This window comes from Martes martes (assembly GCF_963455335.1).
Source record: "Martes martes genome assembly, chromosome: 10".
Taxonomy (NCBI): Eukaryota; Metazoa; Chordata; class Mammalia; order Carnivora; family Mustelidae; genus Martes; species Martes martes.
This window is the reverse complement of record NC_137898.1, coordinates 17,116,600-17,184,381: the sequence shown is the minus strand read 5'-3', so window position 1 is coordinate 17,184,381 and position 67,782 is coordinate 17,116,600. Positions and strand designations below refer to the sequence as shown.

At 37.0% G+C, this 67,782-nt stretch overlaps 4 protein-coding genes and 1 pseudogene across 5 annotated transcripts; all 5 read left to right on the top strand.

Moving 5' to 3' along the window:
- Nucleotides 1–6,446: 6,446 nt before the first annotated feature.
- LOC308350772 (olfactory receptor 4C11-like) lies at nt 6,447–7,367 on the top strand (the record flags this gene model as incomplete). Its single annotated transcript, XM_080816264.1, has 1 exon — nt 6,447–7,367. The coding sequence occupies one exon, from the start codon at nt 6,447–6,449 to the stop codon at nt 7,365–7,367; it is 921 nt and encodes a 306-aa protein (XP_080672390.1).
- A 26,341-nt stretch (nt 7,368–33,708) lies between these two features.
- Nucleotides 33,709–34,638, top strand: LOC308350263 (olfactory receptor 4A47-like; the record flags this gene model as incomplete). The annotated part of the gene is made up of 1 exon (XM_080815399.1): nt 33,709–34,638. One exon carries the CDS (start codon nt 33,709–33,711, stop codon nt 34,636–34,638), a length of 930 nt encoding a protein of 309 aa, XP_080671525.1.
- Nucleotides 34,639–35,707: 1,069 nt separating this feature from the next.
- LOC308350771 (POU domain, class 5, transcription factor 1-like) lies at nt 35,708–36,744 on the top strand (annotated as a pseudogene). The gene is made up of 2 exons: nt 35,708–35,756; nt 36,085–36,744. The product of its transcript is annotated as a POU domain, class 5, transcription factor 1-like (transcript).
- Nucleotides 36,745–41,742: 4,998 nt separating this feature from the next.
- On the top strand, nt 41,743–45,105 carry LOC308350769 (olfactory receptor 4A47-like; the record flags this gene model as incomplete). Its single annotated transcript, XM_080816262.1, has 2 exons — nt 41,743–42,676; nt 44,864–45,105. The coding sequence occupies 2 exons, from the start codon at nt 41,743–41,745 to the stop codon at nt 45,103–45,105; spliced, it is 1,176 nt and encodes a 391-aa protein (XP_080672388.1).
- A 9,033-nt stretch (nt 45,106–54,138) lies between these two features.
- LOC308350268 (olfactory receptor 4A47-like) lies at nt 54,139–55,068 on the top strand (the record flags this gene model as incomplete). Its single annotated transcript, XM_080815405.1, has 1 exon — nt 54,139–55,068. One exon carries the CDS (start codon nt 54,139–54,141, stop codon nt 55,066–55,068), a length of 930 nt encoding a protein of 309 aa, XP_080671531.1.
- Between the last annotated feature and the right edge of the window lie 12,714 nt (nt 55,069–67,782).

The window sequence follows — 67,782 nt, the reverse complement described above, 5'->3', positions numbered from 1 at the left end:
CTCTATATATAAAATTTTATATAATATATATAAAATTATTTTTATATACTTTTATATAAAATATAATTATATGTGCATACAAAATTCAAGTAGAAAATAAAGCCATTGCTGTCTCTGCACATTCTCATTCTCCATACTCTCTACCTTTTTCCATTCCCTAAAAACAGTCCATCTTTCTCCCAGTGATCTGAATTTTAATTGTGAACTATTTCTGATCCAATTAAAATCATTTCTCTCCTCAAATTTCCATTGTATTGATAGGGTTTATCTATCCAGAATTTCTGAATTATTCATTGGAAACCTTCCCTTGTAAGATACAACTTTAAATAAGCAGAGTTTAAATCAGGGCCCTGATTGATGCTAAGATGAAGACAGAGGTGGCTTAAACTAGGACAAACCTCAGTTGGCATTTGCTCTATTTCCACACAGTTTCCATGATGAGATGAACATAGTCAAGTGAATTAGGAAATCCTGGAATTGCTTTGACAGAACCTGGAATCCAGATGTCATCCAGTCCTTTGGTGTACAAGAAATTTAATGAGTACTAAAGGTCATTTGACTCAGAGATTGAAGAAACTTCAAGAGATTGTTGACTCAGCTTCTTGTCTTTGGCCACTTCAGGATCTCCTTGCAAACTACCCTCCAAAATTTTCCCACTAGAACTGGAAAACCTAATCATTCCCTCAAATGTAAGGAGTTCATTTAGGACTTTTGGACTGGGAAGTTTAATGCAGGGGCTCATTCATTGGCTCTTCTTGTTTTCCAGGGTAAGAAATCTTATGACATTACTGTGCACATCATATGAACATAAGAGAGATTTAGACCTATACTTAAGAGATATGGATTCTAAGCTCAGTTCCATTACCAATTAGTTGTGGGAACTTTGTGAGGTATTTCACTTCTCTGGTTGTCAATTCCTTATGTTTAAATAAGATTAATAAAAACAGATGAATATTTCTTTTGTGCTTTCCCTGAGCCAGGGATTCATTCTTTTCCTATGTTAGATATTTTAAGATTTACAGAAGCATTTTAAAGGAGGGTCTTTATATTCCAATTTAGTTGATGGGGAAGCTGAGGTTCTAAGACCTTAAGTGACACACCAAAAAGTGTCCTCAGGATTCTTCGAGTCCATTTGTAATAAAAGAGGCCAGGTGTTGGGGTATGATTTCCTCTCACACATTTCTGTGAGATTACCAGGGTTTGCTGGTTACCACTAGACCTTTCGGCAAGAGTGCAAAGCATTGTGCAATCTTTTGTGAGGACCTCTCACCTCCATTCCTGTCTCCACCTTCTATCCTTCCCCTGTACCCTGCATGGCTCACCTCATCCCCATTGAAGGTGCCTTCAATGCACCTGGCAGACAGTGACACACCTGGCAGTGACACACTTGGACCAGAGTGCTGGGTAGTAATACGATTTTTCCATGGGAAAAGTAATTTTTAATGCAATCTATATCACCTTTAATAACTTATAACTATTCTCGGGCAACTTTCTATGTGGATATGAAGAATGGCACATATCTTTCTGTGTGGATATGTGGAAAGGCACATATCTTTTTTAAAAGACTTATGTATGTATGTATATATGTATGAATGTATGTATGTATTTGAGAGGGAGAAGAGAAAGAGAAAGTAGGGGGAGGAACAGAGGGAGATGGACAAGCAGAGTCTGTGCTGAATGCAAAGTCTGACACAGGGCTCGATCTCATGGCCCCAAGACCATGACCTGAGCCCAAATCAAGAGTCAGAGACTTAACTGATTGAGCCATCCAGTACCCCACAGATGGCATGCACATTTAAAAAGAAAACGAAAACACAGAAGACATGTATTCAAAAATTCTTTCCCTTTCCTTCTTTCGTGTCTTCCTCATTGCATTGACTTAGAAACATAGTTAAGATTAGGAAAGGGAGAACTAAATATTAATGTTAAAAATTAATATATATATATAATATATATATAAAAGATATAACTTTTGTTATATATAAAAGATATAACTTTTGCATAAAAGATATATATATCTTTTGTACACCAAAAGAGATATATATATTTGGGAGACCTGGGTGGCTCAGTCAGTTGAGTGTCTGACTCTTGATTCCAGGTCAGGTCAGGTCATGATCTCATGGTTATGAGATTGAGCCATGTGTGGGTTTCTTCACTGGATGTGGATCCTGCTTAAAATTCTTTCTCTACCTTTGCCCTCCCTGCCACAACTGTTGTGCTCTGTTTCTCACTAAAAAAATACTCAAAATAGAAAAAGAAGAAAGAAAATAAATAAGAAAGAAAGGAAGGAAGGAAGGAAGGAAGGAAGGAAGGAAAAGGGGAAATTTTTGTTACCAGTTGAATTTTCCTAAGAGAAAATTGGAAATTAAAGAAGGTGCTTAACATCACATAGCAGATAACAGTGAGGCTAGGGCTCATGTCAGTCTACCTGACATACTTCATGTATCTGAGCCTTTAACTTGCTTCAACAGCTTTCATGCTTCTAGAAGAGATGGGCTTAAGCAAAGCTTATGGAGAAGTGAACATATTTTCCTCTCCTGCAGTTCACAGTGAGTTGAAGCTAACTAATTGGCCCCAAAGCATGCCCATGAACCATCTGAACAGGGTAGCACATTGGACATCCTTTGGGACTGGGTTGGGAGTAATGGTTTTCCTGGAGGTCCTGAGGCTGGATGCCTGCCTTAGGCATTTGTAAACTTGGGTGAGAATTGCCATAAATATGCAGTGCTGTGGAAGAAATCAGTTACCTCGTGTGTTTTCCAAAAGAGCAACTCTGGGAAGAGAGGTGGCTTCAGAGGAATTTCTCTCTCAGTGTGCAGGGATAAGGTTCCTACACAAAGATTTGAGGAACTGAATTAAGAAATTTCTCTTTTTCATGAAGGTCTCCCCTACTCCAATCTAGACCTCATTGTTTCTGTCTAAATTAGTGTTTCTGGGGAGGAACTGTGTGATGTAGTTCTACATGCAGAGTCCCCTTTCTGCATAAACTCTCTACATCTCATCACCTCTTGTGATAAAAACATTGACAAATCTCAATGAAGTATAGTTTTCATATTTTATTCAAGCTTCATATGATTCACCCTCTAAGTAAATTGAAGTTGAAGATACGAAGAAATTTACTCTACTGGAAATCATCTATTTCCTCATAAGCAAAGAGGTAAGTTTTTCAGTCTGTCTGAGATCATTTCTTCACATTCCCTTGTCAGTACTGATCTGATGGAATCTATATTCAGAGTGTCTTCTAACAAATGATGAAGTTCCTGGACACTATTTCCACCCATAGGGGTTGAGGTAGTTAAGGCATCCCAATCCTTTCCTGGCCTCAGTGTGAGGCTTTCGTACTTTGAAATCATCTCTGCTTAATGTAGGAGTGGGGTAGAGCAAGAAACTTCAGCATGGCATTGAGGCCAACTTGGGAGAAGTTTCTCTCTTGGGGTGTCCCCTGATTTGAAAAGTTTTAGGTCAGTGGTGATGCTTCTGGGCTGGGGTATAACTAAGAATGCACTTTCTACGTACTTGGGTTTTTAAGACCTTGTTAATCCCCTGCTTATGACCCACAGCTGGTTTTGGGGTGAGGGGTCATGTGGTGGGTCAGAAAGAAAGAAGCTGAACTCTCCAATGCAAACTTGGGTCAGATGACCCTCTCCAATATTTTTGCTCACCTCCCCTCTTTTGTATGTCTTTTCTATCTTCTCCCCTAACCCTTCTCTTCCTGGTGTCTCCTCACTCTCACTGTCCTCTCTCCTGCTCTGACTATATGCTCTCTTTGTCTTGTCTTCCTCTTCACCATTATTCATTTGGGTATCTAGTTTTCCCTTTTCCTCATCACACAGTTTATAGAACCTGATTTTTACAGAACTGGAAGTTAAGGTATCAGATGGCATCCTTCTCTGATCTTTCAGGATTTGCCTCCTCTTGAATGCAATCTGCATGATGATAGAGATTTGATGTTTTATATGCTGTGGAGGGTGAATGCTAGAAAGAGAAAATGCTATCTAGTAGCATCCCATTCCTGTTCTAGCCCTACTGTACTGTACTGACTGAAACTTTCTGGATCACAGGTGAAACTCTGCATACAGATTTTTCTGTAAACAAAGCAAGGGGTCACACCTAAGTTGCAAGAAAATGTGAAGGTGAAAAGAACTAAGAAAGGAGGAATATTGTTTCAATGATGTTTGAAGATTGCAGAACAAGAAACATATATAGTCCAGGATTGCCTAATTCAATTGTGTGTATAATATATCTATATATTAAATATAGATATTAAACATATGTATGTATTTAATAAAGCACATATTAATAGAAGAGATAGTGGCAGAATCCTATTGACCTGGGAAAACCAAGAGAAGGCTATTGGTAGCAATATAATTTGAAATGTAAAATTTCAAAAGGTAAGAAGTAAAAATTAAGATTAAGGAAAAGAAGAAGCATGCCCTATTACTGTGAAGTCACCCAAAATCTGAGAGATAAGACAGTCTGGGAGTGTGAAGAAATGATGATTGAATTCAGTGATAGCACTATGAGTGGTGGTGTTGATCTCATATAATGTGCATATATTATAAATGTTACTTTCTTGTCTTAATGCCCCAAATCTTCTTTTTGCTTATTTAAAACAAAACAAGATATAGCTACATCACTTGGCTTTTATGATTGTCCATTATCTGCCCCTAAATATCTCTATTACAAGCTTTTAATTATAGCAGGAGTATAGTTTCTATGGAGATCATCTCTATGTTAACCTGAAGCTATGCATGTTTCTCCCTCTATGATATTTTACTGATTCTCTCACCTAATTGCTCCTCTCTTCACAGCCAAGCCCTCCCTCTCTTCAGTTCCAACACTTTTTAGGAATCAAATGTTTCTTTTTTATAAGATTTGATTTAATTATTGATTGATTCATTCATTCATTATTTTTGATAGAAAGAAAGAGATAGAGAGAGAGCGAGAGAGAGAATGACTGAGTGGGGGAGAGAATATCCAAGCAGACTTCTGCTGAGCGTGGAAACTGAGAGGGGAGCTTGATCCCAAGACCTATGAGGTCAGGACCTGAGCCAAAACTAAGAGTCAGGATCTTAACTGACTTAGCCATCCAGATGCCCCAGGAATCTAATGTTTTAAAACAAAACAATCATTATTATTTTTTTCTTTTCTAATGCTGTCAGAGACCATTGGAACTGTCAATCACAGCCTATAGTTATAACTTCTTTAGTTTATCATACAGCACTAGTATTATTTTAGCTAGATGGCAGATGAGTTTTAAGTTTTATTTAGAGATGGAATTTTATTACGGTAAATGGGAAATTTATATTCTACTTAGAGAAAGTGAGAATAAACTTATGGCATACTTGAATTTCAGAGAAATGTGCTGGAAACTCCAATTTATAGATTTAAGACCAAAACTTCACTTCTTTATCATTTTTGAAACTTCACTGACCAGCCAACTGATAATTAAGTGACCTTAATGTTTGGAACCAAAATTCACTTGGTATTATCACATATAGTTTTATGTAATTCTTATATAAGTAATGATCTTATCTAAAGGTGTATTATCCTTCCAACTTGGTTGTAAAGAGGTTCAGGAAATATTTATATGCCCCATTACATAGATGGGAGATATGAGTATGTACTTAGCATATATTGGTAACTGATTTGTTTTGTTATTGATTCATTGAGGATTGTTGATTTATCAGAAAGAGTTTTTCAAAACTCATACTAACATAAATTCTACATTATTTGACATAAATATTAAAATGTACAGGAATATTGTAGACAGAATAAAAATACATTGTACTAATTTCCTAAATTGAAGTAATAGGAGGTAAAATTTTGGCTGCCATGAAGCTGAATTAGGAAGTAATTTCTTCTTAAATCCAAACAAGATACTCAAGAGGACAGGAATAATAAACTGGTGTCCAAATCAAGAAATGTATACTTTAAGAGAGAGCTTCCAAATGTATATGTTTTAAAACTATAAGGGACAATCTTTTTCAGTAATTGAGCTGCTTATACATTATATGCACATCATACACATAGGTATATACTTAATAAAGTATCTATTAGGGTGTCTAATTGTCAAATAAAGAAAAAGCTTCAAGACCTTAAAGTGACCTGTCCACGATCATACAACAAAGTCATTAGATCTCAGAACTTGGCAGAGCTAACAACTACGTGAGAGCTTTGCTACCCCTGAAAATCTCAGCCCACAGTTTTCCACAAGAAGAACTGCAGTTAATGCTCATGGTTAAAGCGTGGACATCAGCATTAAAAAACAAAAACCAAGTTTCCCCAGTGACTTCAATATATGAAAAACTGAGAGCCATTGGTTTATGTGTTGATGGAATTAGAACTATAAAAGTACATTTCTGAATCCAATTTCATCAGTATTTCCAGGTCACTATTTCCCCAATTTTCTCTGCAGATGAACAGTTTCTACATTCATTGTAACCATGGAATTGAATAGCAGTGTGAATGAGTTCATTCTGTTTGGGTTAACCCAGAATGTTCTGAAGGAGGAAGTCGTGTTTGTGGTCTTCTTGTTTCTGTACCTTGTAACTCTGATGGCAAATTTACTGATTATGATGACTATAAGATACAGCCGGACACTTGGGAGCCCCATGTACTTCTTCCTTTTCTACTTATCCTTTGCTGATACCTGCTTCTCAACAACCACTGCTCCTAGGTTGATAGTAGACTCTGTATCTGAGAAGAAAGTCATCTCCTACAATGAGTGCATGACCCAGATTTTTGCATTTCACTTCTTTGGGTGTTTGGAAGTCTTGGTGCTCGTCCTCATGTCCTTAGATCGCTATGTGGCCATTTGTAAACCCCTGCAGTACACAACTATCATGAGCCAGCATGTCTGTGGTACAATGGTGAATCTGGCCTGGGGGATATCTTTTATCCATTCATCATCACAGATTTTCTTGGCTTTGAAACTACCATTCTGTGGACCCAATGTTATTGATCATTATTTCTGTGATATACCAACTTTGTTGAAACTTGCATGCATGGACACTCACTTAATTAATTTACTCGTAGCTTTTAGTAGTGGGGCTATCTGCATGGTAAGTTTCATTGTCCTGCTTACCTCTTATATTTTTATCTTACATTCTCTGAATAACCAGAGTGCAGAAGGAAGAAAGAAAGCCCTCTCCACCTGCACATCCCACATTATCGTGGTCATCTTATTCTTTGTCCCATGTATATTCACATATACTCGTCCTGTAACTACATTTCCAGTGGACAAGATGGTGGCTGTATTTTACACTATTGGGACACCCATGCTCAACCCTCTGATTTACACTCTGAGAAATTCAGAAGTGAAAAATGCCATGAGGAAGTTATGGTGCAACAAACTCGGACATTAAATGGAAAAACAAAAAACAAAAAACAAAAACAGAGGACTCCAATTTCTAATTCTGTAACAACTTAAATAAAATTGGACTGATAGAAATGAAAAAAAAAATGTTTTCATCCCAGTGTGGACAATTGAATCTTCTCCCAGTATTTTCTTTGTAGACATAGGCAGAATGACCATAGAACAGAGACCATTTTATTTTGAGTCAGTATTGTAGAGTGCCACAATATCAAATACAGTAGTATTTGTGGGGGATAAGCCCAAATCACCCTTCTGCTTTCTGCACAGCAGATTGTGAGTCAGCTTTCGTTGCACCTTTATCTCCCTCCTTTGTATATTTGTTTCTCTTTTCCACGGTTCTGACCTGGATTGAAAGACTGGTCCCTAATTTTGACTGGCCTATATTGTTGGAAAAACAGTTTTTACACTACTAAATCTGGATCTTATCTTTTCTGGCTCAATGATGAATACTCCCAAGTCAGTACAAGAAGCTGATGATCCCACAGGACTATAAATATCAATTAATTAAGCCTCTATTTGGTGCTTTTCTTCCCTGTGTAACATCTGTAAAAGTTGGCCTTTTCTTTCTTTCTTTCCTTTTTTTTTTTTTGGTCTCTTGAGCATGTCCAAGGATATAACTTGTGACCATCTATTCAAATAGTATAATTCTAGCTATAACAAATAAATTCATTGTGTTGATCCACAACTTCTATGTACTTTAATATATTTTTTCTTTGTTCTTCGTGTTTACCATTATTTATTTATATTTTTAGTATCATATACATCTGTCATATAAGTCCATGGGCATTTCCTTAATTGTTGGTTGGTGAATTGGGGACAATTTTACACAATTCTGAGAGTTATATTATAAAAACAAACGCCTCCTTCATAAGAGCACACGTATAAGAAAAGTAACATCTGACAGAGAATATAGAACTAATGTTACAATATTTCATCCAAAAAAGGAATATACAAGGGATTGTTTCAGAACTAGTGGATGAGATTGCTTGGTTGCCTGGCATGGCATGTACATTTCTGGGTTGAGAGAAATGTCTCAGGTTACGGTTTCTTGAATTCTACCTTTATTAAGCAAACTTTGCATGGTAATTTGGCTTTCTATACAGATTTCCCTCTCTGGAAAGAAAAGTATTGACTAATGACTAGAATAATCTCTTTAGTGTTTTGGTTTATATTTTTCATGCATGTCATTAGACTTACATTCTATTTCAGGTACTGTTAATGAATGAGTAGGGACAAACATAGTCATTCACTGTTAGAGTGGGCAATGAGTCTGTCTCTGAGAATAAATACAATCAAGACTACTTTCCTACAGATCTGGTGACTGGAGCTTGAAGTGTGGCAGATGAACCCGTCTAAATCTATTCTGAGAGGTTTTCATTCAGTATGTCTGCTTGAGGATAAAGGTCAAATTTCAAACTCTGATGATGAAAGTTTAGAAGACTTATTTAAAGCTCATCTCCTGTACTGTAAAGTCTCTCAATGTACAAATTCTATAGAGGTTCCGGGGTAACTGAGTCAGTTAAGTGTCTGACTCTTTGTTTCTGCTCAGGTCATTTTCTCACAGGTAGAGAGACCTAGGCTCTTTAAGGTCTCCGTGCTCTGTGGGGAGTCTGCTTGAAGATTTTCTAGCTCTGTCCTTCCTTCTACTCTCATGCTCGCTCTCTCTCTCTCTCTCTCAAATAAATAAATAAATCTTAGAAAATTACAAATCCTGTAGAAGATGAGGCAGGAATTTCTTGGTTGGTAACATAAGGCATCAATAAACTACTTGCCTTACCACATTTGCCACAAATTTAGATTTGCTATTAACTGCTATATTTTGGTATTGCTATAGAAACAGAGAGGAAGGACAGAAAAGAGGAGAAGGGAGTAGTGGTGATGAAAGTGAGATTATGAAGGAGAGAAGCCTTTTCACCTTGAGTTTTAGGAACTTTCATTAGGTGAATGTTTGTGGAAAATCTCTGATGATTGGGAAGCTTTTTTTTTTTTCTTTTTTTATCATTTCTGTTTGGCTGAGATTTCTCTGAAAGTGCATGTATTTAGGAAACTAAAGCTCAGAGGAAGAATTTCATTTCCTAAGTTATATTAAAACTAAAATAAAATCAAGGGTTTTTGTGACTTTAAATACTATCTCTATGATGATGACTCACATATTTGCATTTCTACAACAGACTTCCTCCTGAATGCCAGATTTGTACACTCAACTACTTGCTTGATACTTTCCTTTATATATATAAAGATATCTTCATACTTAAAGACTGATTTTTTCCCCTTCAAAAATAAGTTGAATATACTAGTAACCTGTGTGTGTATAAATTAACAACTTAATATTAGATATTTTTACATTCACAGATAGGCACTATTTGAAAGGACAATTATGTAAACTGGGCATATAGTCCCTCCAGGTGGAGCTATCTAAACTCTGATTTTTTTTTAAATCTAGTAGAGATGATTAGCCTAAAGTGTTCTGTCAGGTTATAGTTTTCTTTTTGATATGTGTTAAATGTTCTATTTGATTCTTTCTAGGCAACTTGCCTAATTAATCTATTTTCAGGGTAGGTTTGTAAAGCAGGTTAAAAAGGCATAGTATTCAGTTGCCTGGGTGACTTAGTTGGTTGGGTGACTGCCTTCAACTCAGGTCATGATCCCAGAGTCCCAGGATCGAGTCCCACATCAGGCTCCCAGCTCCATGGGGCCTGTGCTTCTCCCTCTGACCTTCTCCCCTCTCATGCTCTTTGTTACTTTCCCTCTCTCAAATAAATAAATATTTTTAAAAAAGCATAGTATTTAGTCCACCTAAACTGTACATGACTTCACCTGGAAGATCTTTTTGGACATAATTCAGCAGTCAGGGTAAAAACTGCCTTCCTGAAACACAATATTCCTGAAACATCTGAGCCTGGACTGTTACACTTTCACTTAAATAAGCGTGGTTCTAATAGAATAGTGATAATTTTTAAATGTTAACTATTTTCTTTTAGTTTCTTTAAGGCATAATTTATACTGTGGTGTGTGTACTCAAGGGACACCAAAGATGAATTCCGGAGTGACTGTACTGAGGAGTCTTGGGTCAAATTGAGCAATATTAGGATGATGTGGTTTAGTGCAAGCTGTGACACTTGGCTGAGCTCATGATGTGGTATCTGCTTAGCCACTTCATCTATTTGGTGCTTTGAGGTGTCAAGGCAATTACCTTTCTTTTCTATTCTTTTTTTAAAAGATTTTATTTATTTATTTGACAGAGGGAGACACAGCAAGAGAGGGAACATAAGCAGAGGGAGTGGGAGAGGGAGAGGTAGGTTTCCCGTGAAGCAGGGAGCCTGATGTGGGGCTGGAAATCAGGACCCTGATATCATGATCTGAGCTGAAGGCAGGTGCTTAATGATTGGGCCACCCAGGTGCTCTTGGCAATTACCTTTCTTTAGTGTTGTGTAAATTGCACATTTACATTCAGAGTGAAAATGCACATTTCATTACCTCTAGGTTTTGCTTTCAAATCTGGTGAAATTCCTTCACGAGACAGTCATGTTGGGAAAGCTTCTCTGGGAGCAAGTGTTCATAGGAACATCAGTTTGAGCTCAGAGGTGGTGTATTGCTGAATCTTTACATTTCCAAGAGCAGCAGACAACAGTATCCTCTCATCACTCCATGTGTGTCCAATATGATGGAACATCCATCTGTGAAGGTAACTTGCCTTCAGTCATTACACTTCTTTTCTGTCCTTTCCTTTCCTTTCCTTTCCTTTCCTTTCCTTTCCTTTCCTAAGATTTTATTTATTTATTTGAGGGAGAGAGAGCACATAAAAAGGAGGAGTGGGATAAGGAGAAGCAGGCTCCCCACTGAGCAGGAAGCTTGAATCGGGGCTCAATTACAGGACCCTGGGATCATGACCAGTGTAGAAGGCAGATGTTTAACCAACTAAGCCACCCAGGTGCCCCACTTCTTTCCTTTTTTTTTTTTTAAGGTTTTATTTATTTATGTGGGAGAGAAGGGAGAGAGAGCAAAGTAGAGCAGATGAAGGGGAAAAGTAGACTCCTCCCTCAGGAGGGTCGAAGCACAGAGGATCCCCCTGTAAGATGGTACCAGCACATTCTGCACAATTACCCCGGTTTTGATCAGGTCTGTTAGAAGTATTACAATGGTGAAAATCATGTCTGTCAGATTCCCAGCCATGGTGGAGTACACTGGGAAATAAGGCCCAGGTCATCTGTGAATAGTATTAAACTTCTAGTAGGCAATGGTGTTGCAGGGGAAGATGTGCAGTGATGGCCCCCTGTGTCCCTTCCAGGTCCTAGACTCCCTGTGTCTCCAGGAACCTTCCCCAGGAACCACCACCAGGCTGAGTACCTCCACTGGCCCCAACCCAGCCAGGGAGACCAACAGTGACTAATTGTTGTCACAGTCAAACCCCTGTGGCCTTCCCCAGAAAATTCCATCCTTCTGGTTTCCCAGGCCCAAAATATGGAAGTCCAAAAAATTGATAATATCACAGTTCACACCTAATCTGTTAGAAAAAAACATTTGTTAGCCTTCAAAATATATGCAGAATATGATATCTTTTACCATCAAGTCTCCTTCCATCCTGTTGTGAGCTGCCATCATCTCTCATGTAAACCAGTCATGAACTCAGAATTGTTCCTCCTTCCACTCTTGCTCTGCTAAGTCTATTTTAAGCACAGCACACTTGTCTGCTTAAAACCCTGCAGTGATTCCATTTTTTCTCAGAGAAAAAGATCAAATTTTTACAGTGACTTGACCTTCTATTGCCCCTTTGGCATCTTCTGGTACTTCTATACTTGCTCCCTGAGCTGCAGACATACTGGCTGGTTTTCTTGCAATTGCTTGGACATCAGGCATGCTTTCCTTACTTAAGATATAGGTACTTGCCCAATAACTTCATCTACTTCTGACATTATTCTAGTCTCTCTTCAGTGAGGTCTTCCTTATGGTTATTTAATACCAAATTCTTATTAGCATGCCTGATCCTTTTATTCTTTTTTGACTTCCTTTTTTTTTTTTTCCTTTCAGAGAGGTAGTGGTGTGGGGCAGAGTGACAGAGAGATAAAATCATAAGCAGGCTCCGTGCCCCTTGTTGTTTCTGTATATTGTCTCTATTCCTTTCTGGTCTATGTTACTTTTGGGCTCTCTCTTCACACAAAGGATCCCCTTTGATATTTCTTGAAGGGCTGGTTTAGTGATCACAAATTCTTTTAGTTTCTGTTTGTCTTGAAAGATCTTTATCTCTCCTTCTCTTTATTTCTCCTATCTATCTTACTCTGCTTCTATGACAGCCTTGCTGGATAAAGTATTCTTGGCTCCATAGTTTTTCATGTAGTACCCTGAATATATCAATGCCAGTCCTTTTCTGGCCTGCCAGGTATTTGTGGATAGGTCTGCTGCCAGCCTATTAAGTTTCTACCCATGTAGCTTAAGGAACTCTTGTCCTGAGCTGGTTTCAGGACTTTCACTTTGTCTCTGAAATTTGCAAACTTCACTATTATATAGCGAGGTGTTGACCTATTTTTATTGATTTTGAGGGGAGTTCTCTTTCCTGGACTTGAATGACTGTTTTCTTCCCCAGATTAAGAATGTTCTCACATATAATTTGCTCCCAAATGCCTTCTGCCCCTCTTTTTCATTCCTCTTCTTCTGGGACCCCAACTATTCTAATATTGTTTTGTTTTATGGTATCACTTTTCTCTAGAATTTTTCTCTTGTGATTTAGTAGTTGTTTATCCCTCTTTTTTCTCAGTTTCTTTATTTTTTATCACTTTGTCTTTTATATCACTGATTCTCTATTCTGCCTCATTTATCCTGGCAGCTAGAAGCTCCATTTTTTATTGCATCTCATTAGTAGCCTTTTTTTTTTAGGCCTGGTTAGATTTTTTTTCTTTTATTTCTCCATAAAGGGATAATCTTGTGTTTTCTATGCTTTTTTCAAGCCCAGCTAGTATCTTCTTTTTTTGAGATCATATTTATTTTTATTTGACAGAAACAGAGACAATGAGAGAGAGAATACAAGCAGAGGGAGTGGAAGAGAGAGAAACTGGCTTCACGCTGAGCAGGGAGCCCAATGCAGGGATCAACCCCAAGACCTTGGGATCATGATCTGAGTGGAAGGCAGACACTCAATGACTGAGCATCTCCCAGCTAGGATTGTTATATTCATTGTCCTTTAAAATTTTTTTTTTTTTTACTTTTTAAATTTCTTTTCAGTGTACCAGAATTCATTGTTTATGCACCACACCCAGTGCTCCATGCAATACGTGCCCTCCATAATACCCACCACCAGGCTCACCCAACTTCCCACCCCCACCCCTTCAAAACCCTCCGATAGTTTTTCAGAGTCCATAGTCTCTATAGTCATTGTTCTGAACTCTACTTCCAATGTCCTACTTATGTCCACTCTTATCTGGTTCCTGGCTGTCAGTACTGCCTCTTGTTCTCTTTTCTGGGGTGAGTTCTTCCATTTTATCATCCTGTCCAGAGTAGAATAGATGAATGAAAGAACAAAATACTAAAATAGCTATAACCCCAGAGAAATGTACACTAAACTAATCAGAAGATACAGAAACTGGAAAAGAGAGAGAGAGAGACAGAGAAACAGAGAGAGAGGGGAAGAGAGAGAAGGAAAACAGAATGAAATAGTTGAACAGAACATAGCAATACACTAGATTCTGGGTGTATTTTGGTCTGTTTGTTAGAAGAAACTAGATCCCCAAATTGTCAAGAAAGAAAAAACTTACACATATACAAAATTTTAATTAAGCACAATGAAAGGATAAAATGTACCTATGGAAATAAAAATTAAAAAAACACTTTAAAAAAACAAGAAATTAGTTGAAAAGGAAAAAAAAAAACCTCATAAATCAAAGACTAAAGAATCATGAGAAAAATCCACAAATCCTATATACTTTTTCCTGTAGCACTGGGTTTTTGCAGTTCTTGTTGATCAATAAACTTGATGTTAGCTGGATATACCTGCTGGTCTTCTGGGAGAAGGTCATGTTATGCTGACTCTCAGGTGTGTTTGTCCAGGGTGGAATTGCACCAACTTTGCCCGGGGGTTGGACTCAGTTTAAGTGACACCAGATTGTTCTAAGTGTGTTTTGTTCCATGAAGGCTTTCCCCACTGCTTTAGATGATGAGAATAAAAATGGCAGCAGCCTGATCTCCAGCCCTGGAGAGGAAAGTTCATGCTCTTCACCCTTTAGTGAGTCCTCAGAGAAGAGCACTCAATCATTCTGGTCTGCCTGGTTTTAGTCCACACTCTGTGTTCACCTAGTCTATGACCAAGAATTTCTATCTCAGGCACACAACCCCATTTCTATTGTCCAAACATTATGGACTCCTGCAGAAGGCACCAGAGTTGTTTCTACCAGGAAGTGGGAAGGGGAAATCTCTCCATGGTTCTCCCACTTGTTGGGCCCCTGAAAGGAGACTGGTCACCAGAATGTACTGCAGTTTTCAGTTTATAACATCACTGAGCAGAAAGTTGGTTCCTGGACTCATTGTTTGCCACTACCTGGGAACTCTGCAACAGTAAGCCACCCCCATTCTTTCTGTGACCCTGAGGATCCTGAGACCACAGTGTCCCACCTGGGATTCTGCCCCATTTCACCCCCTGAGTGCCTGTCAGGCAAACCTCTAAAGGTCTTAATTCTGCGCTCTGTTGCTTATACCATTTTCCAGCACCCATCTTACAGAGGCTCCCTTCCCCCAGAGTTTAATCTTCCCATAGATTGCCTTGGATTCATGTCTCTACAGCTCCTACTCTGCAAAATGTGGTCACTTTTCAATTTGTAGAATTGTAACAATTCTTTTCTCAGGTCTCCAGATGATTTTGCAGGTGTTCAGAATGATTTGGTAGCTGTTTAGCTGATTTCCAGGGACCAGATGAAATTAGGGTCCCCTACTCCTCCATCTTAACTCTCTCCCCAGTCTGCAGTTTTACAAATGTGGTCAGAGTAATCTTCATGGAGGACATCACATTTGAATAGATAGTTAAAGAAGGGGAGTATGTCACCCATGTAGATATACACGGCAGAAATGTGTTGGAGGTTTTAAATCCAGTGAGGTGGGAACACAGAAGGTGTTAGATGAGGTCAGAGAGGGGGTTGTGAGTCCAGATCATGCAGAGCATTGTAGGTTACATTTAATGACTTCATTTTTGATGAGAGCAAAAATGGAGTACCGCTGGAGAGCATTGATCAGAGAAGAGGTCAGACTTGGTTCAGGGCATCAAGGTGGATAATTGGTGAAACAGGTGAAAGGTTTGAGAATACACCAGTCATGGCAAGAACTGAGTAATCTATAAAATTGTTCAATCAAAAAAAAAAAAGGTGCATTTTGTTGTATTTAAACTATAATGAATTAATTTTAAAATAGAAAAAAAAGTAAAAGAATTTTAATTTCCACTTTTCTTTACCTTCTTTCCTTACTTACTGACTTAATGACTTCAAAATATTTTAAAACTTAGAGAAATTTTAATTAGTAGTTTCCATTGAAATAATCTATATTTTATTAGTAGTATTAAGGTGGATGATAATTATTATATCTATAGTAAGATTTTCTAGAATAGGAAGCTGGGAGAAGTTAAGAAACTTGTCTAAAGTCACAGAGATATAAATCATGAAACTAGAATTGAATGTTGTCACCTTCATTGAAATATACTAGGGCTAAAAGCTTTGTGTTTATCCTGAAAAGACTGGACATAAAGGGCAAGGTCTTTGGGAACTTTTAGTAGTCTATACCTCCGAGTGACTTTAAAGGTGTCCTTTTTCCTCAGAGCATGGATATGACTGAAGCAGTTGGTTACTGAAATGAGCGGGGTCCCTTCAGGAGACTAGGAGGGGAGAAGGGCTCTGGGGACAGAATTTGCCTGTTGACAGATTTGTCCAGGATTCCTTGGCACCATGGTTTGCTGTGATTCAGCATTGCCTGAGCTAAGTAGTTTGTAGAGCATATCCTTTAGTGTTGGGTGGGAGGGACAGAGTCCTTATCCCTTGAAAAACTGGGTATTTGTCATATGATTTCCCTGATATGAGGAAGTTGAGAGCAAGGTGGGAGGTTTGGGGGTAGGGAAGGAAAAAAAAAATGAAACAAGATGGGATCGGGAGGGAGAAAAACCATAAGAGACTCTTAATCTCGCAAAACAAACTGTGGGTTGCCAGGGGGAGGCAGTAGGGAGAGGATGGTTGGGTTATGGACGTTGGGAAAGGTATGTGCTATGGTGAGTGCGTTGAAATGTGTAAACCTGGCAATTCACAGACCTATACCCCTGGGGCTAATAAATTATACATTAATTTTTTAAAAAGTAAAAAAAAAAAAAAAGACTGGGTATTTGTGGATTTCTCTGAAGTCTCTATAACTATCTGATGGAGGAAGAAGAAATGTTTCATCCATGTGTTCTGCCAGGGAATTGTTCTGGGGTAATACAACTGACTTTAGAGATGTTTCTATCAGAGAGTAGCGAGGATATTTACTTTGTATGCTAGAAAGTTCTACGAGTAGCAGTAACAAACTTTATGCTGTTATTACAGACCCTTCAGAATAGTGTAATTCAAGACTTCTAGGAAAGACTGGCTACTGTGGAGTATCTTCTCTCCCCATAGATCCTACAATGGAAAGCCAAGTAGATATATTTGAGGTACAGTTTACATGTTGCAAACACACTGCACATGATTCATCTTGAAAATAAATCAGAATTGCGAGAGCAAAAACTATGAGCTCTCTATTGGACCTCATCTCTTTCTGTTTAAGAAATCAAGTATATTTTCAAGCCCAACTAAAGAATGTCCTTTATCTTACCTCTCATTAGGGACTGGCTATTTTGGGCAGTTGCCATTATACATTTCTGTCTCCTGAGAAGCATGAAGTTCCAGAAATGTATTTCTCTCATTGATGAGAAGATTCTGATGTGTCAGGGTTCCTGGCTTTCACTAGCCTCTGCTTGATGCAGCACTGTCTCAGGAGTAATTCTTATGGAAAGCAGGGTTCATGGAAGGGGCAGATATAGTCTCCTCTGCTGGTGGATTTCTCATTTGCAAGGAGAAGGAGAGGATGTGTACTGACCACATGCAATTTGTATGCATTGATACTGTTGATACCATGATTCTATGACACTATGATCCTGGTTGTTCTGATACTAATGATACTGTTGACTGCCCAAACCTACTGTCACATATGAATTATATTCTCATTCTGGTTTTGGAGAAAGGGTAGATATATGGAGAGAATGAATGAGAAGAAAACTCTCTAGCAAAGTCCTAGGAGGAAGAACTCTTTATCTCTAGCAAGGTTCTTTGCCCCGCCTTGCACTGGGGTTTATATTTAAGTATAAATATAAGTGCTGTTTTTTTTTTTTTTTTTGACACATCCTGAATTTTCTATCCATTCAATAGTTAGGACATGTACTGGACACACTAATGGTATTCTTCCTTACCTATTTCTGGTTTCTGGCTTCATGCTGGTTTCACTGTTATGGTTGTAGTCTGATGTTTTGCATGGTGTTGGAGGGTGGAATGCACAAGAAGGAGAAGTTGCTACGGAGCACAATAGCTACAGGTCTGGTACTGGTTTCTTTTTGACTGCTCTCTGCTAAACTGCCTGCCAGCCTAGCTTGAATTGCACAAAATAGATTAGTGTGAACTTGCCTTAGGAGATATAAAGTCAAGTGAAAGCAAAAGATATGAAAGCAAAAGAAAGGAGGCTATAATTAATGGTTGCATGATTCATTAAACACATACACACACATACATTTTACCAGTTGAAGGTCCTTAGTAAGAAAGTGGTTTGGGAAATCTTGGGAGGCTTTTCTGAGGACTCAGTATCTGCAGCTGGTACTCTGTACACACCTAATGATGGAGACTGGAGGTTATTTCAGAGGCAGGTCATTCATGTGCTAAGAAATATTGCAAATTTGGTGAATGAGATGGTATGGGCATATATATGAAGGATACTGAGTTTCAGGCTTGGCTGGAGTATGCATGCCCAGATGTACTGGGAGGAAAGGTGGTGAGGACAATTGTGACACAGTGTTTGAGGGCTGTGAAAGTCATGGTGATTATTTCAGTCATTGCATTTTAAAATCGTAGTAGGTATTTTATCATATTTGTGATCCACCATATTTTTAACATGGTTACTTTTCCAACTTATAGCAAGGAGGTAAAAAGAGGGAGAGGATGGAAAGGGAGGAAAAGAGGAAATATATGACATCGTGTCCTTTCTTTCTGTTCAGAAACTTAGAAAGTCCACTTAATGAATTCTGAACTTGGTCATTTATAATACTCACGTTTATGAAATACCAACGTGCTTTTGTGGTGTCTATGAACTAATAATGCTCACAATGAAAACTCGCATAAATTTCTCACTCAATGTGTTCTTTTTTTCTTACACAAAATAATGCAAGACATTTTATTTAGAATTTAACAAATACTAGACATTGTGTGAAAAGAATTATTATCTTCTGGGGCCCCTGGGTGGCTCAGTGGTTAAAGCCTCTGCCTTCAGCTCAGGTCGTGATACCAGGGTCCTGGGATCGAGCCCCGCTTCGGGCTCTCTGCTCAGTGGGGAGCCTGCTTCCTCCTTTCTCTCTCTCTCTGCCTGCCTCTCTGCCTACTTGTGATCTCTGTCTGTCAAATAAATAAATAAAAATCTTAAAAAAAAAGAATTATTATCTTCTGTGTTTTGGGAATCTGACATGACCCTGCTTTTAAGGCAGTGAAAAGACTCTGTATGATATTATGATGATGGATGTATGTCATTAACATTTTTCCAATTCCATAGAATGTACCACACCAAGAGTGAATCCTGGGGTAAACTCTGGCCTCTGGGTGATGGTGATGTGTCATGGTTAAATGATCAGTTGTGAAAAATGTGCCATTTTGGTGGGGATGCTGATAATGGCAGGGGGTGATATCTGTGTGGAGGCAGGCACTATATGGGGACTCTGTACCTTCTTAGGTTTTGCAGTGAATCTAACACTGCTCTAAAAAAAAGAATCTTGACAGCAACAACAAAAACAAAAAAGACAAAACAACAGAATGATTGTTATTAACACTGAGGGCTGCTGTGGATGTTTGATACCCATCCCGCCCCAGAGACAGCTGAGAGTGAGCACTTCTGGTCCTTCACTATGAGGGGATGTGACACTTCTGAAGCCACCACAGATTCATTTTGTTGGGGATACAGCAAATGCACTTGTATGCTTTCCCCTGAGTTTCTCAGTTCAGGGGATACAAAGATGGATGTCTTCAGTGCAACTCACACATCTTGAAGGACGTAAGCACTTCATTACAGATAAGCTCAAAGTCCAATGGGACTACATTTAGAAAAAAAAGATGACTAAATTTTGTTAAACAACTAAATGATTTTATGGGGCACCTGAGTGTCTCAGCGGGTTAAGTGGCTGCCTTTTGGTCAGGTTTTAAACTCAGGTTCCTGGAATCCAGCCCTGTGTGGGGCTTCTACCTATCTACCTGCTCTTCCCCCTCCTTGAGCTCTCTCTCTCTCTCTCTGTCAAATAAATAAATATTTTTTTAAACCTAACTGAGTAATTCTGTTCTTAAGTGCTGAATAAATCTTAATAAAATCAGTTCTCATATTCTGTGTGTCTCCAAATTTTATATTTGACCACAAGAATATATTCAAACCTCATAACCTGGCTTTCATGGCCTTTGGCTGGGAAGAAAACTTGATTTTCCAAGTTCTTCCACTATGACTTTAATACGTGTAGAGGTTTATATTGACCTATTTGCCTGATCATCTCTACTAATACTTTGATTTGATTTCTTTCATCTCAAATACTCTCCCCTCTGTTTTTCATATCATATCTTTGGATCACAAACTCTTTACAACGAAGGACCTATTTTATTTCTACTTTCTTCTCATCATGTACCCTACATAATGAAGCTGTTATATGCCTTTTCTATGTTGTTGTTGTTTTGTATTGTATTTATTCAAGACATTGGGACATTTGGAGACATCATTCCCAGGTTCTGACCACCATGAGCCAATTAGCATAATCCACAGTAACGATATGATTTTAGCCAGTCAGCAAAGGAAATTTGTGTGTAAAACTGTTGTGCAGCTCTATTACAGGTAAATGAGCAAAGTAGATTATCAATTTTGAAAGTAAATATTAATAATCATAATGGAAAATTGATACTAATAATCATAGTTCAAGTAACCATTTCAATTGCAGGGAGTACAGACCTGCATCTCCCATGCTTTGTGCATACTGAATTATTTAGCCTCCATAAAAACCCTATAGAATAGGTTATTTTACTTATAGTGTTTACAGGTGAAGAAAATGAAGCACAGAGATATCAAGGGACTTGTTCAACATCGCACCATTGTGGGCAGTTGGGTGGGGTATGAATCTAGGCTGTCTGGCTTCAGCCTCCATGTACTAGGTGCTAACAGAGGAGCTCATCTACCTCTCTGCTCTTCTTTACAATACCTGCATCTCAGGGAATCTGGTTTAGAACCTCTTTTCTTCAGTTAAAGTTAACATAATTATGAATTTTTTACTTCTAATCTATCCTTTGGGAATTCGTACTCTTCTCGGGCAGATGGTTTGTATTTTTCTAATACCAATCACAAAGTTCCTTACATAATGAATAATTTCATCTACCTTGATCTTAAAACTCATATTACATAATTCCAAACAGAGGAGCATTTTGTCCACTTTTTACAATAACTCCAGATAATTGTGATTCAATATTTAAATAAAATGTAACTATAAAATTATGAGAGAAGAGCATAGATAGTACAATTTTAAAATGTGTTGAAAAGAGAATAAATTAAAATGGAGAAATTGAGGACTTGGACTATACGAAAAGAAAAAACGTCACAGAAAAAGAGAAAAGGTACAATTTTAATAGTAAAAGAGGCAGAGCCTGGGACTTACATAGTACTTACTTATTATGCAACTATTATGCACTGTTATGTAATTAAGTTCTTACGTATGCATGACTCCAAATATCTTACTTATTACTTCTTATGAGCCAGATTTTTTTCTCATTTTATCCAGAGAGGTACCATGTTTATGTTTAAAATTGCTTTCCCAGGCCAGTTAATATTGGAGATGGCATTTGAACTCAAGGCATCTGATTCTAGCAACTGTGTTCCTGGCCTAGAATGTAATTATTTTTGCTAGATTTATACCTATTCCAGATAAAATATCAAGATTGCAAAATATAAACTGACAAAAGATGAAAAATTCTCAGAAAAGCAGTATTTTTGTAAAAAATATAGTAAAAATGTAAAACGTGGTTTGTTATAAGAAGTATGTGCGCTTAATAAAATACATTCTTTTCAAAAGGTTATCAAGTAAGAAAATAAGACAATGTCACAAAGTAATTGTTCTGTTTGTCTGGATGTTCATCAGCTTTTCTACGAAATCATCAACCTTGAAATATTGGCCATACTTGTATATAGAAAACAGTTGTAGAGATACACATGCAAAGATACTGACAGAATGTTTCTAAAAGGACATATCAAAAAAAAATAGGGATTATCTGGAGAGTAGGATGATAGATTCAATAATTTGGACACAGATTTTAATTTTCTTCTCTTATTCTTCTGTGTACTTGGAAGAATTAATAACAGTCAAGAATTATTCTCGGGCGCCTGGTTGGCTCAGTGGGTTAAGCCATTGCCTTCGGCTCAGGTCATGATCTCAGAGTCCTGGGATCGAGTCCTGCATCAGGCTCTCTGCTCAGCAGGGAGCCTGCTTCTCTCTCTCTCTCTCTCTCTCTGCCTGCCTCTCTGCCTACTTGTGATCTCTCTCTGTCAAATAAACAAATAAAATCTTAAAAAAAAAAGAACTATTCTGCAGTAAAAATAGCTAATGAATGGACACAAAATACTGGAAAACATTTTAGAAATTATCAATAGCAATGATAATCTCTAGTGTGTGGGACGATATCATGTTATCGTATATCAATTATTCAAAATTGTTACTTGTGAGAGTATAAATTGGAAGCAATATCAATATCCCAATGGACAAAGAGTCAAATGTCATTTAGAAAAATTTATACAATGTCACATAATTAAATAAGCAAACTATGGGAAGTGTAGTAGTATGAGAAGAACTGTATAATAATTTCAAATCAAAATCAAAACAGAAAATGATATACGATTTCAATGAAAAACCACATATGCTAAGAGCAAGAACATGAAATAGAAAAATCAGAACATACTATATTAGAATTATGAAATATTTTTCAAATGTTATTTCTAGAAGAATTATCCTGGGGAATTCAGTGTAAAAAGAAACATATAGAAGATTATAGATTATATTATAGACTATTAAATTATAGGCACTTTTAGGAATTTTATACCACATTGAATTCATATGCAGAGATTCTTCGTATTCTAGAGTTCAGTTTAAGAGTATAGTAAAGAGGGTAAACAGGAGTTTTCCTCAGTTTTGCCAACCTCAAAATTCTCCAGACGTTTGTTACATAATGACCATCAATAAAGCGGACATTGAACACAAGAGATGTAAATAAAAGATTGTCAAAATGGATTTTTTTAAAGTATGTTTCAACCAAGATACTGACAGGGTCACAGATGAAGGAGTCAAGAACCCACACATGAGTGAACTGAAGTGAGAATATTTTCTTCAGGAAGGATTCTCTAACATCAATATCAATAACAATATCTACTGCTTAATTATATTAGAATGGTGTTTTTCAGATTTCAAAGCGCATAGATACAAAAACATAATACATGAACTATACGTGTGTATATATGGTATAATTTATTTTTTTAAAAACCATAGGGAAATGTAGGGTATGGTTGGGCCAGTATTTGACTCCATTTTTCATATGTAAGATAAATTTCAAGGCATTTAAGTCACTTGGGCAAGGAAAGTTCAAGTTCTGCCATGTTCAATCTTGGTAGAAATCAAAATTGTGAAAGATGTTTAATTTTTATTCTTCAAATGCAAAGATTTTGATGCAATGCAGTTAGTTTCTGAATCTATAGATGGATCTGGGAAAGTCTTGGACTTCCGCAGATTTACAGGAATTCATAGAGGATTAAAGGCAGCTGGAGGGAACATAACATGGAACAAAAAGAAGGAATTCCTTGGTCAGCCCACTAGTCTTCCCATGATGTCACATCTTTTCTTCTCTTTGCATATTAAACCCTTGTTAAGTGAACCTTACCTGCAGCCACTAGTATGGCAATGAATAGCAGTGTGACTGAATTCATTCTGTTTGGGTTGACACAGGATGCAGGAATGCAGAAAGCAATATTTGAGGTCTTCTTGATGTTTTACCTTGCCACACTGTTGGGGAACTTTCTCATTGTAGTGACTATTAAAACAAGCAGGACCCTTGGGAGTCCCATGTACTTCTTCCTATTCTATATGTCCTTTGCTGATGCTCTACAACCACAGCCCTTTGTCAGAAAAAAACCATTTCCTACAATGAGTGCATGACTCAGGTCTTTGCAGCCCACTTATTTAGGTGCATGGAAATCTTTTTTCGTTTTTGTTTCTTTTCTTTTTTAGATTTTATGTAGAAGTCAAATTGCAACAATGAAGACACATTCCATACCATTCTATACAGATCTAACTCCTAGTTTTTCTTGTACTAGGTAATACTGCCTTATAAATATATACTGAAATTAATGTATGCATTTCTCTTTGGATTGTTGCTAAACTTTCAGTATGACAACAATTTTGCAATACATGTATGTTTTTGAATAAGTGCAAAGATGAGTTCCTAGCAGTAGAGTTGTTGCTATATGTATTTGAGTCAATCAATGGTCAGATAGCTAACTCTCATTGTTCACAGTTATTGACAAACTGCCATCCTTGAGGTGGTACTTACAGCTACACTGCTGTGTCTGAGAGGCCTTCTATCCACCTTCTCAACAACGTGTACCTATAAATATTTAAGGCATAGAACAATCTGATTAGAATTATTTTATTTCATTTTTATACTTCAATCAAAATCCTTTTCTTCAAAATCCTTTTCATATAATTGAGTTTGAACAATCTGATTAACATTATTTTATTTTTACACTTTAATCAACATCTTTTTTTTAAATCCTTTTTGTATAATTGAGTTTCAGTACCTTGTCATATATTTAACATGATTTGTATTTCTTTTTTCTGTGGATCATCTATTTTTTTTTAAATTTTTTATTTACTTATTTGACAGACAGATCACAAGTAGGCAGAGAGGCAGGCAGAGAGAGAGGAGGAAGCAGGCTCCCCACTGAGCAGAGCGCCCGATGCGGGACTCGATCCCAGGACGCTGGGATCATGACCCGAGCCGAAGGCAGAGGCTTAAACCACTGAGCCACCCAGGCGCCCCTCTGTGGATCATCTATTAAAGTCTATTTCATTCAATTGTTGACTTTTCCCATGCTGATTTTTATGAGTCATTTGTGTACTAAAGAAATGATCCTTTTTACTGTTATTATTTTTCTGGCTTGTGATATTTTAAACTTTTTTATGCTAGGTATATGTGGTATTTTTAACTTTTGTATACTACTTTTTTTTTATTATGTTCAGTTAGCCAACATGTAGTACATTATTATTTTTGATGTAGTGCTCAGTGATTCATGAGTTGTGTATAACACTAGTGCTCATCACAACATATGCCCTCCTTAATACCCGTCATCAGGCTACCTCATCCTCCCTGCTCCCTTTCTGTAACCGTCAGTTTGTTTCCCAGAGTCCAGAGTCTATATTTTGTCTTACATTTTATATTTAATGTTTTTTTTTTTTTGCTTTGTATCTTGCTTAAAAAGACTTTCCTTACTTCATTCATGACAAAATATTCTTCAGCTATTTTTAGCACTTAATTTTTAAGTACTTCTTTTGGTCTTATATTAAAATTATTGATTCATTGGGAATTTATTTTGATATAGGGATTAATTGGGATTGACTTTTTTGTTTTTATAAAATTTAGTTCTTTCTTTTTAATAGTTGTATAATTATCTTTTTACCCTTAACCTGAAATCCTGACTATTATATTCTAATGTCCCATTGGTATTTGGATTCTATTTAGGGCTATTCCATTTTATTGATGTATTTATTCAAGTCCCAATTGAGACACAATATATGTTTCATATATAGAACACATATTGATATGTGATGAGACTAGCTGTTCTTTTTCAGATTTGTAACTAGACTTGCATATTTATGTGGAGAATATAGCTGAAATTTGGTGGGGTGAGTTCCAGAGCTGACAGTGAAGAAAGAATTCTTGTGATATCTCTGGTGCAAAAAGGTGGTTTTATTAAAGCATGTGGGCAGGACCCATAGGGAGAAAAAGCTGCCCAGGGTTTGTAAGGTGTGGCTGATTATGTACTTGGGAGTTGGGGGAGGTAAGGAAAAAGGTGGTTTCAAAGGATTTTTGTATGTTAAAGAAGATTCACAGGATATCAGAGACCTTGCCATTGTGAAATTAAAGTTGTTTTTCCTTCTAGTATGTCATTAACAGTAAAAGAGTTGGGAGCTTCCTGGAGGAACAAAAATTTTACTTTGCCCGCTTCAAGTATCTGTCAATGGGCTGCAGATTTTAAGCACCTTTAATTGTACTTACATCCCCTTCTTTTTTTAAAAGATTTTATTTATTTATATGACAGACGGAGATGCCAAGTAGGCAGAGAGGCAGGCAGAGAGAGAGGAGGAAGCAGGCTACCCGTTGAGCAGAGAGCCCAATGTGGGTCTTGATCCCGGGACCCTGGAATCATGACATGAGCCAAACGCAGAGGCTTTAACCCACTGAGCCACCCAGGCACCCCTACATTCCTTTCTTGAAGCTAGGCCATTGATAGAAATGTTTTGTTCTTGTAAATTGCTAAGATTTTTGTAAATTTAGGGAGACTCCTATCTTGTAGGATTGTAATCTCTATAAATTTATTTGTTTTTCCTTTAGGGCAGCCAGGATTGTCTCATATATTCCGTGGATGTGGATGGTTGGCCTATGGATTGTCAACTTCTGCCTGTCCTCAGTTAGTCTTCTGCTCCCTCATCAAGGAGACATATCTAGAAAAATATAACTGAGGTTAATGCCAGAGACATTACTGTCATTACTCTGTTTTAAGGTTTTTATGTTTTCAGGTTTCACATTTAGGCCTTTAATCTATTTTGAGTTTATTTTTGTGTATTGTGTAAGAAAGTGGTCCAGTTTCATTCTTTTGCATGTAGCTGCTGTCCAGTTTTCCCAGCACAATTTGCTGAGGAGACTGTTTTTTCCTCAAAACATATTCTTACCTCCTTTCTTATAGATTAACTTCCAATAATCGTGACTTTATTTCTGGGTTCTCTATTCTGTTCTATTGATCTCTGTGTCTATTTTTGTGCCAGTAACATACTGTCCTCATTGCTACAGCTTTGTAGTGTACCTTCGTAGCTGGGATTGTGATACCTCCAGTTTTGCTCCTCTTTTTCATTATTGCTTTTGTAATCTGGGTCTCTTGTGGTACCATGAGCATTTTAGATTACTTGGTCCAGTTCTGTGAAAATGCTGTTGGTATTTTGATAAGGATTGCTTTAAGTATGTAGAGTTCTTAAGGTTAGAATGGACTTTTTAACAATATTTGTTCTTCCCATCCACAAGCATCAAATATCTTTCCATTGTTTGTGTCATTTTGAATTTCTTTCATCAGTGTTTTATAGTGTACAGAACTTTCACCTCCTTGGTTAAGTTTATTCCTAGGTATTTTATTATTTTTGGTGCAATTGTAAATGGGACAGTTAATTTCTCTCTCTGCTACTTCATTATTTGTGTAAAAAAAATGCGACAGATTTTGCATAGTGATATTGTATCCTGTGATACAAGATTCAGTTCAATTCATTTACTAGTTCTAGTGTTCTTTTTTAGTAGAGTCTTTAGGGCATTATATATACAGAATGATGACATCTGAAAATCATGAAACTTTTACTTTTTCCTTACCAATTTGAATGTTTTTATCTCTTTTTGAGATTTGATTTTTGTAATGAAGACTTTCAGTACTATGTTGAATAAAAATGGTGAGAGTGGACATTGTTGTCTTGTTCATGATCTTAGGAGTAAAGCTCTAAGTTTTTCACCATTGAGTATGATGTTTGCTGTGGGTTCTTCTTCATATATGGCCTTTATTATGTTAAGGTATATACTCTTTTTTTTTTAAGATTTCATTTATTTATTTGACAGTTGGAGATCACAAGTAGGCAGAGAGGCAGGCAGAGAGAGAGAGGGAGAAGCAGGCTCCCTGCTGAGCAGAGAGCCCGATGCCGGGCTCGATCCCAGGACCCTGGGATCATGACCTGAGCCAAGGCAGAGGCTTTAGCCCACTGAGCCACCCAGGCGCCCCAAGGTATATACTCTTTAAACCTACTTTGTTGAAGGTTTTTAATCATGAATGGATGTTGCACTTTGTCAAATGCTTTGTCTGCAACTACTGAAAGGATTATGTAGTTTTTTATCTGTTCTCCTGTTGTTATTTATCATGTTGATAGATTTATGAATATTGAACTACTCTTGCAACCCAGGGATTAATCCCATTTGACCCTGGTGAAATTTTTTTTATAATTATTTAATTATTGTTGGATTAGGATTGCTAATGCTTTGTTGAGGATTTTTGCATCTATGTTTATCAGAGATGTTGTCCTGTACATTGATATCTCTCTCTCTCTCTCTCTCTCTTTTGTGGTGTCTTTATCTGTTTTTGGTATCAGGAAAATGCTGGCCTCATCAAATGAATTTGGAAGCTCTCCTTCCTCTTCTGTTTTTTGGTTTGTTTGTTTGTTTTTGTTTTTGTTTTTTTTTTAATAGTTTGAGAGGAATAAGCATTAACTTTTCTTTAAATGTTTGGTGCAATTCACCTGTAAAGTCATCTGGTTCTGGACTTTTGTTTGTGGGGTTTTTTCATTACTAATTCAATTTCATTGATGGATATTTGTTCAAATTTTGCTCAGAAAAGATGTACAATATGATTTTAGCCTTTCTGAATTTGTTGACCTGTTTTGTGGCCTAATAAGCAATCTCTTCTGGAGAATGTTCCATGTGCACTTGAAAAGAATGTATATTCTGTATATATAACATTCAGCAGAATGTTATTCTGCTGTGTTCTGAATATGTCTGTTAGATCCATCTGGTCCAATGTGTCATTCAAAGCCACTGTCTTCTTGTTGACTTTCTCTTTGGATGATCTGTTCATTGGTGTGATTGTGGTGTTAAAGTCCCAAGTATAATTGTTGCATTATTTATTACTTCCTTTATGTTTTTTAATAGTTGCTTTATGCATTTGGATGCTCCCATGTTTGGTGCATAAATATTTACAACTGTTATATGTTCTTGTTGGATTGTTCCCTTTGAGTATGTAGTGTTCTTGTTGTTTCTGTTAACAGTCTTTGTTTTAAAGTAAATTTTTTCTGATATAAGTATTGCTACCTGGTTTTCTTTTCGCTTTCATTTGCATGTTTAATGTTTTTCTATCCCTTCACTTTCAACCTGCCTGTGTCTTTAGGTCTGAGATTAGTCTCATGTAGGCAGCATTGAGATGGGTCTTACATTTTTTTGTTTGTTCTTTCACTCTATGCCGTTTGATTGGAGCATTTAGTTCATTTATGTTCAAAGTGATTACTGATAGGATGTACTTACTGTCATTTTGTTACTTGTTTTATGGTTGTTTTAGTAGTTCTTCTCTCTTCCTTTCTTCTCTTGCTCTCTTCTCTCATGATTTATTGGCTTTCTTTAGTGATATATATATGTGGATTCCCTTCTCTTTATTTTTCCATATTTATTACTATTTTTAGTTTTGTGTTTACCATTGGGTTTATATGTAAAATTTTATGCTTATAGCAGTCTATATTAAGCTAATGGTTGTTTAAGCTGGAACCCCGTCTAGAATCACTGCATTTTTACTCTCCTCCAGCCGTGTTTTAGGTATATGGTGTCAGACTTTACATCCTTTTATTTTGCAAATCCCTTGACTGATTTTTTTTCCCTTGACTGATTTTTATAGATATTTAATTTACTGCTTATGGAAGTTATCTTAGTTTTTAAGTTTAGCTTTTAAATTGTGGTAAAGTACATGTGGCAAATGTATAATTTCAGCCATTTGTAAGTTCACAGTTCAGGGACATTAAGTCACTTCACTATGTTATAATAACATCACCACCATGTGTTTCTGGTACTTTTTCATTTTCCCAAACTGAAACCAGACACCCACTAAATACTAATTGCCATTCTCTCTCCCTGAGGCCTAGGCAACCAGCGCTCTACATATGATCTGTGAATTTGATATGCTAAGTACATCTCATAAGTGGGAACAGACAGTGCTTGTCCTTTTGTGACTGCCTTATTTCACTTAGCAGATTCTATTATAGATTAGTATGTTTTGGCATGTGTCAATTCATAGTTCATATTTCAAGGCTGAATAGTATTCCACTGTGTGTACATCTCATTTTGTTTATACAGTTACCTGCCAGTAAGTGCTCTTGTTGCTTCTTCTTACTGGCTTTTGTGAATACTGCCATGAAAATGAGTTTAGAAATATTTGTTTGAATTCCTGATTTCTATTACTTTGGATATATACCCAGAAGTGAAATTGCTAGATCATGTAATAATCCTTTAAGTATTTGAGAACTACCATAACATTTTCCATTGTTGTTTCACGTTGGTGGTGTTGCTTCATGCACAAAAGTTCTGGATATTGATAAAGTACAATTTATCTATTTCTTTTTGCCTGTGTTTTTGGAATCATTGCCAAATCCAAGGTCATGGTTTTTCTTCTATGTGTTCTTATAAGAGTTTTATAGTTTTAACTAGATTTTAGGTCTTGATCCATATTGAGCTAATTTTTGCATATGATATACGTAAGGGTTCAATTTCATTCCTTTCTATATGGATATCCAGTTTCACAGCACCATTTTTTGAACCACCCGTCTCTACCCCATGACTACTCTTGACAACTTTGTTGAAAATCATTGAATACATACGCAAAGCTTTATTTTTAGGCTCTGAATTTTATTCCATTACTATGTCTGTTTTTATATCAATATCACACTCTTTTGATTACCATAACTTTGTAGTAAGTTTTAGAACCAGGAAGTTTTCCAACTTTTTTTTTTTTTTTTTTTTGGTCTCTTTCTTTCCAATATTATTTTCTCTGTTTGGGTTCCTTGATATTCCATGTGAATTTTTGGATGGATTTTTCTACTTCTCAGAGAACTTTATTTATTCTTTTTTTAAGAGGGTTTACACTGAATCTATAGATCATATTAGGTAGCATTGACATCTTAATGACATGAACTGTATCAGTTCATGAAAGTCTTTCCATTGATTTGTGTCTTTCAAATTATCTTTCAGCAACATTTTATAGTTTTGCACTATAGAAGACTTTTGACTCCTTATGTTTATTCTTAAATATTTATTCCCTTTGATATTGTTGTAAAAGGAATCGTTTTCTTAATCCTCTCCGGGTAGTTCATTGGTAAGATAGAATTCAATATATTTTCATGAAAAAAGTAACCTCTCAAAAAATTGGGTAGAGAAGGAATGCACCTCAACACAAAGGGCCATATATGACAGATCCACTCAACAGGCAAAGGTTGAAAGATTTCCCACCACAATCAGGAATAAGATGAGAGTGCCCACTCTCACCCCTCCTTCTCCCAAAAGCATTGGAAAAAAAAAATCCCTGTGATATTTTTAGCAATTTCTACATATAGATCAGGCCATTGGTGAAGTAAGATCATTTTACTTACTAACTTAAATTTTACTTAAAATTACTAGCTGTGACAGTGCTTCTGATGGTAACAACTATCTCAGTTTAAGCATCATCTTTGAAGAAAGACCTTCACTGATTACATTCTTCCTAGTAGAATTCTCCCTGAGTACCTTGTTTGCCTTATTATTAGCACTGAAAAGATTATGATTTGTATGCTGAATTGTCCCTTTATTTATTGTCTGATTCTATTATGAGAATATAAGGTCCATGGAGGAAGGAACTTTTGCATAATTTTTGCCTATTTCATTAGTTGCTGTGTCCTCACTCATAGCATAGTTCTTGGAAATAAATAAGTGCTCCAAATTTAAAATTTAAAATTTTAAAATAAAAGAAATTGGGTAATTACTATATCTAAATCTGTGAATAAACATCTAGAACATCTAACCACACTGCAAGGTGACATAAATTGACTATTAAATGAAAGGAAAGAAAGACTTGCTATGACAAGCGTGGAAATACATGATAAATTAATCTTCCCTAACACAACATGGCAGGGCTGAAATTTTATATTTGACTGGTGGTAGTCTTATAATGGTTCTAAGGATATTTTTCTATTTATGTAACATCTTGCTGACCCTAACTATGTGATTGACCTAATACCTTTCTCCTATAGATATTTTTAAAGTTTTTGTGGAAATTCCCAGCAAATTTAATTAAGCAAGAATTAGTCTTGGACACTTCCCAATTCTAGAACTTAATGAGGTGTTTGGTTAGAAGGCATAAAATGTTCAGTGAACTGTGCTTGTGTTGGGAAGAAGATGCTATGTTCCTAACAACTGATTATATATATTATATATAATATATATTTATTTATTTATTTTTAGGGGGTTCTGTTGGGCTTACAGCATTACTGAAAGAAAAGAACAAGAATGTCTCTTAAAATATCAAGTCAGCTAAACTGAGCAAACCGACAGGACAGAATGAATTTGACCAAAGAGTTGAATGATATTTTTCTATTTAGACATTAGTAGGAAAGAAGTTACTTGAGAAAAGTCTCCTCCAGGAATGTCTGGTTGCTATCTTCTTATATAAGGATAGGAATTCCTTGTCTTTTTGCTAAATTCTCCTATTTTGCTAAATTTTTGATTTCTGTGTGGACCCTGGACTTCCTAGGAAGTAATTTACAGTACAAATTAAAACAAACTTCTGAATAACCAGAAGACTCCACAGAGAGAACAGACAGGCAGTTGAATGAAATAAAATACATCCTCAAGTAATAATGCAGCTTTTTACTCTCTCTTGTCAGACTGGATGATAGAAGAATTCCAGGTTCCTGTGAGAGTAAAAAGTGTTCCTTCAGATTGTGGACATATTTTCCTAAGGTAAGAATAACAGTAAATAGTGGAAACCAGGCTTTGCAATTGTGTGAGTATCTTTATTATGTAAAAGATCGCTTTAGATAAAGCAAACTTGGGTTGCAATTCTAGCTTTATCACTTAAAAATGAATGACTTAGGAAAAATTAACTAGATGTTCTAAGCCTCCATTTCTCAACTATGAAATGAGGAATATAATTCCTGTTACTGTAATAGGAAATGTGATTTCTTAAGTTGTGAGCCTATGAATGGAATCCCCTGTAGTTGTTGTGAGCAGTGGAATGATTAGATCAGAATCAGATTTAAAAAGGTTCATTTGGACTGCATCAGGGCCACAAATTGATGGAAGCCAGACGAAAGGGGAGGGATGTTGTGGGAAGCTAGTGCAGTGGACCGGAATTGGTGTGGGGAGGGTTAGTTATTTAGTGATATATTTTAGAGGGGGTTAATAAGATTTATTAAAGATATCAATAAGTGATACAAGAACAAGAATGGCATGAAGGACATGGTGATATTTCTTGTCTGAGCAATGATATGGAAGGTGGTACCATTTTATTAGATGGGATACCTGTTTCTTGATGAAAATTAGAAATTTAGTTTCAAAAGTACTGAATTAATATCCAAGTGGAAATGTCCAGAATTTGAGATGATATATGTATATATGAAGTTAAAAAATCAAGGGAGAGACACAACACTGGAGTGCTTCCCCATTTATTGGTCAGGAAAAGAGGGCATATCCAACCAAAGATCCTATGAAAGAAGTCTCAGGAATATGCAATCCTAGGCTGCAACCTTCCACTCCTAGTTTGATCGACTCACTTCAAATATGTCAATTATCTTAAAGGGGCCTCAAGTATTTAACTTTTATGACTTTATAAACTGTGTACCTTTGCATGGAATTCCCTTGCCTTCTTTTCTTGTCCTTTCAGTTTTCCTTTGCAACTCAGTTAAAGCATTGCTTCCACTGGGAAGCCTTCTCTGACTGCTGTTTGCTTATGACCTTCACACTGTGTAACTATTTTTATAGTAGCACTTATTACATTGGTGATTATTACGTATGCTATCACTGAGTGCTGGAAACCATGACTTATTCAACTTGGAAATCACAATGTCTGTGACACATGTGACATAAACAGGTACTCCTGCCACAATCTTTTCATTGAATGAGTCAATAAAAGAATAATCTTATAATGCATTTAAAAGTTTTCTGCCTTGTTTTGTAGATCACTTGCTTCTAATATGAGAAGTCAGTTCCTAATGCAGATAGATGGCACCAAATAGCAGTGTAACTTACTTTGTCCTCTTGGGCCTCACCCAGGATCCAAAGGAACAGAAGATCCTTTTTGTTATGTTCTTGCTCTTCTACATTTTGACTGTGGTGGGAAACCTGCTCATTGTGGTGACTGTAACTGTCAGTAAGTCCCTGGACTCACCTATGTACTTTTTTCTTGCTAGCTTATCATTTATGGATGTCATTTATTCATCTTCTATTTCTCCCAGATTGATTTCAGACTTGTTGTTTGCAGAAAATATAATATCTTTTGAATCTTGTATGACTCAGCTATTAACAGGACACTTTTTTGGTGCATCAGAGGTCTTTCTTCTGCTGGTGATGGCCTATGACCGCTATGTGGCCATCTGCAAGCCCTTGCATTATTTGGTGATCATGAGGCAGTGGGTGTGTGTTGTGATGCTGGTAATGTCCTGGGTGGGAGGTTTTTTGCATTCAATAACTCAAGTTATCACTATTTATAGGCTCCCATTTTGTGGTCCCAATGTCATTGATCATTTTTGGTGTGACATGTACCCCTTACTGAAACTTGTCTGTACTGACACGTATGTCATTGGCCTGTTAGTGGTGGCCAATGGAGGGCTGATCTGCAGTATTGTGTTTGTGCTCTTGCTCATATCTTATGGTGTCATCCTGAACTCTCTAAAGAACCTTAGTCCAGAAAGGAGGCGCAAAGCCCTCCAGACCTGTGGTTCCCACATCACTGTGGTGGTCTTTTTCTTTGTTCCATGTATTTTCATGTATGTAAGACCTGCTAAGACCTTCCCCATAGACAAATCATTGAGTGTGTTTTATACAGTCATAACCCCCATGCTGAACCCACTGATCTACACCCTGAGAAATTCTGAGATGACAAATGCTATGAAGAAGCTCTGGGGAAGAAATATTATGTCTTTGAGTAGATAAGTGTGTTATTCACCATGAAGAGAATTATTTGACATTAGAGTCCATATCTTTGGAGTGTAGAAATCTTCTTACGTTTGATTCTGACTTCCTTTACTTGTAAGAATTTAAATAAATTATAATTAATGTATGAACAGTTTCCCTTGCGGCTAGAATGTAAGTAAGGTCCATAACACCTTGTCAATCTCCTCACTTAGAAATGTATAATGCCTCTATAGCAAGGAATCCATACTAGGTAATGTATTACTGAGGACATTTTTATATGATTACACTAATTTTTAGTTGTTTAAAAACATTTTTTCTGAGGCAGTATTATTTTTTGTTAGATTCTATCAGTTAAGTTTATCCTTTTATTATATTATTTGAAATAATGGTATGTAGAGTTTTCCATATTAATTTTTGGTTGCTTTACATAAACATATTTAGACTAATACTTTTAGTTTACATAAGAACAGTTGAAGTGTAATAACCAAAAATAGATAAAAAATAATAATATTGAAAGCCTTACAAAAAGAGATACAGTGTAGGATTAAGTTCTGTTTAACTCTCAGCATTTTTTCCAATTCTCTTCCCCAGATGCAAGTGTAAATTTAAATATCTATGTGTGAATCTTTCAATGTGTATGAAAATGCTTTCCTATAGAACTTTTTATCAATAAACTTTTAATTTTATAATAGATTTGTTTATTGATTTTTTAAAAGATTTTATTTATGTATTTGACAGAGAGAGATCACAAGTAGTCAGAGAGGCAGGCAGAGAGAGAGAGGGAGAAGAAGGCTCCCTGCTGAGCAGAGAGCCCATTCAGGGCTCGATCCCAGGACCCTGAGATGATGACCTGAGCCCAAGGCAGAGGCTTAACCCACTGAGCCACCCAGTCATCCCTATTGATTTATTTTTAATTGAAAATAGCTGGCATACAATATTACACTAGTTTCAGGTTTATACCATCGTGATTCAACAGTTGTGTACATTATTATAGTGGGTGGGATTAGGGAGGGAGACAGGTGTTGAGCAGTCCCTTGGAGAGCCCTCATTTTTCCAGACCCCTTGTCTTGGGCTCCCTCTGTTCCCCATGGCAGAATGCCTGGCCTCTAACTTGGCATTCTTGTATTCAGAAGAGGGTGAGGGTAGAAGGGATGAGCTGGGAGGGCTAGAGCCCTACTGGGTTAACCCTTTCACCTGGCTGACCATCTGTTACCCTCCTAGTGGTTCAGGAATTGAACCAGAGTTTGGAACAGATGTGGAATATTGGGGGATTCCCCTATGCCTCCCTGCCATATGAGTTCTGCAGAAGGACAGCATACTGTGGACATCAGATTAGGGTGGAGTGAGTGCTCCAAGGCAGCCTGGAGACCTCTCAGGGGGAGGGCAAGGTAGGAGCTGAGGAGGAGAGCCAGCTCCAAGGACGCTTTCCCTGAGCAGAGCAAAAGTTTGGGCAAAATCCTGCAGAGTCCCAGGACATCAAAGTTCTTCAGAAAGACCTGGAATAATTTGCCAAGCCCCTGAGGCAGAAGAGAATCACTCTAGGATATACCCAGACCCATGTGGGGCTCACCCTGAAGATTCTTTTGGGAAGGTGTTTCACCAAATAACCTTATCCGCCCCTTTGAGCCTCAGCACCTCAGTTGCTACAACACATGTAAGCTGTGGCCCCTGCTGCAGAAGTGGGTGGTGGAAGTTGACAACAATGAAAATCTGCAGGAGATATACAAAGCAGGGACCCTTGTGTGGGCCCAAAAGAGCAAGTGAACTAGTTTGGAGAACTGTGTGAGGTAACCTGGAGAACATGTTCTTGTAGTTCCTGAGACCCACCCAGGTGCAGATTAGCCCCATTGCCCAGCAGCTGGGGCATGAGAAGGATGTGGTCTGAGTGTACTTCTGCAATGGTCGTAGGAAGGGACTACAGGCCAGGACAGGATTTTGAGGCTGCTGGGTCTCTTTTTTCAGGGGTACCCATATCCTTTCTTTCAGCACCAGGGCCCAGCTAGGTACCCCAGGCTATGGGACCCCCACTTCACTACCCTATATTCCTTGATTCCTTTCCCTGAGGGTGGAGCCTTTCCCTCAGGGTCTGTCACCACTCTGGACTCTCCCATGTGTTCAAACTGAGGTGCCGGCCCTTCCCAGGAATGGGGGTGGGGGACAGAGGAGAGGGGAGAGCTAGGGAACAAGTACCTGGGGTTTGGTCCAGGGCTTTGGGATCAAGTTCTTCATTCACTGAGAAAGGATTTGGGAACACAAAAGATGTGGGGGCTGGGAGTTTGAGGGGACTAGTTGGAGGGAAGTCAAAGTTCAAGGATGCTCTTTTTTTAATCCCTGCATCACTCATCACTTTGTTCTTAAAGAAGCCTGGGACGCAATAAACCAAAAAATACATTACAGAATGCTGATCATGAAAAGTGTATCTTCCATCTGTTACCATTCATTACCATCCAAAGTCCCTACAACATTACTGATTATTCCCCCTAGACTGTACTTTTCATTCTTGTGAGTTATTTCTTTACTTCCCATTATTGTACCTTTCAGACCCTTCACCTATTTTCCCAATCCCTCCCTCCCTTCCTCCTGGCAGCAGGCAGTCTGTTCTCTGTATTTATGAGTCTGTTTTTGTTTTTTGTTTGTTTTGGTGTGTTGATTAAATTCCACATAAAAGTGAAATCTTTTGCAACGTCTTGAAGACATGCCATACTAATCTATATAAATGTCTTTGTTTTTCTTATACTCCATGTTACTCACTTATAAATATATACTAAAGTAAATATCTCCATTCCTGTTCATGTTATTACTTTTTTCTATAACGAAGAATTTTATAATTGTGTGTTTGTGAATATGTGCAAGTATGAGATCCTAGGAGAGGAATTGTTAGGAATGTATTTGAGTCAATGGTCAGATAGTTAAATGTCAAATTTCATAGTTATTGCCAAACTGTTGTCCTTGAGACTGTAGTAATAGCTACCCTGCTGCTCAGTCTGTGAAAGTACTTCTGTCCATATTCTACACAACCACTTGCAGATACATACTCATGGTATAAGGCAACCAGAAAAATTACAATCTTTCTCATATTAGTGAGTTTGGGTGTCTTTTCATGTGTGTAGTGAATCATCTTTTTTTTTGGTCTATTTTGTGTAATTGTCGATCTTTTCATACTCATATTAGTGAGTACTGTCTTTTACTAAAGAAATGATCTCTTCTACTGTTGTATAAGAAATTGATATTTTTCTGTAATTGAACTTATGATGTGTTTTAATACTTTTATACATTATAGAATGCGTTTTACATGTAAGTAATATCCTTATTAACTTAATATTAAATTATTTCTGGCCTATATATCTTACTTAAAAAGACTTTTCCTATTTCATTCATACGAAAATATTCTTCAACTGCTTTTTTAGCTCTTAATTTTAAAGCTTTGTTGAGCCTGTATAACTTACATTAAAACTTTTGATCCATCTAGAATTTACTTACTTATTTATTTATTTAATTTTTAAAATTTTTTTATTTTTTTAAAGATTTTATTTATTTATTTGTCAGAGAGAGAGAGAGAGAGAGAGTGAGCACAGGCAGACAGAGTGGCAGAGGGAGAAGCAGGCTCTCTGCGGAGCAAGGAGCCTGATGTGGGACTTGATCCCAGGACGGTGGGATCATGACCTGAGCCAAAGGCAGCCGCTTAACCAACTGAGCCACCCAGGCGTCCCATCTAGAATTCTTTTTATATAGGCATTAAAGAGGCATGGATTTTTTAGTTGGTTTTCTAAATTTTCTAAATTTCAGGGTTTTTCAAATTAGTTTCATAATCTTCTTTTTGCCATTGACTTGAAGTCCTATTATATCTAAAGCTCCATATACACTTGAATCCCATTTAAGATTTAATTCTGTTTCATTGATCTCTATTCATGTCCTAGTTAGTACACAATAAAATTGCTTTCATATGTAACACATTTAGTATATACCTCATTTTTTATTCAGATTTTTGTCTATTCTTGTATATTTACATTTTAAAGAAAAATTTAAAATAAAAAATGGTTTTACACTGAAATAAGATAAACAAGTTTAACATTAATGGAGGGCATGTATTGCATGGAACACTGGGTGTCATGCATTAACAATGAATTCTGGAACACTGAAAAGAAATTAAGAAAAACATAACGGAAAAAAAAAATTGACAAATTAAAGTAAGTTTAAAAATAATTTAAAAAAAATTTAAATAGTTTAGATACAAAACATTATTATTTTTAAGAAGATTTAATTTAAGAAGATTAATTTAGGAAGGGTTTACAGCTTTCCAGTACTGAGAACTGTTATCCATGAGCAGGTCTTTTCATTCAACAAGTCATCCTTCATGACCTTGGGTACTGCTTCCATTTTCCGCCTGTGTGAGTTATGCCTTCTGGGTATCTGCTGTTCTCCATCCATGGCCCCTGAAATGCTGCTTTGCACTTTGATTTAAGAAAAACCATCTCTTGGGGCACCTGGGTGGCTCAGTGGGTTAAAGCCTCTGCCTTAGGTTCGGGTCATGATCCCAGTATCCTGGAATCGAGCCCCGCATCGGGCTCTCTGCTCAGCAGGGAGCCTGCTTCCCTTCCTCTCTCTCTGCCTGCCTCTCTGCCTACTTGTGATCTCTGTCTGTCAAGTAATAAATAAAAATCTTAACAAAACAAAACAAAAACATCTCTTTTAGGAAGTGTGTACCTGAAGGCTTTGCTGAGCATCCATGTGGCCATGTGCAAACCTCTGTACTATGAAATCATAACAAGTAATGGGTATATGGCTTCCACTTTCAGTTGGCATGTGCTAGAGGTTTTGTCCTTGCAACCATTCAGGTCCTCTTCACAGTGTGGCTGCCTGTGAGTGGCTCCACTGTCATAGACCACTCACACATTACATAAACCTTTGGCTGAAACTCATCTGCAAAGACACTCCTTCTCTTGGTCTCTTTGTTGCTGTCAACAGTGGGTTCAGACCCCAAATAGCCAAACGAATGTTGAAAAAGAAAATCAAAACTGGAGGCATCACAATTCCAGACTTCAAGCTGTATTACAAAGCTGTAATCATCAAGACAGTTTGGTACCTGCATTAAAAACAGACAAACAGATCAATGGAACAGAATAGAGAACCCAGAAATGGACCTCAACTCTATGGTCAACTAATCTTGGACAAAGCACGGAAGAATATCCAAGGGAAAAAAGACAGTGTCTTCAACAAATGCTGTTGGGAAAATTAGACAGCCACGTGCAGAAGAATGAAACTTGCTTATACTATACACAAAATAAAACTCAGAATGGATGAAAGACCTAAACGTGAGGCAGGAATCCATCAAAATCCCAGAGGGAAACATTGGCAGCAATGACCATTGCTCATCATCCCTGGCTTCTGATGCAGTAACTTCTTACTAGACACATCTCAAGAGGCAAAGGAAGCAAAAGCAAAAATGAACTATTAGGACTTCACCAAAAAACATCTGCAAGCAAAGGAAACAATTTAAAAGGCAACCTCTGGAATGGGAAATGATAGTTGTTTGCTACGTATCTGATAAAGGGTTAACGTTCAAAATCTATAAAGAAGTTATCAAATTGAGCACACACAAAATACTCCAGTCAAGAAATGGTGAGAAGACATCCAGATGGCTAACAGACATAGACAAAAAGAAAAGTATGCAAATGTTAAAAAAAAAATAACTGGAAGGCCTCATGGAGGAAATAGATGGAGAGTCGATTGAAATTAATATATCCTCAAGTAATAATGCAGTTTTTTTGCCCTCTCTTGTCAAACTGGATGACAGAAAAATCCCAGGTCCCTGCGGATGAGTAAAATGTCTTCCTTCAGATTGTGGATATGCCTATGCAAGGTAAGACAAGCAAAAAATAGCAGAGGCCAGGTTTTGCAATTGTAGGACTTTTCCTTATAATGTAAATACAGATTACTTGGAGAGAAAGCAAACATGGATTCTAATTCTAGTTTGATCACTCAAAACTGTGTGACATTGGAGAAGTTAATAGGGATTACAATTCCTGTTATTGTAATATAAGATGTGATTCATTAAGTTGTGAGGAACTGATTGGAATCCACTGTAGTATTGTGAGCAGTGGAGGGATACATTAGAATCAGATTTTAAAAAGGACCATTTGGCTGCATCAGGACAACAAACTGAAGGAAGAATGCAAGGTGAGGGATGTGGCAGGATCCAGGGTGCAGTGAGAGAGAAGGGACGGGGGAAGGGAAATGATTATGTTCGTGAAATATTTTAGAGGGGGATAAAAGGATTTGTTAAAGTTATCAGTATGTGATATGAGATCAAGAAATACATGAAGGACATTGTGATATTTCCTGTCTAAGCAATGATGTGGAAAGTGGTACCATTTAGTGAGCTGAAAACTCCTATGTTTATTGTGGAAACTTAAAATTTAATTTCATAAGTTCTGGAATGATATCCAGTTGGAGATATCCACAGATAGAGATGCCATATATACGAAGTTCAAAAATTAAGGGAGAGGCACAACACTGGCATGCTTTCTCATTTATTGGTCAGGATAGAGGAGACATATCCAACCAAAACCTTAAGAAGGAGATCTCAGTGAGGGATAAGGCAGTTGAAGGCAGTGATCTTCCGTTCCTAGTTGATCCATTCACTTTGAATATGTCAATTACCCTAAATAGGTCTCAAGTATTTCACTTTTGTGACTTATAAGCTGTGCACCTTTATGTGGAATTCCCTTGCTGTCTTTTCTTGTATTTCCTCTTTTCCTTTGAAACTCAGCTAAAGCGTTGCCTCTCTGGGAAGCCTTCCTGGACTGATGTTTGGTAATGTATGCCTACCCCTGATCTTTGCCTTGTGTGACTATTTTTGTAATGGCTTTTATTTCATTGGTGATTATTATGTATGTATGTATGTATGTATGTATGTATGTATGTGAGGGGAGGAAACCATGGCTTGCTTAACTAGAAATTATAACATCCATTACACATTTGACACAAACAGATACGCCTTCCACATTCTTTTAATTGAATGAGTCAATAGAAGATTAATCTTGTAATGCATTTAAAAGTTTTCCCCCTTGTTTTGTAGATCACTTCCTTCTAATAGGAGAAGTCAGCTCCTATGCAGACTAGATGGAACCAAGAAACAATGTAACTTATTTTGTCCTCTTGGGCCTCACCCAGGATCCAAAGGAACAGAAGGTCCTTTGTGTTATGTTCTTGCTCTTCTATATTTTTTCTGTGGTAGGAAACCTGCTCATTGTGGTGACTGTAAGTCTCAGTAAGACCTTGGGCTCACCTATGTATTTATTTCTTGCTAACTTATCATTTATGGATGTCATTTATTCATCTTCCATTTCCCCCAGATTGATTTCAGACTTATCATCTGGAGAAAATACAATATCTTTCCATTCTTGTATGACTCAGCTATTTACAGAGCACCTTTTTGGTGGAACAGAAATCTTTCTTCTGCTGGTGATGGCCTATGACCACTATGTGGCCATCTGCAAGTTCTTGCATTATTTGGTGATCATGAGGCAGTGGGTGTGTATTGTGCTGCTGGTAGTGTCCTGGGTAGGAGGTTTTCTGCATTCAGTAATTCAAGTTAGCACTATTTATGGGCTTCCATTCTGTGGCCCCAATGTTATTGATCAGTTTTCCTGTGACATGTACTACCCCTTATTGAAGCTCATCTGTACTGACATGTATGTCATTAGCCTGTTAGTGGTGGCCAATGGAGGGATGATCTGCACTATTGTGTTTGTGTTCTTGCTCATCTCTTACGGTGTCATCTTGCACTCTCTAAAGAACCTTAGTCCAGAAGGGATGAGGAAAACCCTCCAGACCTGTGGTTCCCACTTAACTGTGGTAGTTTTATGCTCTGTTCCATGTATTTTCATGTATGCAAGACCTGCTAAGACCTTCCCTATTGACAAATCATTGAGTGTGTTTTATACAGTCATAACCCCCATGCTGAAACCATTGATCTACACTCTGAGAAATTCTGAGATGACAAATGCTATGAAGAAGCTCTGGAGAAGAAATATCTTGTCTTTTGTCGATAAGTGTATTATCCACCATGAAGAGAATTATTTTACATTGGATCCATTTTCTCCATGCAGAAGTCTTCTTAAAAGTCTCTTTGTTTCAAATTAATTAAGTTAATTAAAGAATGAACAGGATGATTGTACATTAAAAACATTTCCCTTCTTGCTAAAACATAAGGTCTACAGGGTCTTGTTGATCACTTTATTTAGAAAGGTGTAATGCCTTTATCTCAAGGAGTTAATAATAGGTATCGAATTAGTGAGGAAATTTTTATATGATTACAATAATTTTTAATTAAGTTATGTTTTAAAATTTGTTTTCTGAGATGTGTATTATTTTTTATTAGATTCTTGTTATGTAAAGTAATATTTTTATTATACTCTTTAAAATATTTAATGATGTATAGACTGTCTTGTGTATTAAATTTCTGCTGCCTTAGATATAAAATAAGTATTTTCATAAGAAAAATTGAAGTGTAATGGATAATAAGAGTACAAGAGCAGATCTTACACAATTGGAAACAATGTTGAATAAATTACCTACTTCTCTCTCAGTGTGGTCTCTACTCCTCTTCCCCAGAGTTAGTCTTGATCTGTTGAAGACTCATGAGATAAAAACTTTGCAATTGCACCTCGATTTAAATATAAGAATGTAATTTTTTTCTGTGTATTTAAATGTTTGCCTTTATTATGCAACTTGTTTTTTTAAAATAAACCTTTAAGTTGACATAGTTTTGCTTATTTCTAATTTTTTAACTGAAGTATAGCTATCATACAGTATTACAGTAGTTTCAGGAATATAGCATAGTGAGTCAACAATCATGTACATTAAGAGATGCTTATCATGAAAAGTGTAGTTTTGATGTGTTACCATACAAAGTTGCTACGTTGTTTTTGATTGTTTCCTATGCTGTCCTTTTCATTCTTGTGACATATTTATTTTATCACTGAAACTTTCTGCCTTTCATCCCCTTCACCTACCTTTGCCTATCCCTTCATCCCCCTCCATTCTGGCAATTACCAGTTTGTTCTCTGTATGTATGAGTACATTTCTGGGTTTTGTTTGTTTCACTGTTTTTTTTTTAATTCCAATATAAGAGAAATCTCTTGCAACATTTTGAAGATATTCTATACTAATCCATAAGATCTCTTAGTTTTTCTTGTACTCCATATTACTCATTTATAAACATTTACTAAAATAAATAAATGTATTCATTTCTGTTCATGTTTTTACTAAACTTATCCTACAAAAATTTTTTTGCTTTAAGTATATGTTTGTGAACATGTGCAAGTATGAGTTCCAAGGAGTGGAACTGTTGATATATGTATTTGAAACAATGGTCAGATAGTTAAATGTGAGTATTCATAGTTATTGTCAAACTATCATGCTTGAGATTGTAGTAGTAGCTAAACTGCTTCTCACAATCTGTGAGAGTATTTGTGTCCACATTCTCAACAATCCATACCTGATAAATATTCATGGCATAAAATAATCTGATTAAAATGTAACCTTTTTCATATTATCGAGTTTATCTTTAATATGATTTATATTCCTTTTTCTGTGAATCACCTATTAATGCTTTTACTTATTTCATTCCATCATTGATCTTTTCCATAGTGATTTTCGTGATTGATTACATTCTGAGGAAAGGATCCCTTTATTGTTGTGTATGCAGCAATTATCTTTCTGGCTTGTGATGTGTTTTTAACTTTTGTATAGTTTGTAAAATCCTTTTGGCATGCAAAAAATATTCTTAAAATTTAATAGTTAATTTTGTTTTGCATTCTTATCTTTAAAAGTTTTTCCCACTTATACCAAAATATTCTTAAACTGTTTTTCAGCAGTTAATTTTTTTTATTTTCTTTTTTAAAAATTTCTTTTCAGTGTTCCAGAGTTCAGCAGTTAATTTTTAAAGCATTTTTGAGGTTGTATATCTTACATTAAAATTTTAGACCCATCTGAATTTTTTTGATATAGGAGTTGAAGAAGTATGGAGGAATAGTCAGTTTTCTAAATTTCAGTTTGTTTTTTTTTTTTAACATTTGCATACTTTTCTTTTTGCCATTGACCTGAATCCTGATTATTATATTCTAAAGTCTTATTTTTATTTGGATGCAGATCAGGACACCTGTTTCATTCATCTCTTTGTTCATATCCCCACACAATATAATTGCTTTCATATATAACATATTTGTGTTACACATAGGTTTGCAGATGACCACATGGATGCTCAGCAAAGACTTAAGTCACACACCTCCTGAAAGAGATGGTTTTTCTTACAGAAAAATGCCAAACATTTCAGGGGTCATAGATGAAGAACAGCAGATATCTAGAAGGCATAACTCACACAGGCAGAAAATGGAAGCAGTGCAGAAGGTCATGAAAGATGATTTGTTGAATGAAAAGACCTGCTCATGGATAACAGTTCTCAGTACTGGAAAACTTTAACTCTTCCTAAATTAATCTTCTTAAATTGAATCCTGTTAAAGATAATAACTGACTTTTGTTTTATATCTAAACTATTTTAAATTTATTTTAACTTATATATAACACATTTGTTTTATATATGTTATCACATACATCATGAGATGAGCAGTCTCTCATTATTATTCCTTTTCAGATAAATGCCTATTCTTCCATATTACCTTTCGAAAACAAGTATAAGATAAAATAATAAGGTTACATTGAAATATGATAAATAAGTTTCACATTAAAATAACTTGATAAGTTAAAAAAGTTTAGGATAGTTTAGTCACAAAACAAGTATTATTTTTAGGAGATTCACTTTAGGATTAATTTAGAAAGTTTTTTTTTTTTAAGGTTTATTCATTTTGAGAGAAAGCGAGCTTCAGTGAGCACAAATGGGGGGAGGGGCAGACAGAGAGAGAGAAGCCAACTCTCCACTGAGCAGGGAACATGACATGGGGCTCAGTTCCAGGACCCTGGACTCACGACCTGAGCTGAAGACAAGTGCTTAACCGACTGAGCTACCCAGACACCCCTAATTTAGGAAGCTTTCTAGTAATAAGAACTGTTATCCATGAGTGGGTCTTTTCATTGCACAAGTCATATTTCATGACTTGGGTAATGCTTCCATTTTCTGCCTGTGTAACTCATCCCTTGTAGATATCTCCTGTTCTTCATCCATGACCCTTAAAATGCTGTTTGGCATTTTTGCTGTAAGAAAAACCATCTCTTTCAGGAAGTGTGTCACTGAAGTCTTTGCTGAGCATCCATGTAGCCATCTTCAAAACCCTGTACAATGAAATCATTACGAGTGGCAGGGATATGGCCTCCTCTTTCAGGTGACCTGTACTAGTGGATTTGTCCTTGCAACCATTTAGCTCCTCTTCACAGCATGGCTGTCTGTGTGTGGCTTCACTGTCATAGACCATGTGTGCATGACATAAACCTTTGGCTACAACTCATCTGCATGGGCATTCATACCCTTGGTGTCTATGTTGCTGTCAAAAGTGGGTTCATCTGCCTGTGAAAATTTTCCTCTTGTTGGTCTCCTAGTTGGTTATCATATGCTCATGGAGGACCTGTACCTTGGAGGGGAGACACAAAGCTGCATCCACCTGTGTCTCTCATGTCAGTGTGGTGGTCGTAATATTGCATCCTGAATATTTGTATATTTGTACCCAATCACCACCTTCTCCACAGATCAAGCTGTGACTGTGTTGTATAGCATGGTAATTCCCTTGTTAAACTTAAACCTGCACACTCAGAAATTTGGAGGTGAAAAATGCCATGGGGAAGTTCTGGGGTTGAAAAGGTAACTTTGAGAGATATCCACCACTTTATAAAATAAATTTTATATATTAAATAGAATAGAGAAAAGAAGGTAATTGGTACAGAAGCACATGATCACTATTTGTCCAAAGTATGTTTATTTTGACATATAGGCACTCTGAAGAAAGACCCAGGGAGGAAATCATTGACCATTATAAAAATATCCTATTTAGGTTTATGTATTAACCAGTTGATGGTCAAAGTTCAGTGTGCTGTGAGTATTAGTTAGAGTTCTTTTACAAAGCAGATTGTCAGGACACAGATCTGGAGATTTTAATTTACCAGTTTTGTTGTTAGATGACATACCTACTTTATATACAGATTTATATTTAAAGCCAGTGATATGTGCATATACTCTAGCCATTGTGCTGTAGTTTATGCTGGCACCTTGCACCTATTAATGAAGTCAACTTAGTTTTTATTTTTATTTTTTATAGATTGTATTTATTTATTTGACAGACAGAGATCACAAGTGGGCAGAGAGGCAGACAGAGAGAGAGGGAGAAGCCGACTCCCTGCCAAGGAGAGAGCTCGATGTGGGGCTCGATCCCAGGACCCTGGGATCATGACCTGAGCTGAAGGCAGAGGCTTTAACCCACTGAGCCACCCAGGCTCCCCTCAACTTAGGTTTTAGGTGTAGTTTTTAACTTGTAGTAAAGTCCAAATAACAAAAATTGAAGTTTTAATCATTTGTATTTGCATACTTTCCGTGACATTGAGTCAATTCACATTTTTATGATGATTAACGTAAATTAATTGACATTTGTAATGCAGGCACCAACACCATCCACCACCAGAGCTTTTTCACCTTCCCAAAGTGAAATTCCACACTCATTAAACATTAATTTCACATTCCTTCTCCTTGGGCCTTAGGCAAGGACTGTTCTGTTTTTTTATTTGTTTGTTTGTTTGTTTTTAAATTTCTGTATCATTGATTTCTACTCTAATCTTTATTCTTATTCTTCTCCTGCTGGATTACAGCTTTATTTGCTGTTGTTTCTAGCTCTTTTAGTTGTAAGGTTATGTTGTGTATTTGAGACTTCTCTTGCTCCTTGTAGAAGGCCTGTATTACTACATACTTTCCTGTTAGGACCACCTTTGCTGCATCCCAAAGGTTTTGAACTGTTTTGTTTTCAGTTTCATTTGCTTCCATGTATTTGTTGAATTCTTCTTTAATTTCCTAGTTGTCCTATTTGTTCTTCAATAGGATGTTCTTTGACCTCCATGTATTTGTGGTCTTTCCAAATTTCTTCTTGTGGTTGACTTCTAGTTTCCTAGCATTGTGGTCTGAAAATATGCATTGTATGATCTCAGTCCTACTGTATTAGTTGAGGCCTGATTTGTGACCCAGTGTGTCATTTATTCTGGAGAATGATCCATATGCACTCGAGAAGAATGTGTATCCTTCTGCTTTAAGATGGAATGCTCTGAATATATCTGTGATATCCATCTGGTCCTGTGTGTCATTGAAGGCCTCTTTGTTTCCTTGTTGATCTGCTTAGATGATCCTTCCATTGCTGCGAATGGGGTGTTAATGTCCCCTCCTACTACTGTATAATCATCAGTGAGTTTCTTTAATTTTGTTATTAATTGGTTTACATATTTGGCTGTTCCTAAGTTGGAGGCATAAATATTTAGAATCATTACATCTTCTTGTTGGATACACCCCTTTAGTATGGTGTAGTGTCATTGTTGTCTTGTTACAGTCTTTTGTTTAAAATCTATTTGTCTGATATAAGGATGGCTACTTCAGCTTTCTTTTGATGTCCATTAGCATGTAAATAGTTCTCTGCCTCTTCACTTTGAATCTGGAGCTGTCTTTAGGTCTAAGATGAGTCTCTTGTAAACAGTATATATATGGGTCTTATGGGTTTTTTTGTTTGTTTTGTTTTTTTTTTTTTAATCTATCTGACACCTTATGTCTTTTGTTTGGAGCATTTACTCCATTTACATTCAGAGTAATTATTTGTAGGTATTTATTATGTTATTGTATTTCTTATTTTGTCATTGTTTATGGAAATTTCTTCTGTTTCTTTAGCTTTGTTTAGTTTTTGTCTCTTTTGGTCTTTCTTTCCCAGTCAAAGTGTCTCTGTTAGTATCTCTCACATGATGGTTTAGTGGTCATTAACTGCTTTGGTGTTTGTTTTGGAAACTATCTCTTCTGTTTTGAATGATTACCTTTCTGGATAGAGTATTCGTGGCTGCAGATTTTCCCCATTCAGCATGTTGAATGTATCATTTCCCTCTCTTCTGTCTTGCCAACCTTCTGTGGAGAACACTGCTGTTAACTTATCGCCCCTCCAATTGTCAGTTAGGGATTTCTTTTGTCTCATTGCTTTTAGGATTATTCTTTACCTCAATATTTTGCAAATATAACTGCAATATCTTGGTATTGGCCTGCTTGTGTTTAGATGGAGGTCTTCTGAATTTGGCTGTCTGTTTCTGTCCCTAGATTAGGGAACTTTTTAGCTATAATCTTCTCAAATAAACCTTCTGTTACCTTTCTTTCTCTTCTTCTGGGACTCATATGAGTCCCAGTCATCCAAACATTTTTTTTTCTTTTTTTTTTCTTTTATTGTTTCATTATCTTCCATAATTCTGTCTTCTATATCATTTATTCATGTCTCTGCTCCTTCCATTCTTGTGGCCATTACATGCAGTCAGTTGTGAATCTCAGTTACTGCATTTTCCATTTCAGCCTGATGGTTGATTAGCTCTTTTATCTCTGTGGTAAGAGTCACCCTCATGTCTCCTATGCTTTTCCTTAAGCCCAGCTAGTATCCTTATGATTATTGCTTTAAAGTCTGCATCAGGCCTATTACTTATATCTGTTTTGATTAGATCCCTTGCTGTGACATTTTCTTGTTCTTTCTTTTGGGATGAGTTTCCCCATCTTGGCATTTTGACTAGGTTTCTGCTTCTTCTCGGTGTTAGGAAAGTCTGTTATGTTTCCTGTTCCAGAGATTAATAGCTTTAAGTAGAAGAGATCAAATAATGGCCAGGATCTAGTGCTTCAGGAAGTGTTTTTGAAGTGTGCTGCATGTACTCTGCTACTGTGTTTTGGCTGCTCTGTTTCTCACGTCAGTTGTACGTAAAGGTTCTATTTGCCTGCAGAGGGGACTGTTTGGTCCTTGGTCAGAGTGTGGTAAGTTTTAACTAGGTAAGATCTGGTCTGCTTGTTAAAGGAGACCTGATAATATTTCCACTATAAGTGAAACATTGAAGAACTCTGTGGCCAGTAGACATGGTGAATGCTGGGGTTTCTGGTGGCCTTCTGGGAAGGGACCTGCTGCACTAGTCCTAAGGTACACTTACCCAGGAAAAGTATTACTGGCAGAGTACAGAGGAGGAATACTTGGTGTAAGCCGTTTAGGCAGCCAGTGCTGGCAATGTGCTGTTTACTGAAGCTGGTCTATACTGAGAGGTGGGGGAGGGAAATGGCACTAGCAAGCTCTTTGTCCCCAGAGAGGGGAGTCCATGCTTGCTGATCTCACAAAAGCACATTAAGAGGAGCAAATAATTTTCCCTCATGTGTCCCAGTGTTTCTAGATCTCTCATTTCACACTGTCTCTGGGTTGCTTGCCTGCCTAGAGCAGCACAGTTCACCTTTGGTTCTAGCCCAGCCAAGCTTTCCGTCTTTTAAAACTCTAAATTTTTGGGATGCCTGGGTGGCTCAGTTGGTTAAGCAGCTGCCTTCGGCTCAGGTCATGATCCCAGCGTCCTGGGATCAAGTCCCACATCTGGCTCCTTGCTTGGTGGGGAGCCTGCTTCTCCCTCTGCCTCTGCCTGTGCTCGCGCTCTCTCTCCCTCTCTCTCTCTGACAAATAAATAAATAAAATCTTAAAAAAAACAAACAAACAAACAAAAAAAAACAAAACTCTAAATTTTTAGGACCTGGAGCAGTGAGAACCTTCACTTGTCTTCTAGAGGATGATATCACTGTGCTGGGACTCTTGCAGATTTGATCCAGAAGGACAATTGTGACATAATGCACGGGCATGGGATTTGGAGAAATGCAGGCTAAAGAGCCAGTGTCCAGTGTAGCCACATCTAGCAGGTGTCTCTGTGCCTTTGCTGATGAGTGAAGAAAGGAAATGGAGCCTGCGGCGTCTTTTGTCCCCAGAGAGGCAATGCAACCTCTCAGAGATGTGCACTAAAAAGTAAAAAATAATCTCTCCCCATGCCCTGTAGGTGATCCTCAGAGTGTGCTGTCTGGCCAGGTTACCTGCCTACCTCTTCTCCAGCAGTAGGGCAACATCCTCAGATCTCTGTCTTAGCCAAGCCCAGGGACCTCTGAAATTCCAGTGTTTGAGGCCCATTGGTTGCAAAAACTTACCAAAAGCAGCCACTGTAATTTTCCACTCCAATGGCTTGGAGGAAGTGTACTTCTTGTGTGTATTCCTGTGTGGTCCACTCTCTCTCACCAATTCTCTGCAATCAGCACTCCCTCCTCTCTGTAGCACTGCATGAAAATGGGTATAGAAATACATATTTGAGACTGTGATAACCATTATTTTTGTATATACCCCAAAGTGGAATTGTGGCTCATATAATGTTTTTCTGCTAATTTTTTTAGGAAATACCATAGCATTTTCCATAGCAGCTACATCACCGTGCATTCTCAGCAACACTGCCTTACACGTGTTACAATTTTTACATTTTGTGGTCATAGCTCTCCTGGGTGTGAAGTAGTGTTTTGATTACCATACCTATGTAGTTTTAGAACCAGGAAGTCCTCCAATTGTTTGTTTGTTACTCCAGGGTTATTTTGGTTGCTTGGCATGCCTTGAGTTTCCACCTGAATTTTAGGATGGTTTTTTCTATTTCCGGAAAAATCTTTTTTTTTTTTTTTTTTTTTTTTGGATTTTAGTAGGAATTGGTTTGAATCTATAAGATTCAAATTAAATTTATGACCAAGCAACAACTAACATAAAACTCAGCATGGAAAGGTTGGGAACTTTCCCACCATAGTCAGGAAAAAGATCAGAGTGTCCATGCTCACCACTCCATTTCACAATAGCACGGGAATAAAAATCCCTGTGAAATTTTTAACCTTTCTACATATAGGTCATGGCATCAATGAAGTGAGAACACATTCTTTAGAATGTTTACTTAATTTTGCTACCTAAAATCGTGTTTCTGATGGTAGCTACTAGCTTTGTATCTCAGCTTAAACATTACCTTTGAAGAAAGGCCTTCCCTGGTCACCTTTTCCATAGCAGAAATCTCCCTGAGTATACCTTGTTTGCTGTATTATTAGCCATGGTGAAGATTATATTTAGTTTAGTAAATTGTCCCCATATTTGCTGTCTAACTCTATTATAAGAATATAAGGTCCATGCAGTGAGGAACTTTGGCATAATTTTCCCCCACTATTTCTTTAATTACTGTGTCCCCATTCATAGCATGGTTTCTGGCAGTAGATTGGAGCTCCAAATTAAAGAAATTAATAGTTTAATAGTTATTTTATATATAAACATGTATCTAGAACATCTAACCACACTTTAAGGTAGGATAAATTTACTATTAAATGAAAGGAAAGAAAAACTTGCTATGATAAGTGGGGAAATATATGAAAAATTTTTTCCCTAACAGCATGACAGGGCTAAAATTTTATTCTTGACTGGCAGTAGTCTTACAATGATTCTAAAGCTATTTTCTTATGTTACATCTTTCTGACCCTAATTATGTGATTTGGCCTCCTAGTATCTTTATAGAGATATTTTTTTAAAGTTTTTTTTTTTTGTGGAAATTCCCAGTGAATTTAATTAAGGAAGGATCAGTCTTGGACACTTTCCAATTCTAGGACTTAATGAGAATGTGGTTAGAAGGGATAATATGTCCAGTGTTCTTTGCTCATATTGGGAAGAATATGCTATGCTCTTAAAAACTTGTACACATTTTTGAGGAGGTTTCTGTTAGGTTTAAACATTATCTAATGAAAAACACAAAAATGTTTCTTAAAAATACCAGGTCAGCCAATCTGAGCTAAGGAAAAGACAGAATGGAGATGAATAAGGAGTGGAATGATATTTTCTTATTCAGAAATTAGCAGGAAATAAATTACTTGAGAAAAATCTCCCTTGGAAATGTCTGGTTGCTCTCGTTTTATCTAAGGATAGGATTTCCTTGTCTTTTAGATTAATTATCCTAATGTGCAAAATTTTTGTTTTTCTCTGTGGAACCTGGAATTCTTAGGAAGTAATCTACAATATAAATAAAAACAACCTTCTGAATAACCAGAGGACTCCATGGAGAGAACGGACAGAGAATTGAATGGAATAAAATATGTCCTCAAATAACAATCTAGCGTTCTGTCCACTCTTGTCAAACTGGATGACAGAAGAATTCTAGGTTCCTGTGAATGAGTAAAAAGTGTTCCTTGAGCGTGGACTTGTCTTCCTAAGGTAAGACTAACAGTAAATAGTGGAAACCAGGCTTTGCAATTGTGTGAGTATCTTTATTATGTAAAAGTTAGATCACCTTGAGATAAAGCAAAATTGGGTTCTAATTCTAGTTTTGTCACTTCAAAATGGGTAAACATGGGAAAAATAGATGTTCAGAATCTCAGTTTGTTCAACTGTGGAATGGGAATTATAGTTTCTGTTACTGTAAATATTAAATGTGATTCATTAAATTGCGAGTGAGTGACTAGAATCCACTGTAGATGTTGTGAGCAGTGGAGTGATCAGATCAGAATCAGATTTAAAAAGGATCACTTAGGCTGTGTTAGGAAAAAAAAAATGGTGGAGGCCAGAATGAAAGGGAAGAGATAATGTAGATATCTAGTGCGGTGGGCCAGAAGTGGGGAGGGAAGGGAAATAACCAACTTTGTGATCTATTTCAAATGGGGTTAATAAGATATGTTAAAGGTATCAATATGTGATATGATAGCAAGAAAGGCATGAAAGGCACAGGGATATTTCTTGTCTGGGAAGTTATTTGGAAGGTGGAACCATTTAGTCGGATGGCAACACCTACATTTGTGGCTGAAAATTTAAAATTTAGTTTTATAATTTCTGAATTAATATCCAATTGGAGATGTTCAGAGTTGGAGATGCTGCATATATGAAGTTTAAAAATTAAAGGAGAGACCCAACATTGGGAAGGTTCCACATTTATTGGTCAAGGAAAGAGGGCATATCCAACCAAAGACCCTAAGAAAGAAGTCCCAGAGAGGGAAGACAATCCAGGGCAGTGACTTTACATTCCTAATTTGCTCCACTCAATTGAAGTGTATCAGTTACTTTAAAGGGATCTTGAGTATTTCACTTTTGTGACTTTATAAACTGTGCACACTTGCATGGAATCCCTTGCCCTCTTGACCTTCCACTTCTCCTTTAAATCTCAGGAAGGAGTGCTTCTTCTGGGAAGCCTTCTTTATTTTCTGTTTGATTAATATATTCCTACCACTAACCTTTGCATTGTGTGACTACCTTTATATTGGCACTTATTTCATTGAATATTATTATGTATGTTATCACTGAGTGTAGAAAACCATGACTTGTTCAACTTGGAAATCACAATGTCTGTGACACAAATGGGTACTCCTGCCACAATCTTTTACATAATCTTTTAATTGAATGAATCAATAAAAGATTAACCTTATAATGGATTTAAAGGCTTTCTCTCCTGTTTTGTAGATCACCTGGTTCTACTATGAGAAACCACTCCCATCCCGACTAGATGGACCCAAGAAATAATGTAACTTACTTTGTCCTCTTGGGCCTCACCCGGGATCCAAAAGAACAGAAGATCCTTGTTGTTATGTTCTTGCTGTTCTATATTTTGACCGTGGTGGGCAACGTGCTCATTGTTGTGACTATAGCTGTCAGTAAGACCCTGGGCTCACCTATGTACTTGTTTCTTGCTAACTTGTCTTTTATGGATGTCACTTATCCCTCTTGCATTTGCCCCAGATTGATTTCAGATTTGTTGTTTGCAGAAAATACCATATCCTTCCAATCTTGTATGACTCAGCTATTTACTGAACACTTTTTTGGTGGCTCAGAGGTCTTTCTTCTGCTAGTGATGGCCTATGACCGTTATGTAGCCATCTGTAAGCCCTTGTATTATTTGGTGATCATGAGGCAGTGGGTGTGTGTTGTGCTGCTGGTAATGTCCTGGGTGGGAGGTTTTCTGCATTCAGTAATTCAAGTTAGCACTATTTATGGGCTCCCATTTTGTGGTCCCAATATCATTGACCACTTTTCCTGTGACATGTACCCTTTAATGAAATTGGTTTGTACTGACACGTATGTCATTGGCCTGCTGGTGGTGGCCAATGGGGGGATGATCTGCACTATTGTGTTTGTGTTCTTGCTCATTTCTTATGGTGTCATCTTGTACTCTCTAAAGAACTTTGGTTCAGAAGGGAGGCGGAAAGCCCTCCAGACCTGTAGTTCCCACATCCTTGTGGTGGTCTTATTCTTTGTTCCATGTATTTTCATGTATGTAAGACCTATTAAAACCTTCCCCATTGACAAGTCATTGGGTGTGTTTTTTACAGTCATAACCCCCATGCTGAACCCACTGATCTACACTCTGAGAAATTCTGAGATGACAAATGCTATGAAGAAGCTCTGGAGTAGAAATGTTATATCGTTTAGTAGATAAGTGTATTACCTTCCACAAGGAGAATTCCTTTACATTGGACCCATTTTCTGAGAATGCAGAAGTGTTCTTAAAATGATTCTGAGTTTCTTTTTTTCCAAAGAAATTAAGTTAATTATAATTAAAGATGAACTAGGTGATTGTGTTATAATAAGTTTCCCTTCCTGCTAGAATGTAAGGTTCATAATACCTGTAAGACTTCACTTAAAGGTGTGATGCCTTTAGAGCAGGGATTCAATAATAGATAAAAATTAGTGAGGAAATTTTTTATGGTTTTACTATGTTTTAATAAGTCTGTATTCTGAAGTTTTTTCTGACAGCTAGTATTGTTTTCATTATATTCTTGTCATTTAAGGTAATTCTTTTTGGGGCACCAAGGTGGCTCAGTTGGTTAAATCATTTGCCTCTTGGTTTGGGTTCAGGTTATGATCTCAGAGTCATAAACCCTGGGTCAGGCTCCCTGCTCAGTGGGGAGTCTGCTTGTCTCTCTCCCTTGCTCCTTACCCTGCTCTCTCTCTCTGATTTTCTCAAATAAAGAATTAAAAAAAATCTTAAAATAATAGAGTAATTCTTTTTATTATATTATATGTGATATTTAATGATGCATGGAATCTTTTGTTCATTAAATTTCTGTTGCCTTAGGTATAAAATAAAAAGTGTAACACTTCTGTTTTTTTTTTTTAAGGAAGATTGATGTGTAATAGATAAAAATTAATGAAAAAGCAAACCTTACACAATGGGATAAAATTTTCTAAAAGTTTTGGTAGTTTATATGTCTTCAGAAATGCATCCATTTCTTCCAGATTACCTAGTCTTTTTTTGGCATATAATTGCTCATAAAACGATCTTATAATTGTTTGGATTTCTTCGGTGTGGTGTGATCTCTCCTCTTTCACTCATGATTTTATTTATTTGGGTCCTTTCTCTTTTCTTTTTAATAAGTCTGGCCAAGGATTTATCAATCTTATCAATTCTTTCACAGAACCATCTCCTAGTTTTGTTGATTTGTTCTACTGCTCTTTTGGTTCTATTTCATTGATTCCTGCTCTAATCTTTCTTATTTCTCTTTTCCCGCTGGTTTTAGGCTTTCTTTTCTGTTCTTTCTCCAGCTCCTTAGGTGTAAGATTAAGTTGTGTATTTGAGACTGTTCTTGTTCCTTGAGAAAGGTATGTATTCTTATATACTTCCCTCTTAGGACTGTCTTTGCTGCATCCCAAGGTTTTGAACAGTTGTATTTTCATTTTCATTTGTTTCCATGACTTTTCTTTTATGATTCTTTAATTTCCTGGTTAACCCATTCATTTTTTAGTAGGATGCTCTTTAGCTTTCATGTATTTTAGTTCTTTCAACATTTCCTCTTGTGATTGAGTTCTAGTTTCAAAGCACTGTGGTCTGAAAATATGAGGGAATGTTCACGGTCTTGTGGTACTGGTTGAGACCTGATTTGTGACCCAGGATGTGATGTATTCTGGAGAATGGTCCATGTGCACTTGAGGAGTATGTGGATATTTTTTGCTTTAGGATGGAATGTTCTGAATATATCTGTGAAGACCATCTGGTCCAGTGTGTCATTCAAAACCTTGCTTCCTTGTAGATCTTCTGTTTAGATAATCTGTCCATTTCAATGAGGGGGATGTTAAAGTTCCCCACTATTATTGTATTAGTATCAATGTGTTTCTTTAATTTTTTCATTAATTGACTTATATAATTGGCTGCTCGTTTGTTAGGGGTATAAATATTTACAGTTGTTAGACCATCTTAATGGATAGACCCTTTAATTTTGATAGCATTCCTCCTCATCTCTAGTTACAGTCTTTGGTTTAAAATGTAATTTTCCTGATGTTAAGATTGTCACCTCAGCTTTCTTTTGATGTCCATTAACATAGTAAATGGTATTCCACCCCCTCACTTTAAATCCAAAGGTATCTTTGGGCCAAAAGTGAGTCTCTTGCAGACAACATATCTGTGGGTCTTGCTTTTTTATCCAATCTGATATCATACCCTATGTCCTTTGATTGTGGCATTTAGCCCATTTACATTTAGAGTAACTGTTGAATGATATGAATTTAGTGCTATTGTATTACCTGTAACATGACCATTTCTGTATATTGTCTCTGTTCCTTTCTGACTACTTTTGGGTCCTCCCTTTGCTCAGAGGGTCCCTTTTAATATTTCCTGTAGGGCTGGTTTGGTAATCACAAATTCATTCGGTTTTTGTTTGTCCTGGAAGCTTTTTATCACTCCTCTTTTGAATGACATCCTAGCTGGATAAAGTATTCTTGGTTGCATATTTTTCTTGTTTAGCACCCTGGATATATCATGCCAGTCCTTTGGGCCTGCAAGTATTCTAGAGAGTTCTGCTGCCAATCTAATATTTCTACTCCTGTATGTTACAGACCTCTTGTCCTGAGCTACTTGCAGGATTTTCTCCTTGTCTCTGGGATTTGCAAGTTTCACTATTGTATGTCAGGGTGTTGATCTGTTTTTATTAATTTTGAGTGGGTTCCTCTATGCCTCCTGGACTTGGATGCCTGTTTCTATCAGCTGAATAGGGCATTTCTCCACTATAATTTGCTGCAATGTACCTTCTGCCCCCCTCTCTCTTTTCTCTTCTCAGATCCCAATTGTTCTAATATTGTTTCTTTTGTGGTGTCACTTTTCCCTAGAATTCTCCCATCATGATCGAGTAGTTATCTCTCTTTTTTCTGACCTTCTTAATTATCCATCATTTTGTCTTCTATATCACTAATTCTTTCTTCTGCCTCATTCATCCTTGCAATTAGCACCTCCATTTTTTTTATTACATCTCATTAATAGCCTTTTTTATTTCAACTTGGTTAGGTTTTAGTTCTTTAATTTCTCCAGAAGGGGATGCTCTAGGGTCTTCTATTTTTTTTTTTAATACCAGCTAGTATCTTATAATTGTTATTCTGAATTCTAGTTCTGATATCTTACTTATGTCCATACTGATATGGACCCTGACATTCAGTTCTTCCTCTTGCTCTTTTTTGAGATGACTTTTTCTATCTTGTCATTCTGTCCATAGAAGAATAGATCAATGAGAGAATAAAGTATTAAAATGGAAACAACAACCCCAGAGGAATATGCATTAAACAAATCTGAAGAGACCAAAATCAAACAAACAAACAAAAAAGAATATAATCAGACAGATGAACAGAATAGAGCATTACATTGAATCCTGTGTGTACTTTGGTCTGTTAGAAAACTCCCAAAATTGTAAAGAAAGAAAAATGTATATATATGTACAAAAATAAGATTAAGTATAACAAAAGAATAGAATATAACTGTAGAAAAGAAAATTAAAAGACAAGAAAAAAAAAAGAAAAAATGAAAGGATATAAACAGATGGGTAAATACAACAGAGCAATACACTATACCCTGAGTGTATTTCAGTCAATTTGTTAGAAGAAAGTACATATCAAAATTGTAAAGAAAGAACATATATACAAAAATAAATTAAATACAATGAAGGGATAAACTATATGTGTAAAAAAGAAAATTAAAAAAGATAAAGGAGTTGATAAAATAAGAAAGTGGTTGAAAAAGGAAAGAGAATACAATAAAAAAATTAAAGTTTAAAAAATGAAGAATTACTGTGAAAAAACCATGAATTCTATGTGCTGTTTTCTCCCTGCCTTGAAGTTTTGCAGTTCTCATTGATCAGTGAACTTGGTCTTGGCTGGATGTTCTTGAGGATCTTCTGTGGGAGGGCTCTGTTGCTTTGATTGTCAAATGTATTTGCCCCTGGAGGAATTGTACTGCCCTTGCCAGGGAGCCAGGCTAAATAACCTGTTCCAGTTTGCTCTATGTGGCTTTTCTTCCCTGAATCCTTTCCATGCTGCTTTGGAAGATGAGCATGAAAATGGGTGTTCCTATGTGTAGCCCTGGAGCTGAGAGCTCAGGACCCCACTCCTCAGTGCACCCTCAGAAAAAAGCAGTCAATCACTCCTGTCTTTCTGGCCTCTGGCCATCCTCTGAGCTCACCCAGCCTGTGACCCAGGCAGGCACATGGCGCTGCTTTGAGTCTCAAACTGCAGACTCCTGCAGTGGCTCCTGCACCATTCCTCCTGGAGGGAGGAAGGGGAGTCTTGCCGGTTCTGCTCTTTGTTGGGCCCCTTTTTGGAGAGAAGTTGCCTGACTGTGCCATGGTTCACAGTTTATGGCAACTCTGAGCTGAGAGCCCTCTCCTATGCCTTGGAACTCTGCCATACTCAGGCACCCTTGGTCTTCCTGTGACCCTGAGGATCTTGAGACCACATTGACCCCGCTAGGGTTTCACCCCAGGTTAGCCACCTGCGCAATATCCCTCACTGGAACAGACTTCTAGAAGTTCTGATTTTTCACTCTGCTGCTATATCACCTGCTGATAGCTGGCTGACAGAGGCTCCCTCCTCTTGTGGCCTATCTCCCCATACATCACCTTGGGGTCACTTCTCTGAATCTCCTAAACTTTGAAGAAAGTGGTCACTCTTCTATTTGTAGAGCATGAGTCATTGTTTTCTTAGATCTTTGGTTGAGTTCACAGGTTTTCAGGATGATTTCATAGCTATCTAGTTGAATTCCTGGGACCAGATGAAACTAAGGTCTCCTATTCCTTTGCCATAAATTGCATACTTCTTTCTCAGCATGGTCTCTAGTCCCTTTCCCGAATTAGCCACTTAATCTGTTTTAAGACTCCTAAAGTAACAACTTTACAAATGCACTTGGATTTAAATATATGTATGTGAATTTTTTTCTGGGTATATAAATGTTTGCCTTTATTATGTTACTTCTTTTTTTAAAATAAACTTTTAAGTTAAGTTAGTTTTATTTATTTTTAATTCTTTAATTGAAGTATGATTGCCATATAGCATTAGAGTAGTTTCAGGTATACAACATAGGGAGTCAACAATCATGTACAATAAGAGATGCTCATTGTGATAGGTCTAAAATGAGTCTCTTGCAGACAACATATCTATGAGTCTTGCTTTTTTATCCAATGTGATGTGGATAAATCTACAGTGTTGATAAATTGCTTTTGACTGTTTCATTCTTTTTTTAAATATTAAATTAAAGTTCATTTTTTTCAGTGTTCCTCAATTCATTGTTTATGCACCACACCAAGTGGTCCATGCAATACGTGCCCTCCATAATACCCACAACCAGGCTCACCCATCCCTCCCCCCCCTCCCCTCCAATACCCTCAGTTTGTTTCTCAGAGTCCACAGTCTCTCATGGTTTGTCTCTCCTACTTATTTATTTATTTGAGAGAGAGAGAGAGAGAGCGAGCAAGCAGGGGGAAGGGGGAGAGGCAGGGGGGAAGCAGGCTCCCTGCTGAGCAGGGAGCCCAATGCAGGGCTTGATCCCAGTACCCTGGGATCATGACCTGAGCTGAGGGCAGGTGCTTAACTGACTGAGCCACCCAGGTGTTCCTGTCCTTTTCATTCTTGTGACATATTATTTTGTCATTGAAACTGTGAGTCTTTCATTCCCTTCACCTATTTTGCCTATCTCTCCATCCACCTCCACTCTAGCAACCACCAGTTTGTTCTCTGTATGTATGAGCCCATTTCTGGTTTCTGTTTGCTTATTTTTAAAAAATTCCACATATAAGTGAAATCTCTTGGAGCATTTTGAAGATATTCCATACCAGTCCATACACATCTCTTAGTTTTTCTTCTACTCCATATTACTTACTTATAAACATTTACTAAATTAAATGTATTCATTTCTGTTCCTGTTATTACTAACCTTTTCCCACAAAAAAAAATTTTGCAGTAATTATATGTTTGTGAACATGTGCAAGTATGAGTTCCTAGGAGTGAATTGTTGATATATGTATTTGAAACAATGGTCAGATAGTTAAATGTCAGTATTCATAGTTACTGTCAAACTATCATCCTTGGATTGTAGTAGTAGCTAAACTGCTTCTCAAAGTCTGTCAGAGTATTTGTTCCACATTCTTAACAAACCATAACTGATAAATATTCATAGCTTAAGACAATGATTAAATTATAGCCTTTTCATATTATAGAGCTTATCTATGATTTTTATTTCTTTTTCTATGAATCATCTATTAATATTTCCATATTTTTCATTCAATCATTGATCTTTTCTGGCTAGCAGTATGTTTTTAATTTTTGTATAGTATATAGAATGTTTTTGGCATAGAAAAATATTTCTCATTCATTTAACTTTTTTTTTCTTTTAAAGGCCTTTCATTCATACCAAAATATTCTTCAACTGTATTTTAGTACTTAATTTTTAAAACATTTTTGAGAGGCATCTGGGTGGCTCAGTTTGTTAAAGCCTCTGTCTTTGGCTCAGGTCATGATCCCAGGGTCCTGGAATTGAGCCCTCCATGGGGATCCTTGCCCAGCTGGGAGCCTGCTTCTTCCTCTCCCACTCCTCCTGCTGTGTTCCCTCTCTCTATGTCTCTTTCTCTGTCAAGTGAATAAATAAACTCCCCCCCAAAATAAAACATTTTTGAGGTTGTATATCATACGTTAAAACTTTTGCTTCATAAGAATTTTATTTGATATAGGAGCTAAAAAGGGATAGAATTTTAATTGCTATTCTAAAATTGAGGGTTGTTTTTTTGTTGTTGTTGTTGTTGTATAATTTTCTTTGTGCCATTAACTTAAAATCCTGAGTATTATATTTTAACTACCCATATATATATATATTTGGATCTGATTCAGGACTCAATTCTGTTTCATTGGTCTGTTTTGTTCATGTTCCAATTGATATGTAATATAATTGCTTTGATATATAACACATTCTGATATGTGATAAGACTAACAGTCCCTCATTACTATTCTTTTTCAGAATTATGCATGGTCTTGCATATTTACATTTCCAAATCAAGTGTAAAATGAAATAGTAAGTTTACATTTAAATAAGATAAATAAATTTAACATTAAAATAAGCTTACAATGAAGTTCAATAAGTTTATCATGGTTTAGTTGTTAAAAGAAAAACAAATTACTATTTTTAAGAAGATTCAATTTAGGAAGATTAATTTAGGAAGAGATTACACCTTTTGACAACTAAGAACTCTTATCCATGAAAGGTGTTTTCATTCAACAGGACATCTTTCGTGGCCTTGAGCATTGCTTCCATTTTCTGCCTGTGTGACTCATCCCTTCTATATATCTGCTGTTATTCGTCCATGAGGCTGCTCACACCCCACCCACCACGAAATGCTACTTGGCACTTTGCTGAAAGAAAAACCATCTCTTTCAGGAAGTGTGTGACTTATGATTTTGCTGAGCATCTGTGTAGCCATCTGTAAAGCTCTGTACTATGAAGTCATCACAAGTGACAGGGATATGGCTTCGTTTTTCAGTTAGCATGTGCTAGAGGCTTTCTCCTTGCAACCATTTAGATCCTCTTCACAGTGTGGCTGCCTGTGTGTGGCTCCATTGCCACAGACCATTTGTGCATGACGTAAACCTTTGGCTGAAACTCATCTGCATGGGCACTCATACCTGTGGTATCTCTGTTGCTGTCAAAAGTGGGTTCATCTGCCTGTGAAAATATTCCTCTTGATGGTCTCCTAGCTGTTCATCGTATGCGCACTGAGGACCTGTAGCTTGGAGAGGAGACACAAATCCATGCCTACTTGTGTCTCTCATGTCACTATTGTGGTCTTAGTATTGTGTCCTGCATATTTATGTATTTGCACCCATTCACCACCTTCTCCACTGATAAAGCTGTGACTTTGTTGTATAACATGGTGATTCCCTTTTTAAACTTAAACCTGCACTCAGAAATTTGGAGGTGAAAAATGCCATGAGGAAGTTCTGGGGTAAAGGTAACTTTGAGAGATACCCACCACTTCCTAAAATAAATTTGTTTATTAAATGGAATGAGAAAAGAAGATAATTTGTACAGAAGCACATGAATAGTATTTGTCCAAAGTATGTTTATTTTGACATATAGGCACTGGGAAGAAAGATACAGAGGGGGATTATTTATCATTATAAAACTATCCTATTTAGATTTACCTATTGTCCAGTTGATGGTCAAAGTTCAATGTCCTGTGAGGATTAGTTAGAGTTCTTGCACCAAGCAGATTGTCAGGACACGTAGCTCTGGAGATTTGAATTTACTTGTTTAGTTGTTAGGTTTTATATGCACTATCTAAACAGGTGAATGTAAAGCCAATTATGTGTGCATATACTCTAACCATTGTACTGTAGTTTATGTTGACATCATTCACCTGTTAATAAAGGCAACTTATTTTTTAAATGCAGTTTTTAGCTTGTAGTAAAATACAAATAACAAAAATCACATTTTTATCCATTTGTAAATGTACAGTCCAGTGACATTGAGTCAATTCAATGATGATGTCAATCCAATGATGTCATGATGGTTAATTAAGTTAGTTGACGTTTGTAGTGTGGGCACCAGCACCATCCATCTCAGAGCTTTTTCATTTTCCTAAACTGAAATTCCACACTCATTAAACATTAATTCCCCATTCCCTCTCTCTGGGCCTTAGGCAGCCACCGTTCTGTTTTTTTATTGCTTATGAATTTGGCTACTTTTAAGTACCTGTGTGTATGGAATCATACAATATCTGTCTTTTTGTGAGTGTCTCATTTCACTTGGCAGAGTGAATTGTAGGATATGTATGCTTTAACACATGTCAGAATTTCCTTTATTTTTAAGAGTGAATAATAATCCATTCTGTGAATATAACTCATTCTGTTCATACATTTACCACACTTTGGCTGCTTCTACTTTCTGGTTATTGTGAATAATACTACCATGAAAATGGGCATAGAAATGTCTATTTGAGACTGTGATGTCCATTATTTTGTGTATATATCACAAAGTGGAATTGTGGCTCATATAATATTTTTATGCTTATTTTTTTAGGAAGTACCATAGCATTTTCCATAGCAGTTACATCATTGTGCATTCCCACCAGCAATGGAGAGTTGTTCTGATCTCTCCACTGTCTTACATGTGTCACAATTTTAACATTTTGTGGTCATAGCTCTCCTGTTGGGTGTGAAGTAGTATTGCATTATGGTTTTGAAATGCGTTTCCCTAATGATTAGTGACATTGAGCATCTTTTCATGTGCTATATGGCATCACATATCTTCTTTGGAGAAATGACTGTGGAAGTCCTTTCCTCATTTTTAGTCAGGATCTTTCTTTCTTTCTTTCTTTCTTTCTTTCTTTCTTTCTTTCTTTCTTTCTCTTTCTTTCTTTCTTTTTGGTATGTGTGTTTTTGAGATGTGTAAATTTATTATGTATTCTGGATACCAGCAGACTATCAAATAAATCAATTTCAAATATCTTCTTTCATTCATGGGATGCCTTTTCTCTCTGAAGATAGTGTGTTTTGATGTAGAAAAGTTCTTAAATTTGATAAAGTGTAATTAGTGTGGCTTTTTCTTTTCTTGTCTGTGGTTTTGGTGTCCTACCCAAAAAATCATTACCAAATCCAAAATTATGAGGTTTTCTTCTAAGAGTTTCATAGTTTTAGGTGATAGTTTAGGTCTCTGATCCATTTCAATTCAATTTTTGTGTATGGTGTATGTGATTAAGGGTTGAACTTCCTTCTTTTGCATGTGGATATCCAGTTTCACCGTACTATTTTTTGAATCATCTGTCCTTTCCGAAAGAATGCTCTGTCATCTTTTGAAAATCATTTGAACATGCAGGCAAAGGTTTATTTCTAGGATTTGTATTTTATTTCATTGTTCTGTCTGCCTTTATGTCAATATCACAGAGTTTCGATTACCATACTTTGTAGTTAGATTTAGAACCAGGAAGTCCTCCAATTGTTTGTTACCCCAGGGTTATTTGGCTGCTGGGCATGCCTTGATTTTCCATCTGAATTTTAGGATGGATTTTTCTATTTCTATTTTCTATTTCTGGAAAAAAAAAACTTTTTTTTCTAATTTTTAAAAATTAATTTATTTAATGACCAATTAAAATTTAAGATTAAGATTAAATAAAAATTAAAATTAAGATTGTTAGGTCTTCTTGTTGGACAGACTCTTTGAGTATGATATAGTGTCCTTCCTCATCCCTTATTAGAGTCTTTGGCTTAAAATCTAATTGATCTGATATAAGGATTGCAACCCCAGCTTTCTTCTGATGTCCATTAGCATGGTACATTGTTTTCCACCCCCTCACTTTAAATCTGGAGGTGTCTTCAGATCTAAAATGAGTTTTTGTAGGCAGCATATTGATGGGTTTTGTTTTTTTTTATCCATTCTGATACCCTGTGTCTTTTGATGGGGGCATTTAGCCCATTAACATTCAGGGTAACTATTGAGAGATATGAATTTAGTGCCATTGTATTGCCTGTAAGGTGATTGATACTGTATATTGTCTCTGTTTCTTTCTGATCTACTACTTTTAGGGTCTCTCTTTGCATAAAGGACCCCTTTCAATATTTCCTGTAGAGGTGGTTTGGTGTTTGCAAATTCTTTCAGTTTTTTTTGTCCTGGAAGCTCTTTATCTCTACTTCTATTTTCAATGATAGCCTAGCTGGATATAGTATTCTTGGCTGCATGATTTTCTTATTTAGTGCTCTGAATATATCATGCCAGTTTTTTCTGGCCTGCCAGGTTTCTGTGGATAGGTCCACTGCCAATCTAATGTTTTTACCCTTGTATTTTACAGACTTCTTTTCCAGGGCTGCTTTCAGGATTTCCTCTTTGTCGCTAAGACTTGTAAATTTTACTATCAGGTGACGAGGTGTGGACCTATTTTTAATGATTTTGAGGGGCGTTCTTAGGATCTCCTGGATTTTGATGTTTGTTCCCTTTGCCATATTAGGGAAATTCTCTCCAATAATTGTCTCCAATATACCTTCTGCTCCCCTCTCTCTTTCTTCTTCTGGAATCCCAATTATTCTAATGTTGTGTCGTCTTATGGTGTCGATCATCTCTCAAATTCTCTCCTCGTGGTCCAGTATTTGTTTGTCTCTCTTTTGCTCAGCTTCTTTATTCTCTGTCATTTGGTCTTCTATGTCACTAATTCTTTCTTCTGCCTCATTTATCCTAGCAGTAAGAACTTCCATTTTGATTACACCTCATTAATAGCTTTTTTGATTTCAACTTGGTTAGATTTTAGTTCTTTTATTTCTCCAGAAAGGGCTTTTATCTCTCTGGAGAGGTTTCTGTAATATCTTCTATGCCTTTTTCGAGCCCAGCTAGAACCTTGAGAATCGTCAATCTGAACTCTAGATCTGTCATATTACCAATGTCCGTATTGATTAGGTCCCCAGCCTTCGGTACTGGCTCTTGTTCTTCTTTTTTTTTTTTTGTGGTGAGTTTTTCCACCTTGTCATTTTATCCAGATAAGATTTGCTTTCTCTTCTGGAATTCCGCTGTTCTTGGTGAATGAAGTTGGTCTTGGCTGGGTTTCTTGTAGATCTTCTGGGGGAGGGGCATGTTGTAGTGATTCTCAAGTGTCTTTGCCGCAGGAGGAATTGCACCACCCTTTCCAGGGGCCGGGCTAAGTAATCTGCTTGGGTTTGCTTTCAGGAGCTTTTATTCCCTGAGCGCTTTCCGTAGAGTTCCGGCGGACGAGAATGAAGATGGCGGACTCCCAATCTCTGGCCCAGAGGAGCCGAGAGCTTGGGGTTCTGCTCCTCAGTGCACCCTCAGAGAAAAGCACCCAACCGCCCCTGCCTCCCTGGCCTCCAGTCACACCTGGAGGAAAGCAGTCAATTGCTGGCACTTGGGGAAAAGCGCCCAGTCGCTTCCATCTCCGTGGCCTCCGGCCACCCTCCAAGCCCACCCAGGCTGTGACCGGCTCAATGTAACCCCAGTCTGAGAACTCACTCCTCAGCTTTGTCACTGTAGCCAGCTTCCCTGCTCTAATACCTGCAAGCTCTGCAGCACTCAGATACCCCTGGTCCTTCTGTGACCCCGCGGGACCTGGGGTTATGCTGACCCCGCATGGGCTTCCCCCCGGTTTAGCCTCTGGAGCAATGTCCCTCCGTGGAGCAGACTTTTAAAAGTCCCTATTTTGTGCTCCATTGTTTTGCCGTTTGCCGGGAGCTGGCCCCTCCTCCCGCGGTCTGTCTTCCCGTTGCTTTGGATTCACTTTTCCGCAGGTCCTACCTTTCAGAAAGTGATCAATTTTCTCTCTCTAGAATTGTTGCTCTTCTTCTCTTCGATTTCCCATTGGATTTGTAGGTGTTCACAATGGTTTGATAAGCTATTTAGCTGATCTTCTGCTACCTGATGTCATCTCAGCCTGCTACTTCTCCGTCATCTTGACTCCTCCCCATTTTTAAAAATTTTATTAGGAATTGCTTTGAATCTATAGATCATTTTAGCTAACACTGACAACTTAGTAGCATGAACCATATAAATTCATGAATGTCTTTCCTTCCTTTTATCTGTGTCTTCTAGAATATCTTTCAACTACACTGTACAGTTTTTTAGCAAAGAAGACTTTTGGGTCCTTGTTTAAGCTTATTCTTAAGTATTTTGTTCTTTTCAATGTTCTAGTAAAAGAAATTATTTTCTTTTTTTTTAAGATTTTTTTTATTTATTTGACAGACAGAGATCACAAGTATGCAGAGAGGCAGGCAGAGAGAGGAGAAAGCAGGCTCCCCGCTGAGCATTGAGCCCAACAAGGGGCTCAATCCCAGGACCCTGAGATCATGACCTGAGTCGAAGGCAGATGCTTTAATCCACTGAGCCACCCAGGTACCCCAAGAAATTGTTTTCTTA